We start from the raw sequence: 72,089 nt of genomic DNA, 5'->3' as shown, positions 1-72,089 counted from the left end.
GGGAATTCAAAGAATATATTGGGGTTATAAATACCCTCATTTCTTGCTACTGCCATATAGTGCCAGTTTCTGACTGGTAATTCAAAGAATATATTGGGGTTACGTGCACCCACAATTTTTACTACTGGTATACAGTGCCAATTTCTAACTAGGAATTCAAAATGCGCAAGGCTCCCGGAAAGGGACGTGGACGAGGCCGTGGGCGAGGTCGGGGGAATGGTTCTGGGGAGCAAGGTAGCAGTGAAGCCACAGGGCGTCCCGTGCCTACTCCTGTGGGGCAGCAAGCATTGCGCCACTCCACAGTGCCAGGGTTGCTTGCCACATTAACTAAACTGCAGGGTACAAACCTTAGTAGGCCCGAGAACCAGGAACAGGTCTTGCAATGGCTGTCAGAGAACGCTTACAGCACATTGTCCAGCAGCCAGTCAGACTCTGCCTCCTCTCCTCCTATTACCCAACAGTCTTGTCTTCCTTCCTCCCAAAATTCCGAAGCTTTACAGAACAATAACCCAAACTGTCCCTGCTCCCCAGAGCTGTTCTCCGCTCCTTTCATTGTCCCTCAACCTGCCTCTCCACGTCACGATTCCACGAACCTAACAGAGGAGCATCTGTGTCCAGATGCTCAAACACTAGAGTCTCCTCCATCTCCGTTCGATTTGGTGGTGGATGACCAGCAACCCACCCTCATCGACGATGATGTGACGCAGTTGCCGTCAGGGCATCCAGTTGACCGGCGCATTGTGCGGGAGGAGGAGATGAGACAGGAGTTGGAAGAGGAAGTGGTGGATGATGAGGACACTGACCCGACCTGGACAGGGGGGATGTCAAGCGGGGAAAGTAGTGTGGATGTTGAGGCAGGTGCAGCACCAAAAAGGGTAGCTAGAGGCAGAGGCAGAGGTCAGCAGCTTAGGCGAAGCCAGGCCACACCCGGAATCTCCCAAGATGTTCCAGTTCGTACCCAGCCCCGAAAAACTCCCACCTCGAGGGCACGTTTCTCGAAGGTGTGGAGTTTTTTCAAGGAATGCGCCGAGGACAGATATAGTGTTGTCTGCACAATTTGCCTCTCGAAATTGATTAGGGGCTCTGAGAAGAGCAACCTGTCCACCACTTCAATGCGCCGTCATTTGGAATCCAAGCACTGGAATCAGTGGCAGGCAGCAACGGCAGGACAAAGGCCGCCTGCCGTTCACGCCACTGCCACTGTCTCTGCCACTGCCTCTGCCTCTGCCACTGCCACTGCTGACTGTGCTGGCGATGCACTCCAGAGGACGAGCCAGGACACCACTTCATCTGCCTCCGCCACTTTGTTGACTTCTACCTCATCCTCCCCTGGTCCTGTCTTATCTCCTTCTCCTGCACCATCAAAGGCACCATCAGGCGTTTCTTTACAACAACCCACCATCTCTCAGACATTGGAGCGGCGGCAGAAATACACTGCTAACCACCCACACGCGCAAGCCTTGAACGCCAACATCGCTAAACTGCTGGCCCAGGAGATGTTGGCGTTCCGGCTTGTTGAAACTCCCGCCTTCCTGGACCTGATGGCAACTGCGGCACCTCGCTATGCCGTCCCTAGCCGTCACTACTTCTCCCGGTGTGCCGTCCCCGCCTTGCACCAGCACGTGTCACTCAACATCAGGCGGGCCCTTAGTTCCGCGCTTTGCACAAAGGTCCACTTGACCACCGACGCGTGGACAAGTGCATGCGGACAGGGACGCTACATTTCACTGACGGCACACTGGGTGAATGTAGTTGAGGCTGGGACTGCTTCCCAAACTGGCCCGGTGTACCTCGTCTCCCCGCCTAACATTCCTGGCAGGGACACGAGAAGAACACCCCCCTCCTCCTCCTCCTCTACCGCCTCCTCCTCCGCCACCGCCTCCTCCTCCGCCACCGCCTCCTCCTCCGCTGTTAGATTGACCCCAGCTACGAGTTGGAAACGTTGCAGCACTGGCGTTGGTAGACGTCAGCAGGCTGTGCTGAAGCTGATCAGCTTGGGGGACAGACAGCACACTGCCTCCGAGGTGAGGGATGCCCTCCTCGATGAGACGGCAATATGGTTTGAGCCGCTGCACCTGGGCCCAGGCATGGTCGTTTGTGATAACGGCCAGAACCTGGTAGCAGCTCTGGAGCTTGCCGGACTCCAACATGTTCCATGCCTGGCCCACGTCTTCAACCTAGTGGTGCAACGTTTCCTAAAGAGCTACCCCAATGTTCCAGAGCTACTGGTGAAAGTGCGGCGCATGTGCGCCCACTTTCGCAAGTCGACAGTAGCCGCTGCTAGCTTAAAATCTCTCCAGCAACGCCTGCATGTGCCACAACACCGGCTTTTGTGCGACGTCCCCACACGCTGGAACTCAACGTTTCAGATGTTGAATAGAGTGGTTGAGCAGCAGAGACCTTTGATGGAATACCAGCTACAAAACCCTAGGGTGCCACAAAGTCAGCTGCCTCAGTTTCACATCCATGAGTGGCCATGGATGAGAGACCTTTGTGACATCCTACGGGTCTTTGAGGAGTCCACAAGGAGGGTGAGCTCTGAGGATGCGATGGTGAGCCTTACAATCCCGCTCTTGTGTGTTCTGAGAGAATCCCTGATTGACATCAGGGATAACTCAGATCACACAGAGGAGTTAGGGATAGCATCCGATCCGTCACAGCTGGAGAGTAGGTCCACACATCTGTCCGCTTCACTGCGTTTAATGGAGGAGGAGGAGGAGGAGGAGGAGGAAGAAGAGTTGTCCGATGATGTGATGGTGATACAGGAGGCTTCCGGGCAACTTCGAATCGTCCCATTGTTGCAGCGCGGATGGGTAGACATGGAGGATGAGGAGGAAATGGAGATTGAACTTTCCGGTGGGGCCAGAGGAGTCATGCCAACTAACACTGTGGCAGACATGGCTGAGTTCATGTTGGGGTGCTTTACAACCGACAAGCGTATTGTCAAAATCATGGAGGACAACCAGTACTGGATCTTTGCTATCCTTGACCCCCGGTATAAAAACAACATCTCGTCTTTTATTCCGGTAGAGGGGAGGGCCAATCGCATCAATGCTTGCCACAGGCAATTGGTGCAGAATATGATGGAGATGTTTCCAGCATGTGACGTTGGCGGCAGGGAGGGCAGTTCCTCCAGTAGGCAACCAAGTTCTCACCGGTCCACACAAACGAGGGGCACACTGTCTAAGGTCTGGGACACCTTGATGGCACCCCCTCGCCAAAGTGCCGCCACGGAGGGTCCTAGTGTCACCAGGCGTGAGAAGTATAGGCGCATGTTGCGGGAATACCTTTCCGACCACAGCCCTGTCCTCTCCGACCCCTCTGCGCCCTACACGTATTGGGTGTCGAAGTTGGACCTGTGGCTTGAACTTGCCCTATATGCCTTGGAGGTGCTGTCCTGTCCTGCCGCCAGCGTCCTATCTGAGAGGGTGTTCAGTGCAGCCGGTGGCATCATCACTGACAAGCGCACCCGTCTGTCAGCTGAGAGTGCCGACCGGCTCACTTTGATAAAAATGAACCACCACTGGATAGAGCCTTCATTTTTGTGCCCACCTGTGTAAAGCACCCCAACATGAAACTCCATGTCTGTACTCAACCTCTCCAATTCCTCCGCATCCTCATACTCATCCACCATAAGCGTTGCACAATTCTGCTAATACTAGGCTCCCTCCAACATGATTTCCCCCAACTCTGCTGGTTAGAGGCTCCCTCCACCCTGATTTCCACCAACTCTGCTGGTTAGAGGCTCCCTCCACCCTGCTTTCCCACAACTCTGCTGGTTAGAGGCTCCTTCCACCATGAATTTGCCAAAACTGGGCTGTTTAGAGGCTCCCTCCACCATGAATTGGTCCAAACTGGGCTGGTTAGAGGCTCCCTCCACCATTAATTGGTCCAAACTGGGCTGGTTAGAGGCTCCCTCCACCATGAATTTGCCCAAACTGGGCTGTTTAGAGGCTCCCTCCACCATGAATTTGCCCAAACTGGGCTGTTTAGAGGCTCCCTCCACCATGAATTGGTCCAAACTGGGTTTTTTAGAGGCTCCCTCCACCATGAATTGGTCCAAACTGGGCTGGTTAGAGGCTCCCTCCACCATGAATTGATCCAAACTGGGGTGGTTAGAGGCTCCCTCCACCATTAATTGGTCCAAACTGGGCTGGTTAGAGGCTCCCTCCACCATTAATTGGTCCAAACTGGGCTGGTTAGAGGCTCCCTCCACCATGAATTTGCCCAAACTGGGCTGTTTAGAGGCTCCCTCCACCATGAATTTGCCCAAACTGGGCTGGTTAGAGGCTCCCTCCACCATGAATTGGTCCAAACGGGTTTTTAGAGGCTCCCTTCACCATGAATTGGTCCAAACTTGGCTGTTTAGAGGCTCCCTCCACCATGAATTGGTCCAAACTGGGGTGGTTAGAGGCTCCCTCCACCATTAATTGGTCCAAACTGGGCTGGTTAGAGGCTCCCTCCACCATTAATTGGTCCAAACTGGGCTGGTTAGAGGCTCCCTCCACCATGAATTGGTCCAAACTGGGGTTTTTAGAGGCTCCCTCCACCATGAATTGGTCCAAACTTGGCTGTTTAGAGGCTCCCTCCACCATTAATTGGTCCAAACTGGGCTGGTTAGAGGCTCCCTCCACCATGAATTTGCCCAAACTGGGCTGGTTAGAGGCTCCCTCCACCATGAATTGGTCCAAACTGGGTTTTTTAGAGGCTCCCTCCACCATGAATTTGCCCAAACTGGGCTGGTTAGAGGCTCCCTCCACCATGAATTGGTCCAAACTGGGGTTTTTAGAGGCTCCCTCCACCATGAATTTGCCCAAACTGGGCTGTTTAGAGGCTCCCTCCACCATGAATTGGTCCAAACTGGGTTTTTTAGAGGCTCCCTCCACCATGAATTGGTCCAAACTGGGCTGGTTAGAGGCTCCCTCCACCATGAATTGGTCCAAACTGGGGTGGTTAGAGGCTCCCTCCACCATTAATTGGTCCAAACTGGGCTGGTTAGAGGCTCCCTCCACCATTAATTGGTCCAAACTGGGCTGGTTAGAGGCTCCCTCCACCATGAATTTGCCCAAACTGGGCTGTTTAGAGGCTCCCTCCACCATGAATTTGCCCAAACTGGGCTGGTTAGAGGCTCCCTCCACCATGAATTGGTCCAAACTGGGGTTTTTAGAGGCTCCCTCCACCATGAATTGGTCCAAACTTGGCTGTTTAGAGGCTCCCTCCACCATTAATTGGTCCAAACTGGGCTGGTTAGAGGCTCCCTCCACCATGAATTGGTCCAAACTGGGTTTTTTAGAGGCTCCCTCCACCATGAATTTGCCCAAACTGGGCTGTTTAGAGGCTCCCTCCACCATGAATTGGTCCAAACTGGGGTGGTTAGAGGCTCCCTCCACCATTAATTGGTCCAAACTGGGCTGGTTAGAGGCTCCCTCCACCATTAATTGGTCCAAACTGGGCTGGTTAGAGGCTCCCTCCACCATGAATTTGCCCAAACTGGGCTGGTTAGAGGCTCCCTCCACCATGAATTGGTCCAAACTGGGTTTTTTAGAGGCTCCCTCCACCATGAATTTGCCCAAACTGGGCTGGTTAGAGGCTCCCTCCACCATGAATTGGTCCAAACTGGGGTTTTTAGAGGCTCCCTCCACCATGAATTTGCCCAAACTCTGCTGGTTAGAGGCTCAATCCACCCTGATTTTCAAAACAAATGTTGGTGCCAACCTCAACTTACTACAAGGGCCAAATTCACTGCTGGTGACAAGCTCTCCTCACTGCAAGTGCCAAATACACATGTTTCAAGGTGTTTTCCTACTGTCAGAGAGGTGGTATTGAGTGTGTAAAGTGTGTAGTTGTTAGGCTGTGATGTTGGGGTAATAGAGGGTCTTTGGTGTGTTAGATGCCCCCAGACATGCTTCCCCTGCTGTCCCAGTGTCATTCCAGAGGTGTTGGCATCATTTCCTGGGGTGTCATAGTGGACTTGGTGACCCTCCAGACACGGATTTGGGTTTCCCCCTTAACGAGTATCTGTTCCCCATAGACTATAATGGGGTTCGAAACCCGTTCGAACACACGAACATTGAGCGGCTGTTCGAATCGAATTTCGAACCTCGAACATTTTAGTGTTCGCTCATCTCTAATAATTACACAACATGGCTGTATAACTCACATAGCATTAGTAGAAATATAATATAAATGATGATCAAATAATATGCACATACTTGTAGAGAACAGACTCAGTGCTATCTGTGTGTTTACATAGAGAGATAACAGGACTTTATCAGCAAATTGCAATTAGCTGAATGGCCAGCTGTAGATAACATTGATAGCAGTGAGTGATGTCACTTGTCCTGTTTTATCACACAGGTCCGGCTCTATGGAAACTCTGAGAAGCTAAAAAGGCTACAGCCCATTTGGAGGATCACAGCTAGTTTACTTATAAACTTCCAGGGGATGTATCTGTTTAATGGGTGGACAGATTTAAGAAAAAAAAAAAAACACTTTATTTATCGGAGCATTTTGTAGTTTGTCCTCTATACTATATTGCAGAGTATATATCAGCTAATTTCAGAAATATATCTGGATTTACAGAAAGTAAATATTAAGTTTATATTTTTAAATGCTTTTTTAATATTGTGTTAAAAATGCTTTTCGTTATTTAGGGCGGCGTTATCTTGTATTTCTTCACATTGGGAATGAGAAGTTTTCATTGGGGAGAAGCTGCTCATGTAAGTATTGCATACAATGTTTTATACAATATTACAATAGTCACTTGTTCCAGTTTTTGATGTAGGTTTTTGAGCCAAGAAGAAATAAAATGATAAAAAAAAATCATTGAGACTGACTTTCATATCCAGACCTGTACGTGGGATTGTATCATTAACAGGTTAGACCAGTCTGAAAAAGTCATCACAAATGTCTAATCTTCCAGTCGTCAGATACAGGCATGCAATTCTAAACGGGTAAAGGGATTTTCCTGGGAAATAAAAAAAAAATAAGTTGGAACTAAACTTTTATTTATTTTTTTCATGAACCATAGTGCAGGTGAAGATAACACACTTTATAATACACTTAAATATAAAAGAAATGTAACCTTCTCTTCACTTATTCACCTCCTCCTGCCATTGATCAAATCTCTACAATAGAAATCTATGGAGAGGAGAGTGGAGAGGAGAATAGCTCCTCAAAGTAGAAAGACATCAACAAAATAGTGTGACTGTTTTATTTGAAAACATAGTCAGAAATGACTTATTTATTTCTATAGGCAGTCTCAAATTTCAGTCTCATCTTCTCCTCCCCCTCCTCTCTCCATAGATTTCAATATCAACTGCTATTGCTTGTGTATGGAGTATGGTCAATCACTCTATAAGATAAGAAGTAAAGACAGGAGTCAGGGTAAGTTCACAACCGGTTTTTTGGACTGGAACCTGAGGTGGAGGTCACCTCAGGTTCTGGTCCAAAAGCCGGGTAGCCGTGACTGAAAGCCGGTGCAGGCATCCAGACGCGCACTCCGCTCTGGATTAGGCACAATGAATGGGCCTAGTCTGGAGGAGGATGTGTCTTCAGGCCGAATCGCAAGGCGACTCCGCCTGAAGAATGAGCACCTCGCTTCTTTTTTCCAGCAGCTGTTTCCTGAGCAGCTCCCATTGATTTCAATGGGAGCCGTCTTTTTGGTCAGGATTTTGAGGTGGATACAACCTCAAAATCCTGACCAAAAAACTACGTGTGAACATACCCTAATAGTCACAGACTCATTTCTTTACTTAAGTATATTGCAATCTTTGTTCCCTTCACCTGCACTCTTGTTTTATAAAAAAAAATATATAAATAAATACATTAACTTACACTTTAAGGGAGAGTGCACATGGAGCTACGTGCCGCGTGATGTGGCACGTAGACGCTGCGTGAGCTTTTGTGGGCCGTTCACGCTCCCATTGATTTCAATGGGAGCCAGGATCGTATACTTGGCGCTATTTTGCGGCCGTGATTTTGCGGCCGCAGGATTTGAACAGATGGCTTCTCTGTTAGGGCAAAAGAACATCATAGAGATGGAAGTCCTCTACTCAGGATCTTCCTCGACTGGGTGGTTTGTTTAAAGAGAGTCTAGCTACCCTTAAACCCCTTATATCATAATCTAGGCAGCGAATCCCAACCGGGGGCTGTGGAGACCTCCCAGGTGTGCCGCGACAATTGACTGGGAAAATGGTTGCATGCCTCCTTTTAAGTACATTGGCATGCTAAACCTATGTAGTTAAATAGAAGGATGCAGCAGGAAGGCTTCAGCTTCCTGCTCTACCATTCAGGCATCAGTTAGTGATGTCTCCTGAAGATAGGCTGCATAGATCTGCACAGAAGAAGCAGGAGAATCTCAGATCTCTGGGGGAACCGAGGATGGGTAAGTGGTGTTTGTTTTTATTTATACAGCACAACTACAACATTTTGTTATCAAGGGGCCACTGGGGGACATTGTCACTTGTCTGGGGGACATTATTAGTTGTCTGAGGGCCACTGGAGGACATTAGTAGTTATCAGGAGGTCACTGATACTATGTGGAGCTACTGAGGGAATTTGGTGATAGTAAAAGTTAATTTTTTTTATGTGCTGGGTGGAAAGTATAGGATTGTGTACCTTTGAGGCTGCATTCACATGGTGCAGTAGTGACACAGTTACAATTGCATCAAAACTGCAGCAGAAAAATACATACCGGTATAAATGTTGATGTGGTTCCAACTGTAATTTCAAAAACTGTGCCAAAAAACACACATATCAAAACTGACAAAATTTTGTAAAAATTATTTGGTAGGGGTTCCCCAAAAGAATTTTTTTTCCCCAGGAGTGCCACAAGTCTGAAAAGGTTGGGAAACACTGTTCTAGGGGTTCACATAGCTCATATAGCCAAACTGTCTTGTGTGCAATTTTGGTGCCAAGAAATTAAAACTTGATTCCATATGCAAATGAGCTGTTCTGTGCACCAGAGGCCTTAAGAAAAGGTCAATTTACTATTATTTTTGCCTCTTTTTTTTAAACTCTTTTATAGAATGAAGAACATTGTGGTGTATCAAATGCAGAGATATATAGATATTTCAGAAATCTTGACACCACAGAACAGAATGAAAGTTTACTAAGTTTCAGAAGTGAACTCCAGGCGGCCCTAGGTGCCTTACAGACTGAGGAAGCTTTATACTCCGACGTTGTTTTACCAAAATCACATGAAATGGAAAATCTGGAAGTTTCTGAGCAAGTGATAAAGCAGGAAGATTCAGCACCAAGTATGTCAGGAATCAAAGAAGAGAGTTTATTGGAAACTAACCAAACACTTTTATGAGTGAGTGATTATATTTTTTTTATATTTATTTTTTTCTAAAAGAAAACTTGTGGTGGTGGATTTCAGTTTAAAGAGAGTCTGTCAGCAGTAAATTTGTTATAAACCTAATCAAAATACCAATCAAACAAAATGTTATTCACTTTGCTAATACTGTAATACCGCCCCCGCTGGCGTTTCCAGCATTTGGAATCGCAGCATCTCTACTGCACGCATTTTCCGGCAATGTGTGGATAGGATTCATTTTGCAGTGACTGCAAAATGCTGAAGTTTTTACATAATGTGTGGTCCCGCCCTTAGAAAGGACCTTTCATGTCCTCATGAATGTGCGGTTTTATATACTGATAGAAAGCCAACAGTGCGCTTTCCCGGTATGTGCTCCGGTTTTGGAGATATCAGTGCTGTTAATTTCGGCACCGATATCTCCCCACTGTGAAAAGGAAGTGAAGTACCTCACACCCTAACATTATCGCTAGTCGATAAGGAACACCCCTCTGACAGTACAATGCTATGTTAGAGCACAGTCAGGGGAGGAGGGGGGGCGTTCCTCACAGCCTGGCAAAGATGCTAGAATGCACGAAATTGATGGCACCAGTATTTCCAGCACCAACTCCTCCAGTCTACTTCCCAAGTTGGGGCAAGGTTTAGAGGGCTGCAATGTATCTGATGGCAGTTGGTGGTAGCTTCCCTGAGTCACTGCCAGTTATGAGGAGTCCTCTCCTTTCCTAAGCTTGGTGATGCTGGTCGGATAGGCCCTGACGGTAAGCTCAGGAACGACTCAGAGGAGACAGCAGTGCAGATGAACCAAATGATGAAACTTTACTAAGGCAATAAATAACCAATGCAGCTTACCAGATGGGGGTAGTAAAAGGACTTGCACTGTGGGTGATTGTACTGAGCTAAGTAATGTTTTTTTCCACAGCAAGGAGATACTTATAAATAGATGTTAAATCCATTGTCTTATCTTCACTCCAGTAATATTGTAATCTGCATCTCCTACTATAGGAGTGAGTAAGTCCCAAGGATCCCTGTATACCTGTGTACTGAAGGGTCAGGGCTGTGACAAAACCTTAACTTTTCTTCCTGTGTTATTTTCTCTCCCTTCTTTTCCAGAGCCTTCCCATCGAGATCACACTGGATCATAAAGCTGGAGTTAAGGAGTTGACAGAGTTAACTGACTCACCCAAATATAAGCAGGAGTTATTATCCAGGGTTACTGCAACAGCTCCTGAAGAAACAGTGAATGTGGACGCTGATATTGATACTCAAAGTTTGCAGGACACGTTAATGAATATAGACAGGGAATCGGATTTCATTGTGATCAATGAGAGTGTCCCCGGATCTCTTACATCTGTTTGGGGTGCAGATTCTGATGAGATTGTGCAAAATCTGTGATCTACAGTGTGGTGTCAAAGACCCTGTAACCTCTCCTGACCTATAAGGTTATACTCACATCTATGTCAGAGTTTCAGTTTTTGATTAAGGAGTTCTATACTCAATTCCATTCTGAGGATGGAGCATAGAACATGTCCTATCCAATTTTGTGAGTACATCTTGGAACAGAATGGAACCCCCATTGAAGTCACTGTAACACGAAAGGCTGTCAGATGTCATCTGAGTCAGTGGTTTCCAATAACACAGCCATGGATCAGTACCGGGCCGTGGATAACTTGGTTCCTAGCTGGGCCAGTCATTGGGGACCTCTGTAGGCTACTACCTTAGGTTTCGACTGATGCTCCTATGCTGTGTTCACGCAGCCTACAAGCAATGGCCGACACCTGGTAAGTGTCAATAGGACCCATCTGCTTTTGTATGGAGAGAGATCTCCCTTAATAAAGTATAGGTAAACGTAATAATTAAATGTGCACTTTATTGTGTTTTCTTATGAGCCACATAATCGCCTTAAACATACCCTACCACCGAAAACCATGCCCCAAACCCCTCCCTGCTAGGCCAGGGGAAAATTGGTCCTTGATACAAAAAAGGTTGGGGATGGCTGATCTAATCATCCATATGCCTTCCATTAAAAACAGATCCCCCCCCCCACTGCACACTCAGTGGTGTGCATGAAGCCTTACTGTATTTTAGACAGAGGGGACATGAAATCAGTTTTCAAATTCCATTAGGGGTCTCTATAGCAGATTCAGTCAAATCATGAATGAAAAAGTTCTGTATGTAGGGCATTTCCATCCAACACTACAGAATAATGAATACCTGACAAGACCTCATTGTGGTATCTGTTTCCCCATCAAGATTTCTGTTTTTCTTTTCCTATAACAGAGCAGTATAATGGAAATCCTTAAAGGGATCCTATCATTCAGATCAAATTTTTTTGTCCCTACCACGTAGGAATAGCCTTAAGAAAGGCTATTCGTCTCCAACCTTTACATGCAAATGAGTTCTCACAGCACTGGGGGCGGGCCCCAGCACTCAAACAGCACTGGGGGCGTTCCCAATCCTGCGAGAGAACTCTCCAGTGCCGCCTCCATCTTCTTCAGGAATGTCCTCTTCGCGTGTCTTCTTCTGGCGCAGGCAGTGAAACTTGTAGGCCTCAGGCAGAGCCGACTGTGCATGCCCGCGGCCACAAGAAAAATGGCCGCTTACACAGTACACAGTAAGTAAGCGGCCATTTTTTTGTGGCCTGAATGATAGGATCCCTTAAAAGAGATGTGAACATAGCATTTGCCATGAAATAATGATTATAGATCGTCTTTTTTTTTTAAAGACCCTATGCTGTAACGTAACTCTATTATTCCTAGTAGAAATTTATGAGTGAGGCTAGGGATACACAGATATTTAGGCTGTGACTCCCAAAACACAACTAAATATTTCTGTGTTGTCCTGCAACGTAAGTAGTGCAAATGAATGAGGTTAAAGGGGTATTCCCATTTCAAGGATCCTATCTATACTGCTAGTTTATGTAAATTCAAGAGTTTTCCTAAATACATTGCTTTAGAAATTCTGCCTTGTTTGCCTGCTGTGTGAAATTATTCCTCCAACTGCTTACACAACTTTGTCAAAGAATCGGCCTGTTATCTGATCTCAGATCCACGGCATGACTCAATGCTCTCTGGAGTGGAGGGGAATATATTGTTTGTTCTTAGAGCTGTTATCTCCTGCTCTTGCTTTTGGCAATCAGGTCAGCTATTTGCAATTTGCTGATAAAGGCTTGGAGAGTGTCTGTTATCTCTCTATCTAAACACAAGGTTGAGTTCACTGCAGGTATGTTGCCATTCCTGGGAACATATTAAAGGGGCTCTATCAGAAAAATCATGCTGCTAGAGCCCCACATATGCGTGAATAGCCTTTAAAAAAGCTATTCAGGCACCGTAAATGTTAAATTAAACTACCCCCCAGTTTTAAAATAATAACCTAAAAAAGAATGTGCTCTACTTACAGATCGTGCACGCTGGGCGGGCATTCAGGGTGTGTCTTCTTCATCCACGCCTCTTCTTCCTCCGATGTCCTCCGGTCCCGTCCTCCTCCAGGGCTCGCAAACGGACTTTGATAAAAAAAAAATGACCTGGGCGCATGCGCAGTAGCATGCGGCTTCTACTACGGCTACTGCGCATGCGCCCAGGTCGTTTTTTTTTTTATCAAAGTCCATTCACGAGCACCGGAGGACGGGACTGGAGGACATCAGAGGAAGAAGAGGCGTGGATGAAGATGAAGACGTGCCACTGTCACCACTAGAGGGGGCCTATGCCATATGAGATAGTAACGTACTTCTAGCTGCGGTGACTAGTAGAGGGAGCCTAACATTAAACTCAGAATTCTAATGCAGGATAGTAGTATATTGATTTTTGTTGTGTTCTTTTCTCTTCCTTTACAAAGATTAGGTGAAAACTTAACTAAAAGGTCTAATCATTAAAAGCCTTGTAAATAATTAACAGAACCAGTTGAGTAAAATCTGTAGGATTTACAAATATTAGGACAGAAACATGAACAGCAGAATAGGACAATGGAGGTACAGAATTTCTTGCTGTTGGGTTTAGTGTTCTCTGTATCATGTGCAGCAGAAGGTAAGATAATTCTGCAATATTTTTCTGTTTGCATTGTGTTATTATCTCTCTTTTCCCCTGTTTATATCGAAAATGGCAATTGGGGATAACTTGCTTATTGTGTTATCGTGTAATGTTCACCAAGATTGATTCCCATGCCACTGTTCTATGCAATGGGCTTTCATGGATTTAGGCATTGATGACCTATCCTTAGGACATTAATAACAGTGACATCACATGGTCTATTTGCTGGTCAATCTCATTTAAAGGGTTACGCACCTTTTTAAAATTGATAGTCCAATGAATATAACCATATTTTAAAATTTGAAGACAATTCATTCTTAAATATTTTTGCAAATATAGGCCATTATGAAATTTGTAGAGTTTTAAAGATTTTCCTGAACCATCTTTGATAGGTTGCCATTGGATACAGCGATGAATGCAGGAACTTTCTACAGTCTGCGACTTGCCAGAAATCCATCCATGATTTCCATATCATGGAAAAGTCATCAGGCAGAGAGACTACATGCATATGAAAATAATCTGGCCACAATAAAGAAATCATGGTTGGGTTTCTGACAAATGGCAGACCATAGAAAGTTTCTCCATTCACAGTTGTATCCATTGACAACTGATCAAGAGAAAAGACAAAATCTAATGACAGGGGGTTTCTGGGTTATCAATTCAGATCACAGGGGTTCAACTGGGATCCTTAGATCAGTTCTCCGAGGCAACAGTGGTGCTCCAGTGGATTTCAAAATAGCTCAAGCTCAGCCAGATTGGATGGAGAGCGTCTGTGAACAGCAATTTTCATGTCTTGCCACAGATACTCAATGGGATTTAGGTCTGGACTTTGACTTATCCATTCTAACACATGAATATTCTTTGATCTAAACCATTCCACTGTAGCTCTGGCTGTATTTTTAGGGTCATTGTGTTACTGGAAGGTGAATCTCCTTCCCAGTCTCAAGTCTTTCAGCCTTTCTTCCAGAATTGCCCTGTATTTACTGTAACTCCATCCATCTTCCCATCAACTCTGACCAGCTTCCTTTCTGAAGAAAAGCCTCCCCACAGCATGTTCCTGCCACCACCATGTTACACAGTAGGGATGGTGTGGTCAGAGGGATGAACAGGGTTACTTTTCCACCACACATAGCCCTTTTCATTTAGGCCAAAAAGTTCAACTTTGGTCTCATCTGACCAGCAGAGCTTCTTCTACATGTTTCCTGTGTCCCCTATATGGCTTGTGGTAAACTGCAAACAGAACTTCTTATGTCTTTCTTTCACAACAATGGTTTTCTTCTTGATACTCTTCCAAAAAGGCTAGATATGTGGAGTGCATCACTTATAGTTGCCCTCTGGACAGATTCTGCCCCTGAGCTGTGGATTTCTGCAGCTCCTCCATGACCATGAGCCTCTTGGCTGCTTCTCTGACCACTGGTCTCCTTGCTCCATCTGTCAGTTTAGGTGGACGGCCATGTCTTAGTAGTTTTGCAGTTGTAGAATACTTTTTCTATTTTTGGGTGAGGATTGAACAGTGCTCTTTGGGATGCTCAAAGCTGCTTGGAATATCTTTTTATAACCTAACCCTGCTTTAAACTTCTCCACAACCTTATCTTTGACCTGTCTGGTGAGTTTCTTGATCCTCATGATGCTGTTTGTTCACTATTGTTCTCTAACAAACCTCTGAGGCCTTCACAGAACAGGTGTATTTATACTGAGGCTAAATTATACACAGCTGGACTCTTAACTAATAAAGTGATTTCTGAAGGTTGCACTGGATGTTATTTAGGGGTATCAGAGTACAGGGGGCCCTCTGACTGCTTCTATCCGGCCCGCATAGCTAGTGGAAGCTTTTTCAAGGACCTGTGATGATGTCATCACAGCCTATCACCAGGATAGACTATGACTCGTTAGTGGGGAGAGCCACATGGGACTGTGTGCTTTCTGCAAGCTGCCGGCAATGGGGGCTGCTGGATGATAAAGAGAGAAGAGACAGCATGTGTGAGCAAGAGGGAGGACTAGGGGCAGATGTAGGGGGGCAGTTAAACTTAATGCACATGTAGGGGGGACATTAAACTAAGGGGCAGATGGAGGGTGACATTAAACTGGGGCAGCTAGAGGAGGATATTAAACCGTGGGGGGTAGCTGGAGGAGGACATGTCTGCCTCTAGTTGCCACCAGTCCCCCTCCAGCTGCCCCAGATTAATGTCCCCTCTAGTTTCTGTTGTTTTATACTGAGGCACCAGGAGAGGGACTTAATACTGTGGGACATTTGGAGGGAAACGTTATAATGTGGGGGTGTATAATCTAAGTGTGACTGTAGGAGGATTTTACTTTGTGGGGCACATGGGAAAATGATTGAGAATGGGCGGAGTCAGCGGAGAAGTGGGTGGAGCTAAATTTGCCACGACGCGCATGGCCCTCTAGAACCGTTACAATTTCTTAAAATTAATTGCCTACCCCTGTCCTAACCCCTGCCTTGCACACTAGAGGGCACAAGCACAGCTGGAGAAATAACTCACCTACAAGTGAAACAGAAAACCTGACTTGTTTCACATTTAGGAAGGAGAGGTAAGATACAGAAAAAGCCCCCCACAGGTGTCCGGCTGGACTAATGGGGAATGTGAGGGAACACAAAGTATAGAGCAGAAAATAAATGTGAAACAGAAATACTGACACTATGCAAAGGGATAGGAAAAACAGAACTTAGTATCACACACAGAAAACCCTACAAAAATTCCAAACATCCAAGCAGTAAAAGGCTAGGGTTCACCGCACCCGGAACAACTATGCTTGGATCAAAATGCTCAATACTTATCAAATATCCAAATAGGATGAATAGGCAGCAAGGAAAACAGAACGGACCAGGACTCAGACACAGATGATAACAGCAAATTCTGGCAGACAAATCACTTCAGGAATCCACCGGCAACTGAAGCTTAAGACTGGCAACTTACAGCATGCAAAGCGGAGTTATTTAGCCAGAAGCAGGAGTAATCAGAAAGGTGGCGCTCCGAACCTCCCACAGCCTGTAATGAGTCTTCAGCACTGCAGAGGACTTAACCCCTTCAGAGGCAAAGACACACTAGAGCACTGACTCGCGATGCAACTCATCACGTGATTCATGCATGAGTTCTACCGTAGAGACCACATGCCCAGTGTGAACATTCCCCTGACGTGTGTCAGATGATTCACACGCAGAATGCCGTTCAGACAGCCTGAACCTAACAGGCTGAGATTGCAAAGACTGGGTCATAACACTAGTATTATGGTCTGCATATAAACAATAAAACAAAACAGACATTTCAAGACTTGAGTCTTGTCATTTTAGCATATATTTATGCGACCATACTGATCCTTGGTATTCTGCCATTCATTTTCTCATGGACTCACTGACTTTCAATATCAGAGTCCGTCTGTGAAAATGAAAGAGGTTTCTGATCCATCAAAAAATAGAGCAGCAGTGTTATTGAAGGATGAAGGCTTTCCTGAAGAGATGGGTTTTCAGGTGCTCTAAGAAGGATGTCATTATGGGGGTAGTTTTTTGTATTGAGGTAGTGAGTTCAGAGTATAGGGGGAGTACAGGAGAAATCTTGTAGACAGTTTAGTGAAGAGCAAATAAGAAGAGAGCGGAGAAGGAGGTTTTGTGCGGATCAGAGATTATAAGTGGGGAGCTATTGGGATATTAAGTCAGAGATACATTGGGGGGACAGTTGTGAATGGCCTGGTATGTCTGCTTTAAAATTTTAAAGGGATTCTACCATTAAAACCTCTTTTTTTGTGGATAACACGTCGGAATAGCCTTTAGAAAGGCTATTCGTCTCTTACCTTTAGATGGGATCTCCGCCGCACCGTTCCTTAGAAATACCGTTTTTTACTGGTATGCAAATTAGTTCTCTGGCAGCGATGGGGGCGGGGCCCAGCGCTGAAAATGCAATGGGGGCGTCCCCACCGCTGCTCGAGAACACGATCCTCCGACGCCTCTATCTTCAGCTGGATCCTCCCCTTCTCTGTCGTCTTCCTCCTGCGTCACCTCCGACGCCTGTGCAGTTGGCTCTGCCAGTGAGACACCAGCAAATGCCGGCCGGCGGCCATTTTTGGGAGGCCGCTCTTGCTCTTGAAATTCAATGCAGGTGCGAAAAGCTATTATGTGTGGTTTGAAGGACAGGGCAGAATGAAACTGGGTTTGTGAGATTGGGGTAAAGGTGGAGACATTAACTTTGCTTGATACATCAGGTCGGGAGGCTGGGTGAGGTGGGGAAAGGACAATGAACTCTGTGTTTTCCATCCTGAGTTTGCAGGTGGAAGAGAAGAAGGAGGCTAGACACTCTGGGACTCTGAATAGAAGACTAGTAATGTCTGGGCCACAGAGGTATATAATCATTTCTCTATTTTCTCCAATGCTGTCTGTTTACCAGATCACTGGATTTGCTATAATGCATTTAATGCTTTGTATTGTTCCGTATCGATCAGGTATTACAATGTTATGAATACTTCTTAGTTACATAATTCCATTATATGTACAAAGTATATTTTACTTAGTCTACTAATAACTAGAGTTGAACAGCTATACCTATTTTATTCACTTTTTATGCTTTTACAGACAATGTGTGTGAGCTTCCTGACATAGACAATGGAAAGATTGCTCAATACTATTACATATTCAAAAAGTTTTATTTCCCAATGAAAGAGGGGAAGAAGTTATCTGTGTCTTGTTCAGCTGGGTACTCTTTTCAGTCTGGAAAGCAAGAAGAAGAAATCACATGCACATCAGATGGATGGGATCCTCCAGCAATATGTCTCAGTAAGTTTAGTCTTATTGTTTGAAGACACAAATTAGCAAATGTCCAGATGTCACTGAGCCTTTTATTACGATACACATGTCTATTTGTGATGTGCACAGGTGGTGATGCAGTCCTGGGGGTATCAAGGTTGAGGTCAGGAGACTTGGGCAAATGGACTAGGCCCACCATGAAGCCAGGGCCCTCTGGTTGTAAACCCAGGGTGGTTCACACTCAGTCATACGAGCATTGCACAGTATACAATGGCGGTAGCAGTCTTTAACCTGGGCCAATCCCTAGTGGCTGACTCCTGCCTGATTGAGGCTAGAGAAGAATTTCCCACTGCAAAATCTATGCCAGCAAGTGGTTGGCATGGATTTGCACCTAGGCACAAGGGCACTGGAAGTATGCACCTAATTTATGATGAGATGCAGCCTCATCATAAATGAAGATTGCCCTCCTTTGGAGCAGCAACATAAAATTGGACATGAGTAATACCCCCATAGTGATTTTACAATACAGATAATGAACACAATGATGTCACAGTATAGAGATAATATACATAGTGATGTCATGTTACAGGGATAACGCACACAGTGATGTCACGTTACAGGTCTAGCCTACACTCCCCACTTACTCTAACTGAATGGAGATTGAAAAATTGTGGCTAACCCTGACACATCCAAACTAATTCCTGGTGCAATCCCTACTCATCCCCACTCACTGCCTTCAGCAGAACTTCTTGGACCCATGGCCCCTACTACAGATGTTTGGAAAATTGTATCGAAAGATACCCTTTGATGTCCTTAAGGTTCCCAATGAGCTCATTCCTATAGCATTCTGGGTTTGTGGCTGGGTTGACCTTAAATCTGTCAGGCCACGGTTCCATTCGGAACTATTTCATAAAGTAGACCTTATAGACATACATCTCCTATGACATTTGAGTGCAAATATGCCTCCCCAAATATATTACATGACGTTACCTACAGGTCAAACAATATACACAAATATGGGACCAGGGAGCCAACACCTCCCTTTACATTACTAATAGGGTTTGGTAGCATACCCCAGCATTGCTTCACACCCTGAATCAAGCAATCCTGAATGAATGTTGGTGATGTCAATCCCCTGTGGCCATTCTATTTCATTTATTCTCGGAGTGCCCTCTCTTTAAACAGTTTCGGAAGATCATGCTCTATGAGATTTTGGGCTTTGACACTCACGTTCTGAGTTCAACTTTGTCCTACCCTATCGCTCCTTTAATAGTCCACCGATGATATATTATCCTATGTATGCAGCATGTTATTATTACTGATTGTGCCCCTGTTCATTTCCTTTTTTTTTTTTTCTTCCCTTCTATACCCCCTATTTTTATATACCTTTATAAAACTACTCTTAAACAAAAAAATTTAAGGTGTAAAAATTGAGACTCTACAAATACAATCATGGCAACATTTAACCTGATCACTTATAGAACCATAAATCCCTTGTTTGTTTGCCAGAAAAATGTCTCAAACCATCACTTCCAAATGGAATTTTGCACAACGCCAAGGAGTTGTATAAAGCATTTGACACCATTCAATACAGTTGCCATGAAGGCTTCACTACTACAAGTGGAGGTAAAACTGAAACAATAAACTGTACATCTGGAAAATGGCTACCTCCCCCAGGATGTCATCAGATAAATGGTAGGAACTTTTTTTTTTATAAATATTTGTCTATAAAAATCACAACTTACATGGCAATATATCAGAGCCCCAGGTGGAATCGGATCTTGGCATGACAAATTGGGAAAATCTTTCCAATAACTTTCTCTGGGAAAGGTTTTCCTGATGTCCCAGGATGGGAGCTGATGCCTTCAAGGACCATACAGAGGATCCAAAGAAGGGGACGCTAACTATGACAAGATAGCCTGGGCCATGAGACTTATATCACTATATTTCACAGATGGAATGGACGCTACATTGGGTAGCTAGTCCAACCAATGGAAAAATCCGGACATATTTTACAATATACTGTACGTGAATATGGATTATGAACAGATTAAATCATATAATATATCTATCGCTGCTTCATTTTTATGTATTAGATAGGTGTGAAACTCCTCCTCTTACTAATGGCCATTACATATCGACAAAGAGAACATTTCGTGTTATAGAGACTGTACAATACCAGTGCAATGAGGGTTATTACACTACTTCTGGGACCAATGCAGATTGGATTGAGTGTCTCCCAAGAGGCTGGTCCTCTACACCAAGCTGCACAAGTAAGTCTTACTGACCAGTATGTTCAATATAATATAATAGTAAGTATGGGGTAAATAATGTCCTGGACCCAGTACAGGTGGTGGGTGACAGAAGGACTGTCCATGGTGAGCGCCATGCAGGAGAATAAATCCCACCCCATGTATAAGACCTTGATGGCATTTGGCAGCACTGTAAGTGACCGTCTGCTTCACCCCAAGTGTGAGAAGGAGCGCTATCACAGGTCCTTCCTTCCAACCATGGCCAGGCTACATAATCTACATCAGCCCAGGCGAAGAGAGAGAACTAAATGATCCTGAAGTCTTCCTTCTTTCTTTCTTTCTTTCTTTCTTTCTTTCTTTCTTTCTTTCTTTCTTTCTTTCTTTCTTTCTTTCCTTAGCTACTATTGATTCCTAGTATTTTTCTCAGCATAAATGTGTCTACTTCTGTAATATATTACTGTGTATTATCCTGTATCTGTATTACTATGCTGCTGTAACACACTGAAATTTCCCCACGGTGGGACTATTAAAGGATTATCTTATCTTATCTTCTCTAAGATTTGAAATAGTCTTCACACTGGCACTGCTTTCTATCAGGGCTTCTAATATTTTACTTTAAGAATAGGACCCTCATTCCTTCTCTGAAATGCTTAGTTATTACTAAGTCTGTACTTTAGAGATGAGCGAACACTAAAATGTTCGAGGTTCGAAATTCGATTCGAACAGCCGCTCAATGTTCGTGTGTTCGAACGGGTTTCGAACCCCATTATAGTCTATGGGGAACAGATACTCGTTAAGGGGGAAACCCAAATCCGTGTCTGGAGGGTCACCAAGTCCACTATGACACCCCAGGAAATGATGCCAACACCTCTGGAATGACACTGGGACAGCAGGGGAAGCATGTCTGGGGGCATCTAACACACCAAAGACCCTCTATTACCCCAACATCACAGCCTAACAACTACACACTTTACACACTCAATACCACCTCTCTGACAGTAGGAAAACACCTTGAAACATGTGTATTTGGCACTTGCAGTGAGGAGAGCTTGTCACCAGCAGTGAATTTGGCCCTTGTAGTAAGTTGAGGTTGGCACCAACATTTGTTTTGAAAATCAGGGTGGATTGAGCCTCTAACCAGCAGAGTTTGGGCAAATTCATGGTGGAGGGAGCCTCTAAAAACCCCAGTTTGGACCAATTCATGGTGGAGGGAGCCTCTAACCAGCCCAGTTTGGGCAAATTCATGGTGGAGGGAGCCTCTAAAAAACCCAGTTTGGACCAATTCATGGTGGAGGGAGCCTCTAACCAGCCCAGTTTGGGCAAATTCATGGTGGAGGGAGCCTCTAACCAGCCCAGTTTGGACCAATTAATGGTGGAGGGAGCCTCTAACCAGCCCAGTTTGGACCAATTAATGGTGGAGGGAGCCTCTAAAAAACCCAGTTTGGACCAATTCATGGTGGAGGGAGCCTCTAAACAGCCCAGTTTGGGCAAATTCATGGTGGAGGGAGCCTCTAAAAAACCCAGTTTGGACCAATTCATGGTGGAGGGAGCCTCTAACCAGCCCAGTTTGGACCAATTAATGGTGGAGGGAGCCTCTAAACAGCCAAGTTTGGACCAATTCATGGTGGAGGGAGCCTCTAAAAAACCCAGTTTGGACCAATTCATGGTGGAGGGAGCCTCTAAACAGCCCAGTTTGGGCAAATTCATGGTGGAGGGAGCCTCTAAAAAACCCAGTTTGGACCAATTCATGGTGGAGGGAGCCTCTAACCAGCCCAGTTTGGACCAATTAATGGTGGAGGGAGCCTCTAAACAGCCAAGTTTGGACCAATTCATGGTGGAGGGAGCCTCTAAAAACCCCAGTTTGGACCAATTCATGGTGGAGGGAGCCTCTAACCAGCCCAGTTTGGACCAATTAATGGTGGAGGGAGCCTCTAACCACCCCAGTTTGGACCAATTCATGGTGGAGGGAGCCTCTAACCAGCCCAGTTTGGGCAAATTCATGGTGGAGGGAGCCTCTAAACAGCCCAGTTTGGGCAAATTCATGGTGGAGGGAGCCTCTAACCAGCCCAGTTTGGACCAATTAATGGTGGAGGGAGCCTCTAACCAGCCCAGTTTGGACCAATTAATGGTGGAGGGAGCCTCTAACCACCCCAGTTTGGACCAATTCATGGTGGAGGGAGCCTCTAAACAGCCAAGTTTGGACCAATTCATGGTGGAGGGAGCCTCTAAAAACCCCAGTTTGGACCAATTCATGGTGGAGGGAGCCTCTAACCAGCCCAGTTTGGGCAAATTCATGGTGGAGGGAGCCTCTAAACAGCCCAGTTTGGGCAAATTCATGGTGGAGGGAGCCTCTAACCAGCCCAGTTTGGACCAATTAATGGTGGAGGGAGCCTCTAACCAGCCCAGTTTGGACCAATTAATGGTGGAGGGAGCCTCTAACCACCCCAGTTTGGACCAATTCATGGTGGAGGGAGCCTCTAAAAACCCCAGTTTGGACCAATTCATGGTGGAGGGAGCCTCTAACCAGCCCAGTTTGGGCAAATTCATGGTGGAGGGAGCCTCTAAACAGCCCAGTTTGGGCAAATTCATGGTGGAGGGAGCCTCTAACCAGCCCAGTTTGGACCAATTAATGGTGGAGGGAGCCTCTAACCAGCCCAGTTTGGACCAATTAATGGTGGAGGGAGCCTCTAACCACCCCAGTTTGGACCAATTCATGGTGGAGGGAGCCTCTAAACAGCCAAGTTTGGACCAATTCATGGTGGAGGGAGCCTCTAAAAACCCCAGTTTGGACCAATTCATGGTGGAGGGAGCCTCTAACCAGCCCAGTTTGGGCAAATTCATGGTGGAGGGAGCCTCTAAACAGCCCAGTTTGGGCAAATTCATGGTGGAGGGAGCCTCTAACCAGCCCAGTTTGGACCAATTAATGGTGGAGGGAGCCTCTAACCAGCCCAGTTTGGACCAATTAATGGTGGAGGGAGCCTCTAACCACCCCAGTTTGGACCAATTCATGGTGGAGGGAGCCTCTAAAAACCCCAGTTTGGACCAATTCATGGTGGAGGGAGCCTCTAACCAGCCCAGTTTGGGCAAATTCATGGTGGAGGGAGCCTCTAAACAGCCCAGTTTGGGCAAATTCATGGTGGAGGGAGCCTCTAACCAGCCCAGTTTGGACCAATTAATGGTGGAGGGAGCCTCTAACCAGCCCAGTTTGGACCAATTAATGGTGGAGGGAGCCTCTAACCACCCCAGTTTGGACCAATTCATGGTGGAGGGAGCCTCTAAACAGCCAAGTTTGGACCAATTCATGGTGGAGGGAGCCTCTAAAAACCCCAGTTTGGACCAATTCATGGTGGAGGGAGCCTCTAACCAGCCCAGTTTGGGCAAATTCATGGTGGAGGGAGCCTCTAAACAGCCCAGTTTGGGCAAATTCATGGTGGAGGGAGCCTCTAACCAGCCCAGTTTGGACCAATTAATGGTGGAGGGAGCCTCTAACCAGCCCAGTTTGGACCAATTAATGGTGGAGGGAGCCTCTAAAAACCCCAGTTTGGACCAATTCATGGTGGAGGGAGCCTCTAACCAGCCCAGTTTGGGCAAATTCATGGTGGAGGGAGCCTCTAAACAGCCCAGTTTGGGCAAATTCATGGTGGAGGGAGCCTCTAACCAGCCCAGTTTGGACCAATTAATGGTGGAGGGAGCCTCTAACCAGCCCAGTTTGGACCAATTAATGGTGGAGGGAGCCTCTAACCAGCCCAGTTTGGACCAATTAATGGTGGAGGGAGCCTCTAACCACCCCAGTTTGGACAAATTCATGGTGGAGGGAGCCTCTAAAAAACCCAGTTTGGACCAATTCATGGTGGAGGGAGCCTCTAAACAGCCCAGTTTGGGCAAATTCATGGTGGAGGGAGCCTCTAAACAGCCCAGTTTGGGCAAATTCATGGTGGAGGGAGCCTCTAACCAGCCCAGTTTGGACCAATTAATGGTGGAGGGAGCCTCTAACCAGCCCAGTTTGGACCAATTCATGGTGGAGGGAGCCTCTAAACAGCCCAGTTTGGGCAAATTCATGGTGGAAGGAGCCTCTAACCAGCAGAGTTGTGGGAAAGCAGGGTGGAGGGAGCCTCTAACCAGCAGAGTTGGTGGAAATCAGGGTGGAGGGAGCCTCTAACCAGCAGAGTTGGGGGAAATCATGTTGGAGGGAGCCTAGTATTAGCAGAATTGTGCAACGCTTATGGTGGATGAGTATGAGGATGCGGAGGAATTGGAGAGGTTGAGTACAGACATGGAGTTTCATGTTGGGGTGCTTTACACAGGTGGGCACAAAAATGAAGGCTCTATCCAGTGGTGGTTCATTTTTATCAAAGTGAGCCGGTCGGCACTCTCAGCTGACAGACGGGTGCGCTTGTCAGTGATGATGCCACCGGCTGCACTGAACACCCTCTCAGATAGGACGCTGGCGGCAGGACAGGACAGCACCTCCAAGGCATATAGGGCAAGTTCAAGCCACAGGTCCAACTTCGACACCCAATACGTGTAGGGCGCAGAGGGGTCGGAGAGGACAGGGCTGTGGTCGGAAAGGTATTCCCGCAACATGCGCCTATACTTCTCACGCCTGGTGACACTAGGACCCTCCGTGGCGGCACTTTGGCGAGGGGGTGCCATCAAGGTGTCCCAGACCTTAGACAGTGTGCCCCTCGTTTGTGTGGACCGGTGAGAACTTGGTTGCCTACTGGAGGAACTGCCCTCCCTGCCGCCACTGTCACATGCTGGAAACATCTCCATCATATTCTGCACCAATTGCCTGTGGCAAGCATTGATGCGATTGGCCCTCCCCTCTACCGGAATAAAAGACGAGATGTTGTTTTTATACCGGGGGTCAAGGATAGCAAAGATCCAGTACTGGTTGTCCTCCATGATTTTGACAATACGCTTGTCGGTTGTAAAGCACCCCAACATGAACTCAGCCATGTCTGCCACAGTGTTAGTTGGCATGACTCCTCTGGCCCCACCGGAAAGTTCAATCTCCATTTCCTCCTCATCCTCCATGTCTACCCATCCGCGCTGCAACAATGGGACGATTCGAAGTTGCCCGGAAGCCTCCTGTATCACCATCACATCATCGGACAACTCTTCTTCCTCCTCCTCCTCCATTAAACGCAGTGAAGCGGACAGATGTGTGGACCTACTCTCCAGCTGTGACGGATCGGATGCTATCCCTAACTCCTCTGTGTGATCTGAGTTATCCCTGATGTCAATCAGGGATTCTCTCAGAACACACAAGAGCGGGATTGTAAGGCTCACCATCGCATCCTCAGAGCTCACCCTCCTTGTGGACTCCTCAAAGACCCGTAGGATGTCACAAAGGTCTCTCATCCATGGCCACTCATGGATGTGAAACTGAGGCAGCTGACTTTGTGGCACCCTAGGGTTTTGTAGCTGGTATTCCATCAAAGGTCTCTGCTGCTCAACCACTCTATTCAACATCTGAAACGTTGAGTTCCAGCGTGTGGGGACGTCGCACAAAAGCCGGTGTTGTGGCACATGCAGGCGTTGCTGGAGAGATTTTAAGCTAGCAGCGGCTACTGTCGACTTGCGAAAGTGGGCGCACATGCGCCGCACTTTCACCAGTAGCTCTGGAACATTGGGGTAGCTCTTTAGGAAACGTTGCACCACTAGGTTGAAGACGTGGGCCAGGCATGGAACATGTTGGAGTCCGGCAAGCTCCAGAGCTGCTACCAGGTTCCGGCCGTTATCACAAACGACCATGCCTGGGCCCAGGTGCAGCGGCTCAAACCATATTGCCGTCTCATCGAGGAGGGCATCCCTCACCTCGGAGGCAGTGTGCTGTCTGTCCCCCAAGCTGATCAGCTTCAGCACAGCCTGCTGACGTCTACCAACGCCAGTGCTGCAACGTTTCCAACTCGTAGCTGGGGTCAATCTAACAGCGGAGGAGGAGGCGGTGGCGGAGGAGGAGGCGGTGGCGGAGGAGGAGGCGGTAGAGGAGGAGGAGGAGGGGGGTGTTCTTCTCGTGTCCCTGCCAGGAATGTTAGGCGGGGAGACGAGGTACACCGGGCCAGTTTGGGAAGCAGTCCCAGCCTCAACTACATTCACCCAGTGTGCCGTCAGTGAAATGTAGCGTCCCTGTCCGCATGCACTTGTCCACGCGTCGGTGGTCAAGTGGACCTTTGTGCAAAGCGCGGAACTAAGGGCCCGCCTGATGTTGAGTGACACGTGCTGGTGCAAGGCGGGGACGGCACACCGGGAGAAGTAGTGACGGCTAGGGACGGCATAGCGAGGTGCCGCAGTTGCCATCAGGTCCAGGAAGGCGGGAGTTTCAACAAGCCGGAACGCCAACATCTCCTGGGCCAGCAGTTTAGCGATGTTGGCGTTCAAGGCTTGCGCGTGTGGGTGGTTAGCAGTGTATTTCTGCCGCCGCTCCAATGTCTGAGAGATGGTGGGTTGTTGTAAAGAAACGCCTGATGGTGCCTTTGATGGTGCAGGAGAAGGAGATAAGACAGGACCAGGGGAGGATGAGGTAGAAGTCAACAAAGTGGCGGAGGCAGATGAAGTGGTGTCCTGGCTCGTCCTCTGGAGTGCATCGCCAGCACAGTCAGCAGTGGCAGTGGCAGAGGCAGAGGCAGAGGCAGTGGCAGTGGCGTGAACGGCAGGCGGCCTTTGTCCTGCCGTTGCTGCCTGCCACTGATTCCAGTGCTTGGATTCCAAATGACGGCGCATTGAAGTGGTGGACAGGTTGCTCTTCTCAGAGCCCCTAATCAATTTCGAGAGGCAAATTGTGCAGACAACACTATATCTGTCCTCGGCGCATTCCTTGAAAAAACTCCACACCTTCGAGAAACGTGCCCTCGAGGTGGGAGTTTTTCGGGGCTGGGTACGAACTGGAACATCTTGGGAGATTCCGGGTGTGGCCTGGCTTCGCCTAAGCTGCTGACCTCTGCCTCTGCCTCTAGCTACCCTTTTTGGTGCTGCACCTGCCTCAACATCCACACTACTTTCCCCGCTTGACATCCCCCCTGTCCAGGTCGGGTCAGTGTCCTCATCATCCACCACTTCCTCTTCCAACTCCTGTCTCATCTCCTCCTCCCGCACAATGCGCCAGTCAACTGGATGCCCTGACGGCAACTGCGTCACATCATCGTCGATGAGGGTGGGTTGCTGGTCATCCACCACCAAATCGAACGGAGATGGAGGAGACTCTAGTGTTTGAGCATCTGGACACAGATGCTCCTCTGTTAGGTTCGTGGAATCGTGACGTGGAGAGGCAGGTTGAGGGACAATGAAAGGAGCGGAGAACAGCTCTGGGGAGCAGGGACAGTTTGGGTTATTGTTCTGTAAAGCTTCGGAATTTTGGGAGGAAGGAAGACAAGACTGTTGGGTAATAGGAGGAGAGGAGGCAGAGTCTGACTGGCTGCTGGACAATGTGCTGTAAGCGTTCTCTGACAGCCATTGCAAGACCTGTTCCTGGTTCTCGGGCCTACTAAGGTTTGTACCCTGCAGTTTAGTTAATGTGGCAAGCAACCCTGGCACTGTGGAGTGGCGCAATGCTTGCTGCCCCACAGGAGTAGGCACGGGACGCCCTGTGGCTTCACTGCTACCTTGCTCCCCAGAACCATTCCCCCGACCTCGCCCACGGCCTCGTCCACGTCCCTTTCCGGGAGCCTTGCGCATTTTGAATTCCTAGTTAGAAATTGGCACTGTATACCAGTAGTAAAAATTGTGGGTGCACGTAACCCCAATATATTCTTTGAATTCCCAGTCAGACACTGGCACTATATGGCAGTAGCAAGAAATGAGGGTATTTGTATTCCCAATATACTCTTTGAATTCCCAGTCAGACAATGGCACTGTATACCAGTAGTAAAAATTGTGGGTGCACGTAACCCCAATATATTCTTTGAATTACCAGTCAGAAACTGGCACTATATGGCAGTAGCAAGAAATGAGGGTATTTGTATTCCCAATATATTCTTTGAATTCCCAGTCAGACAATGGCACTGTATACCAGTAGTAAAAATTGAGGGTGCACGTAACCCCAATATATTCTTTGAATTACCAGTCAGAAACTGGCACTATATGGCAGTAGCAAGAAATGAGGGTATTTATAACCCCAATATATTCTTTGAATTCCCAGTCAGACAATGGCACTGTATACCAGTAGTAAAAATTGTGGGTGCACGTAACCCCAATATATTCTTTGAATTCCCAGTCAGACACTGGCACTATATGGCAGTAGCAAGAAATGAGGGTATTTGTATTCCCAATATACTCTTTGAATTCCCAGTCAGACAATGGCACTGTATACCAGTAGTAAAAATTGAGGGTGCACGTAACCCCAATATATTCTTTGAATTACCAGTCAGAAACTGGCACTATATGGCAGTAGCAAGAAATGAGGGTATTTATAACCCCAATATATTCTTTGAATTCCCAGTCAGACAATGGCACTGTATACCAGTAGTAAAAATTGTGGGTGCACGTAACCCCAATATATTCTTTGAATTCCCAGTCAGACACTGGCACTATATGGCAGTAGCAAGAAATGAGGGTATTTGTATTCCCAATATATTCTTTGAATTCCCAGTCAGACAATGGCACTGTATACCAGTAGTAAAAATTGTGGGTGCACGTAACCCCAATATATTCTTTGAATTACCAGTCAGAAACTGGCACTATATGGCAGTAGCAAGAAATGAGGGTATTTGTATTCCCAATATATTCTTTGAATTCCCAGTCAGACAATGGCACTGTATACCAGTAGTAAAAATTGTGGGTGCACGTAACCCCAATATATTCTTTGAATTACCAGTCAGACACTGGCACTATATGGCAGTAGCAAGAAATGAGGGTATTTGTATTCCCAATATATTCTTTGAATTCCCAGTCAGACAATGGCACTGTATACCAGTAGTAAAAATTGTGGGTGCACGTAACCCCAATATATTCTTTGAATTCCCAGTCAGACAATGGCACTGTATACCAGTAGTAAAAATTGTGGGTGCACGTAACCCCAATATATTCTTTGAATTACCAGTCAGAAACTGGCACTATATGGCAGTAGCAAGAAATGAGGGTATTTATAACCCCAATATATTCTTTGAATTCCCAGTCAGACAATGGCACTGTATACCAGTAGTAAAAATTGTGGGTGCACGTAACCCCAATATATTCTTTGAATTACCAGTCAGAAACTGGCACTATATGGCAGTAGCAAGAAATGAGGGTATTTATAACCCCAATATATTCTTTGAATTCCCAGTCAGACAATGGCACTGTATACCAGTAGTAAAAATTGTGGGTGCACGTAACCCCAATATATTCTTTGAATTACCAGTCAGAAACTGGCACTATATGGCAGTAGCAAGAAATGAGGGTATTTGTATTCCCAATATACTCTTTGAATTCCCAGTCAGACAATGGCACTGTATACCAGTAGTAAAAATTGTGGGTGCACGTAACCCCAATATATTCTTTGAATTCCCAGTCAGAAACTGGCACTATATGGCAGTAGCAAGAAATGAGGGTATTTGTATTCCCAATATATTCTTTGAATTCCCAGTCAGACAATGGCACTGTATACCAGTAGTAAAAATTGTGGGTGCACGTAACCCCAATATATTCTTTGAATTCCCAGTCAGAAACTGGCACTATATGGCAGTAGCAAGAAATGAGGGTATTTGTATTCCCAATATATTCTTTGAATTCCCAGTCAGACAATGGCACTGTATACCAGTAGTAAAAATTGTGGGTGCACGTAACCCCAATATATTCTTTGAATTACCAGTCAGAAACTGGCACTATATGGCAGTAGCAAGAAATGAGGGTATTTATAACCCCAATATATTCTTTGAATTCCCAGTCAGACAATGGCACTGTATACCAGTAGTAAAAATTGTGGGTGCACGTAACCCCAATATATTCTTTGAATTACCAGTCAGAAACTGGCACTATATGGCAGTAGCAAGAAATGAGGGTATTTATAACCCCAATATATTCTTTGAATTCCCAGTCAGACAATGGCACTGTATACCAGTAGTAAAAATTGTGGGTGCACGTAACCCCAATATATTCTTTGAATTACCAGTCAGAAACTGGCACTATATGGCAGTAGCAAGAAATGAGGGTATTTGTATTCCCAATATACTCTTTGAATTCCCAGTCAGACAATGGCACTGTATACCAGTAGTAAAAATTGTGGGTGCACGTAACCCCAATATATTCTTTGAATTCCCAGTCAGAAACTGGCACTATATGGCAGTAGCAAGAAATGAGGGTATTTGTATTCCCAATATATTCTTTGAATTCCCAGTCAGACAATGGCACTGTATACCAGTAGTAAAAATTGTGGGTGCACGTAACCCCAATATATTCTTTGAATTACCAGTCAGAAACTGGCACTATATGGCAGTAGCAAGAAATGAGGGTATTTATAACCCCAATATATTCTTTGAATTCCCAGTCAGACAATGGCACTGTATACCAGTAGTAAAAATTGTGGGTGCACGTAACCCCAATATATTCTTTGAATTCCCAGTCAGAAACTGGCACTATATGGCAGTAGCAAGAAATGAGGGTATTTGTATTCCCAATATATTCTTTGAATTCCCAGTCAGACAATGGCACTGTATACCAGTAGTAAAAATTGTGGGTGCACGTAACCCCAATATATTCTTTGAATTACCAGTCAGAAACTGGCACTATATGGCAGTAGCAAGAAATGAGGGTATTTATAACCCCAATATATTCTTTGAATTCCCAGTCAGACAATGGCACTGTATACCAGTAGTAAAAATTGTGGGTGCACGTAACCCCAATATATTCTTTGAATTACCAGTCAGAAACTGGCACTATATGGCAGTAGCAAGAAATGAGGGTATTTGTATTCCCAATATACTCTTTGAATTCCCAGTCAGACAATGGCACTGTATACCAGTAGTAAAAATTGTGGGTGCACGTAACCCCAATATATTCTTTGAATTCCCAGTCAGAAACTGGCACTATATGGCAGTAGCAAGAAATGAGGGTATTTGTATTCCCAATATATTCTTTGAATTCCCAGTCAGACAATGGCACTGTATACCAGTAGTAAAAATTGTGGGTGCACGTAACCCCAATATATTCTTTGAATTACCAGTCAGAAACTGGCACTATATGGCAGTAGCAAGAAATGAGGGTATTTATAACCCCAATATATTCTTTGAATTCCCAGTCAGACAATGGCACTGTATACCAGTAGTAAAAATTGTGGGTGCACGTAACCCCAATATATTCTTTGAATTACCAGTCAGAAACTGGCACTATATGGCAGTAGCAAGAAATGAGGGTATTTGTATTCCCAATATACTCTTTGAATTCCCAGTCAGACAATGGCACTGTATACCAGTAGTAAAAATTGTGGGTGCACGTAACCCCAATATATTCTTTGAATTCCAAGTCAGAAACTGGCACTATATGGCAGTAGCAAGAAATGAGGGTATTTGTATTCCCAATATATTCTTTGAATTCCCAGTCAGACAATGGCACTGTATACCAGTAGTAAAAATTGTGGGTGCACGTAACCCCAATATATTCTTTGAATTACCAGTCAGACACTGGCACTATATGGCAGTAGCAAGAAATGAGGGTATTTGTATTCCCAATATATTCTTTGAATTCCCAGTCAGACAATGGCACTGTATACCAGTAGTAAAAATTGTGGGTGCACGTAACCCCAATATATTCTTTGAATTACCAGTCAGACACTGGCACTATATGGCAGTAGCAAGAAATGAGGGTATTTGTATTCCCAATATATTCTTTGAATTCCCAGTCAGACAATGGCACTGTATACCAGTAGTAAAAATTGTGGGTGCACGTAACCCCAATATATTCTTTGAATTACCAGTCAGAAACTGGCACTATATGGCAGTAGCAAGAAATGAGGGTATTTGTATTCCCAATATATTCTTTGAATTCCCAGTCAGACAATGGCACTGTATACCAGTAGTAAAAATTGTGGGTGTATATAGCCCCAATTCTATTGCTAGGGGACTTGCAGGGTATTTCTGGGGTGAAGGTGGGGGGGCACACCGTTGGAACGGGTATCGGGGTATATATCGGGTATACGAGAATACACTGACAGTGTATTCCATTCAGGATCCTGGGAAAGCTGGGTTGCGGCGATTGAGCCCGTCAGTGCCACGTTACACTGACAAGCTTCTCCCTGGAATTTAGCTCTTACAAGAGCTGTTGGTTGTCTTCTCCTTCCTATCCTAGCCTGTCCCTGCCTACCCAGAATCTAAGCCCTAGCTAGCTGGACGGAAACCTCCGTCCTCGGTGAATTGCAAGCTCAGAATGACGCGAAGCTGGGCGTCGCTGTTCTTTTAAATTAGAGGTCACATGTTTTCGGCAGCCAATGGGTTTTGCCTACTTTTTTCAACGTCACCGGTGTCGTAGTTCCTGTCCCACCTACCCTGCGCTGTTATTGGAGCAAAAAAGGCGCCAGGGAAGGTGGGAGGGGAATCGAGTAATGGCGCACTTTACCACGCGGTGTTCGATTCGATTCGAACATGCCGAACAGCCTAATATCCGATCGAACATGAGTTCGATAGAACACTGTTCGCTCATCTCTACTGTACTTATAACCTCTAAATTGTAAAGTGCTACTGTATGTGTTGGTGCTATATACATGCAAATAGTGTAACACTTGTCTTGGTGTAAAAAATACTGGGAACCTCAAGGGAAATCCAACTGAACCCATCAATAAGATCCATCAAGATAAAGTTGGAATCCATTTGAAAGTTGATCTGTTACATCTTAATTATGACTGGAAGCTCAGATATATGTATGAACAGAGGCTAAGAAACTGTAAAAAAAAAACAAAAAAAAAACCAGAATCAGAATTGTGGCTGCATGTCATACCAGCCCAACAACCAATATGCATCTTTTATGAATAGTCCTTGGGCAAAGATACTCTGTCACAGTTGCATCAGCTAAAAAAAACCCAGTCTCCAAATCCCTGTAAATCCTACTTAATTTATATAATCATAAAAATAAATGGTCTTTTCGTTTAGAAATGTCCTGTGGAAGGTTGGAAGTGGTGGAAAACGGCGGATTCTACCCAATAAAGCCATCATATACAGAAAGAGATGTGGTACACTTCTACTGCAAAGAAAATTATTCTGTTAAAGGCTCAGAAATAATCCAGTGTTATTCCTTTGGATGGGATCCACAGCCACCGATTTGTGAAGGTAACATTGTAGTTACGGTGAGGCGAACTTCAACCAATAGCTGCACAGTAGGAAGCTCTCTTGGGGGAAGGGGTTGGCGCAGTTTGTCGCCTTCTCCTGTCCATTCCATTTACATAGACTTATAGACTTCATTAAAAAAATCTGCACTAAAAATATGATGTATCCTCATGGATTATATAAATTGCTAAACAGATGGTTTCCACCGATGTTTATTCAGCCCAATCCCTTGTTAAACTTTCAGAAATCATGTGGAGAATATGTTATGGCATTGCAAGGGCCTGGATGACAGCTTAAGGTGACCTATCCCCTGACTACACAGATGCATCTAATAAATTATTAACTCAAACACCAAACGAAACCCCAAGTCATTCAACTATCTACACCGGCTAGAAAAGACATACAAATTTCACTTAGGCTGCGGCCCCACATGGCATAAACGCCACAGTTTGGCCACAGCAGAAATGCCACGGGAAAAAGCGCAGCGTTTTACAGTCACTAGTGGATCCCATCCACACATAGCAGATAAATAAGTGCAGCGGAAATGCTGAGATTTACAAAATTGTCAGTGCTTTCTCCCTGCAACCCGCTACATGAGGCCTTCGCCTTAAGACATCACCTGTAGGGTGGGTTCACACTACCGTTGTTAATGTCCGTTGCTGTTATCTATCATAGAATGACAACAGACATTAACTATAAGCAGAGTAATGGGCGCAGATTGAGTTTTCCATCAGAAAAGTTTAAAAAAAGACAACAGAAAGCTTACGTCATGTATTTTTACATTGGTGTGAATGTAGACTTAGGGGGCTCCGTCTGCATCTGTCTTTTAAAGTCCATTGCTCTCATCGTGTGACAGATGAGATCTACGGACATTAACAATGGTAGTGTGAACTCAGTCTTACAAAGAAGAGGAAATGGATTATAAATAAAATATAACTTGCTTATTACAGAAAGAAAAAACAAGTGTGCCCCGCCACCCAGTCCTGCCAATAGTATCCTGCTCAGTAACCCCACCCTACATCGCAATGGAGACAAAGCACATTACGATTGTGATCATAACTATAAGTTAATCGGACCTGAGCAAATCCAGTGTGAGAATGGACAGTGGACAACTCCACCGAGCTGTGTAGGTAAGTGAAATATCTCAAAAGAGAACTTCTGTCTACCTTGGCTGGTCTGACGTCTGGTCCTTGGTGATCAGCTGTTATCACAGTGAAAAAGTGATATTATAAGGCAGTCATACAAATTAATGGGTGAGCATGTAATACTTGGATAACCCAGATCATTCAGAAGGAGCTGCTCTTATTAAACAGCTTCCTATCTTGGTTTATTGATGAGGGTCCCAATGAGGGTCTGTCTTTATGAGGAAACTCCTTAAGGCAAAGGAACACAGCTAAAAAAAACGCACACAGTGAAACGTTTGTTCCAAGAGTTTTTGTTTTGTTTTCCTTTGCGTCTTTTGTTCCTCTACTACTCTATAGCTGGACTCAGCAACCTTTGACACTTAAAGAGGACCTTTCATGGTTTGGGGCACAGGCAGTTCTATATACTGCTGGAAAGCTGACTGTGCGCTGAATTCAGCGCACTGTCGGCTTGACCTGGGTAAAGAGCTATCGGTCCTGGTACTAAAGCTCTTTACAGTCAGAAGGGCGTGCCTGACAGTCTGAAAGGGATTCTATAATTGAATTTTTACATTTGAACTAAATCTATCTTCATGTAGCCTTTAGCCTTTAGGCTATTGTAGTCATAACTTTTGTTTTGTGATTGATGCAGCCAATTTCAAGAAAAACTTCTTGAAATCTCGCACATGCACTGTATGCTCGTAGGCCCGAAGCTGAAGTGGCCAAGCATACAGCACATGCACGAAATTTCATTCACGCCAACGGGACAAGGAAGAAAGAAGAGAAGAAGGAGTGAACACCAATCAAGATGGGTCAGTGATGCAGGTCCAGGATGATGATGCGGGGGGTGCTCGCAACACTGGGGGAACGCCCACCGTGCTCCGAGAAGACTGATTTGCATAAGAAGATAACGAGTTTTTCTTGAAATTGGCTGCATCAATCACAAAACAAAAGGTATGTCTACAATAGTCTTTCTAAAGGCTACATAAAGATAGGTTTATTTAAAAATGTAAAAATCCAATGATAGAATCCCTTTAAAGGGGTTGTCCGGGCCTAACTTTTTATAGCTTAGCCTCAGGATAGGCCATAAATATATGATCTATAAGAGACCGACAAACATCTGTACAGAGCCGCTTCTGGTCCCATCCCATACACAATATAGGACTGGAAGCAGAAAGCTCTGTCCACAGTATAGCAGTCCAGAACCTTCACTGGAACTCACTGACTTCATTGGGAGCTGAGCTGCAGTGAAGCCGCCCAGCCGATAGACAATGGATGGAGCTTTCTGCTATTTTGTACTGGACGGGCACCAAAAGAGGCTCCATGAGATAAATGGTTTGGGGATCAGGGCCCCCAATTGATCATATATTTATGCCTATTCTGGCCATAAGCCTGGAGACCCCTTAAAATGTTATTAAAAATAAAAAGATAACCATTTTCTCTTTAGGTAGCGAGGCATGCCATGTACCAAATTCAGTGGAAAGTGAGCAAATATTTGTTACTCCAAGACATTAAAAGTCAATGCCAATATGTTTTATGGGCCATATAATATGAGTGAATATATATAATCTGATGGATACAGTCTGAGAATATTGGTTTTCCTCATTTCCTTTTACAGAACTCAAACAAAAGATAAAATGTGATAAACCTCCGCAAATAGAATATGGGACAGCTATTATGAGGCTTGAGGTTTATCACAGTGGCGATGTCGTCCAGTACAAGTGTTCTGATGGATATGACATGCAGGGACCAAAGGAAATTACATGTAAAAAGGGTAAATGGCCAGAACCCCCGAAGTGTATTGGTGAGTAATTCTACATGAAGTTATCGTCAAATGTATCTTATTAGTTGTCAGTTTTACCCTATAGCTCATTGTCAAAAAGCCAATAAAAAAACGTTATCCTTAATCCTAAAATATAAGACGTTCTTCTTTGCTGTTAATGTACAAAATAATCTGCATACTATAAAAAAGATTCAGCATTCTGTGTCTCGGCCTAGTAAATAATGCCTCTTTCTAATGTGTGACACGTGATATATATATTAATGTATTTTTGTTATATTTTTGTTCAGCCAACAATGACTATTGCCAATCCCCACCCGTAATAAGCAAAGGTGAACTTGTTGGCGCTCCCCTGGCCAGCTATGAAAATGGCTCTTCTGTGGAATATAAATGTCACAGCTTCCACCTTATGGAAGGGCCTAAAACTGTGTACTGTACACGTGGGACCTGGTCTGAAGTGCCTAGATGCTTACGTAAGTGTTTTACAGAGTGTCTAATATAACCAGCATCATGTGACATCACAGGGTATATTTTATAGTCACAGCTCATATACCCAGCAACCCATGCACAGCACCTGTTAGACGGCACATGGCGTCACCAAGGGTCCTATTACACATCTGCGGTGTTATTCACGTTAACACACACGTCTTTTGAAGCAAGACGGGTATTTGGCATTTAGTAAAAAAAAACATATGCATTAAAGGGGTTGTCCGTGATAATATAGCAGTTTAACAGGAGACTAAACACCTCCCCCCACCTATTTTATAATTACTTTTATAACCCAAAATGCATATTTACTCTTATTGGTGGAGTGGTCATGTGACCACCCCAGACACATATTCAGAGGATCCTGTGACGATCCGTTTGACTGCTTCCAAAACGGAACGTCACAGGACGTATCTCCGCCCCCTTCCTTCCTTAACTTTGAAGTCATCTTGAAAAGGAAGAGGTAGGCCCAGGTAGGTCCAAGGCGGTCTTTCTTCCCTTCTCAGTGATGGTCATTATGATGTTCAAGGCGCTGACTTCAGGACTATGAACCCTGTCCAAGAGCTCCACACCAGTTGGCCTTGATGAGGGCTCTGAATCTGCAGCCATTCCAGGGACAGAGGTAGGCCCGAGCATGAGACAGGGGCAATCATTTGTCAGCTGTCCTGTGGATGATTGCAATGTTGGACACCACCCTATACAGATTTGCATCCATTCTTTTAGCAACATGCCCCACATAGATTGACATTCCCAACCAACATTTTCAATTTATTCTGGTGTCCCTATAACTTTGGACTGTCGAGATGGCAGAATTCAACCTGAATATTCTGAACTGTTTGGTTTGTAATGAGTACTTTGCAATTTGTCTGTTGCAAACTAAAATTGCTGCCACGTCATGCATTGTATAATGAAAATACAGAGGATACACATATGATGTTCTAGCATCACCGGACAACCTCTCAGTCAAAAATGAGTAGTAGGTGGGAACCTTACAATGCTTATATTACAGACAGAATACATCTTGGGACAGACTTGTTCTTCATCACTGCATTATCCAAAGCCATTGCTGCATTTTCTATCTTCAATAGTTATGGAAAAATCTATTTCTATAGACTGTTACATGAACTTACATGTTTCCCTAATACACGTGTGCTTCATACTTTGTAGAGCCCTGTACCCTTACTGAGGCTGACATGAAAGAAAGGAATTTGGAGCTTTTGTGGAATTCAGACTTGAACTCAAATGTTTTACATGGTGATATGGTAGAATTTCAGTGCTTGGACGGTTTTGAGTTGCCAATGTACGCTGAAGTGAAAGGAGTCTGCAAAAATGGTCAAATTCAATATCCTACCTGTATAAAGAAAGGTATGAAATGAGCTAGGTTTTTATTTTATTTTTCTCTCTCAATGTTATAGTCATGACTTGGCTTACAAATGTCTCTTCTTATCTCTGTTAGATTCATTGAAATCTTGTGGCCCCCCTCCTAAGGTAGAACACAGCATAGATGATGCCGTACAAACAGCTTACGAATCGGGCTCGGTGGTTACATACCGCTGCTTAGACTATCACTTCTTGAATGGCCAAAGTACTATTCACTGCTCAAATGGGCACTGGCAATCGCCAGCAACTTGTATAGGTAAAGAATTATTTTCAAGACCCATACAAAATGGGCAGCATTATATACACTATTACATTGAGTGAATATTGTGTAACATATGGTTCTTCCTTTTGGATGTGTTTTGTAACCACTAGGTTTTATCATGTTATAGACTGCTGAACTTGGTACTCACAAACTTGATAAGATTTTGCGCAGACATTAGCATCGGACACTAGCTGTCGGACACCGACGCTAGTGTGAACCCTGCTTAATAATTATCATGTCCACTTTAAGGGATGTTCCAGTTTATTTTTTTAAATCCTCAGGGAGGCCTAAAATAATAAACAGTACGTGTTCACGTGTCCGTTTGGTTGGGGGTTCACAGATCTTCCTTTCCTGTTTGTGTACGATCGTGTCAGCCAATCAGTGGCCGAGTACTAATGCTCTATGTGAACAGAGAATCACCCCTCAGCTACTGATTGGTTGATGCGCCCGTCAAGGTCAGGAAGATCGGGGCCCTAATGGAGACTCTTGCTGGATTCTTGGCTGAATGGAAAGGTAAATATTACAGATAAGCGAATAGTGAAATATTTGAGATTCGATATTCGTTTCGAGTAGAGCCTCAATAGTCGACTACTCGATCAAATATCGAATCCCATTATAGTCTATGGGAAAAAATGCTCGTTTCAGGGGAAACCACTATTCGACTAAAGGAGAGTCACCAAGTCCACGAGTAGCAGAGGACCACAATGGAGACTGCTGTGATCCGATCTTAGACTCCACCTCCTCACAGACGAGCCTCCAGCAGAACCAGCGTTGATTGGCCGAATGCTGTACACTGACCAATCAACGCTGGTCAATGCATTCCTATGAGAAAAAGTCAGCTCCCTCGTAACAGCAAGCTGTCAGCTCTCCCGACTAGCAAGGACGAGCCTGCTGCAGAACCAGCATTGATTTGCCGAATGCTGGTTCTGAATCGAATATTTACTGCGAATAGCTAGTAGTATTCGATCGAGTATGAATATTTCGAATACCGTAGTATTCTATCGAATACTACTCGCTCATCTCTAGTAAATATGATTATTTTAAGTCTTGTCTAGGGTTAAGAAAATAAACTGGTTTGAACACCCCTTTAATTCCAGACTATAGAAAATGTGTATATCATCTGAAAAAACCTGCTTGTAATCTGCTTTTTTTGCTATTTTTACAGAACCATGTGAATTATCTACAGAAGAGATGGACAGAAGCCATGTGCGTCTAAAGTGGAACTTTGACAGCAATTATTTTTTGCATGGAGAGTTTATAGATTTCTTATGTAAACCAGGATATGAAAATTCTGAGTACAGAATGGCTTACGGCTTAAGGAGTCAGTGCAGATTTGGGCAACTTACCTATCCAAAATGTATACCAAGGCAAAGATAAAAATGCATGGTATATGCAAATGTGCAGTGCATGTGCAGAATGTAGAACATTAGTGCAATACCTATACTATAAGCTTGTTACTGGGTTATTTAAGTTTGTTAAGTTTTGAGTGTATACAGAGATAGGAGTCCATTGGACATTATTCTTAGATTCAGATTCCTAACTTATATGTGTTAAGTGAGGTTACAATTAAGGTAAAACCTTGGTTTCCTCTGTTAACCTCTTCTTGTCCTACTAGGAAGGAGCCTTCAAGTACAGGTGGGAGCTGGGCCTCATTAAAGGCCTATAAAAGGGTGACAAATTCTCACTCCTGAGTAGCACCTAGGGGAGAGAGGAGGAGCAGGGTTGTGTCCTAACACACTGACAACTGGTGAGAGTCCAGTGTTAAAGGTTGCCTTTGTTTTTACCCTGTGTGTCGACCACGTGGCAAGCCACAAGTATAGTTAGGGACTCTTTGTTTAGTTAGTAGCTCAGACGAGCAGGATTTCTATGCTCGATTTGCCTGAATGTTAAGGCTTATTTTGTTTAGCCATTTTTGGAAAAATAACCGTACAGGGTAAAACCTGTTTGTACCTGACGTTTTGTGTCTGTCTCTGACTGTCTGGGTCCACTGCAGTTCTCAGCCGAGTAGGTTTTGTTTTGTTTGTTCGTGCTTTTGCAAAGGCTGTCTATGAACCGTAAATGAAATAAATACTGAACTTGAGTGTGACCCAGTCTCCGTATCCCTGTTTCCTGCACTGCAACCAAACATCTATCTGAGCGATTCCCCACAATATATATCCCATAAATGCGTGATAGATTGGGGGTGAGATTGGGGGTGAGATTGTGAGTCTCTCCATTCACATAGACGTTCTCAAAATAGGTAAGGCTGCCTGCACAGCTACATCTAGAACTCCCATACAGGTGAATGAAGAGACTTGTGCACACATGGCTCATCTCTATTCACCTGCAGCATGATTGGAGCCCCATTCTCAAATATGGAGATCCCAGAGGATCAGATATTTATGGCATATCCTATTCATATAACAATACATGCCCAGATGGGAATAACCTTTTAATGTCATACAGCTAAGGAAGAAAATTAATAGGCATTGCTAAATTATTCTCCATAGAATAGATTGTAAGGCAACTAATGATCGTTTTATTTATGTTAAATAGCATTTTTGTTTTTTTATTTATTTCTGTAGTTTTTTTTTTAGTTACTTGACATATTTGCGATTTCAAACTATAAAGGTAAAAACTCAATGGAAAAGAAGCCCTGATCTATGGAGAGCCATTCTATATAGTTCAGGAGACAACATACTCACTTGTATTATCTGGTAAACTTTTCTAGACATATAAACTGGTTACTCATGAATTTTTCAAAGTAAGGGTGCTTTCACACAGAGTAATGTTCCGCTCATTCTGACACATAAACATGTGTCAGAGTGACTGCTGTAAAACAGAATCCCATTGACTTCAATGGGTGCCGCCTTACGTGCGCTACACATTGAAATCAATAGGAGGCTTTTTAACCCATTGATTTCAATGTGTAAGACGGCACCCATTGAAGTCAATGGGATTCTGTTTTACAGCAGTCACTCTGACACATGTTTACGTGTCAGAATGAGCGGAGCGTTACTCCGTGTGAAAGCACCCTAACTGAGAGATGCCAATAAGGACCATTTAGTATTTCTCAGTTCAGCCACAATTGTGCAAAATATCTCCAGAATTATCCATGGCCAAATAAAATAAAAAATGTAAAATTATAATAAAAATAAATATTTGCATGCACATTTAACAGTTCCAAAATGGACCAAATCAGACAAAAAACACAAACCTAAAAAGTCCAGCACGTGAAACAACCACCCAGCGCGCAACTAACATAATAAATTAGGCATCACTCATATCAGAATCCAAATCATTCTCTACATGAAGCGGATATACAATGGCGCTCCCATTACTGCTTAGTATAACTTCTCCAGTCATCATATTTTGGAGGACTTCAAGGCTTCCACAAAGCTCCTTCACCTTTGGGATGGCAAAGAGAGTTTCAAGTGGTACATGAACAGCATCTCCTTCCAGAAATGGTGGTTTACCTACTGACTCCTCAGTTTCTGCTGGAGACTTGAGACTAGAAAACCACCCTGACACTACACATGGTTCCTTCTCATTGTCCACCATACTGTTTTTTTCTTCCTGATCTTCAGGGAAGAGATTATGTAAGAAGTTGGTTTTCATACGCTCTGCATGAGATAAAGCAATGCGCAGTACTACTTTACGTAGGTATTTTTCCTCTTGTATGCTTGGATATACCACATGAAAAACCTATTCAGATACAAGGAAGAAAAAAAAATCATCATTACTTGCATGTAGAGCTCTCCATCTTCCAAGAACAAAATAAGTGGATGTATAGGTACCTTTGATACCCATCATACAGCCATATATGACAGTTAAAAAAAGTTTTGTCCACTGTTACTAGCATTGATCTCAAAGATGTCCTTACTTATAGACTTAATATTACATACCGTAGAAGCAAAATATATATATATATATATATATATATATATATATATATATATATATACACACACACACACATAGTCACTACCTGAGACAGGAACAACCTGATCAATGACCATAGGCTGTTCCCCTGCAGAGATTGTAAATTTTTTCCAAAACTGAAGATGTTCTCTAATCCGGTCGACGGCATTGAATATGAATTCGCCAGTTGATAACATACCGCACACCTGCAGCCCAATGTACGTGCCCGAGATATATGTGGGCAAAATTATTCAACAATTGAGGAGGCACATTTCACAACATATCAGCAGTATCCAAGACCAGGTGGATACACCTTTATTACATCCTATGCAACACATTCATATTTGAAATATAGAAATACTCAAATTTGGGGAATATATCAAATTAAATTAGGACCCAGAAGGGGTGATTGAAATAAAAAAACGGTTACAGAAAGAAGCCTGGCGGATTGGGAAATTGGATAGTTTAACCCCACAAGTTTTACATTTGCTGCGTTTCTCTATTAACTTACTATGAACACTGTCTATTTTCAATCTACGGTGCAGATTTCAGTACAGGAGCTCGGCCCTGACAAAAGATGTGCCTGATTTATGAAGAAACATTTGCCGCCTCCTAAATCAGACACTCTCTCTGCCAGCCCAGGCAATATGAAAACGCCAGCCTTGATAAATCTCTCTTTTCGTTTTTGCATTTCACATAATGGGACCAAAAGGTGTCTACAAAGTTATTCCCAACTCGTAAAATTTCAGTACAGTATACCATCACTTTTGTGTTTGTTGGGGTCTGAAAACCAGTATCCACATGATCCAAAGAATACAGGAACTTTACCACTGATTTAAATGATCACAGATGTTTCAGACAACTTAGTCTCATATCATCTAATAGCTGTTTTATGCCTAACGCTGCTTTCACACGGAGTTAACACTCCGCTCATTCTGACACGTAAACACGTTCAGAGTGAGCGGAGTAAAACAGAATGCCATTGACTTCAATGGGTTTGGTCTTACGTGCGCTACCCATTTAGTCAATGGGAGGCTTTTTTACCTATACGCGCGTATCACATTGAAAGCAATAGGTAAAAAAAGCCTCCCATTGACTTCAATGGGTAGCGCACGTAAAACCAAACCCATTGAAGTCAATGGGATTCTGTTTTACTCTGAAAGTGTTTACGTGTCAGAATGAGCGGAGTGTTAACTCTGTGTGAAAGCAGCCTTAAAAACCTCTCAAAAGTTCCTGCCACTAGGTGTCTCCCTTCTAGCTAATTTGCAGTTCACTCCTTTGTTACCAGGGAAGTCTATCCATAGATATGTTAGATAAGCAAGACAGAAAGACAGTAAATTGAGGAAGTGGTTCTTTTCTCTCTTCACAGTGAATTGAGAGTGGAAGGACTGATTTTCAGATACACAGCCTGAAGGTGTACGCGCACAGACACACGCACGCGCGTGCGTGCAGCTCTGACGTTATATGCCTTCAGACGGTTGTAAGAACACTGCTGGGTATTCATGCCTAGTATGTCTATGTAATGGAGCTTATAACATAATAAATAATACTTACTCTCTTGTAAACACTTCTACAGCTCTTTTTTACATTCATAGATGCTTCACTCTCTGTGTAGTTCTTCCTGAATATTCCAATTTGGGAGCAGTAACCAACATCTTTACTTTCTGGCTCTGCCTGTCCAACCCCAGTAAACTCTACTGTGTAATTGTATTGTCTGGATATATTCAAGGCCCTGGGGTAGCAAAAGAGAAGTTTCAATCATAACAACTGACAATGCATATATAAGAAAAAAATGCCTTATTTCATTAAAGACGTTATCCAGGGAGTGTGTCAACACTTACTTCCTCCAGGGTCCTTTATGTGCTGAACCTAGGGGTTCCAGCTGTGTCATAAGATTGGAACGGCACTCAATCTCAGAGTTACTTCACCTCCTCCCACCATAGTTAGATTACCTGTACTATGGGGGCTGACTTAACTATTGTATAGTCCTCTAGCCCCTGTAAGCACAGTAGAGAATAGGTAAGGAGGGAGGAGGAGGAGGAGGAGCGTCTAACAGAGGGACCAGTGACATCATTCATATACAGTATATCACTAGTTCATTACTAGCAACAGGGGACAGGTGAGTATGGCTTTTACATCCACCCCAACTACCCCAGACATTGCTCCATACATTGGACAACCCCTTTAATTGTCAAGAACTGACATGAATCTGAAATCTCACCAGCTCTGAAATTCTTTTCTGTTCCATTCAAACTTGTGGTCGGGGTGTCTGAAGCGAGGATTTTCAGAAAGTAAGACATTAAACTCTACATTTGGAGTACTGATCACCGCAGCATTAGGAGCCATAAAACCAAACAGAACGTCCTGGAATTTTTCAAGGTCTTCAGTTTCCAAGTGTTCGATCCTTCACATGCACAAATATATGAAAGCAGAGTTATATGTAGCAGATTATAACACAGCAAAAGTACATTGGAAAATATAACTGGGTGAAGTTCTAGAACGAGTTACCTTTTTTAAAAAAGAAAAATGTAAGGAACATCTATTGACAGAGATACAGTGTCTTCATCTACTAACCCAGCAGCAGTTGCAGGAATTCATAGGTCCAGGTTTCCTACTGCAGATTGTGTATATAATTTTTCATATAGCGCCACCTACAGATTAGCAATAAATCAGTAGTCTCTAAAGTCAGAGCAGTTAAAAGGAGTCTGTCAGGTACAAAATGGATTCCAAACCAAAAATAGAGGCCTGTAGGGGGGCCTTCAACAGGTGCATAAGCATATCTTTGTGGTCATACAGTGTTTTTAGCCCAATGTGGCTTAAAATATCATTGGACTGTCTATAGCCAAATCTGGCAAATGAAGCCTATTCTTGATACACTTGCAAACTGATTTGCATGGAGATAAATAGATGATTATCTCTGCATCTTCCATTACTTCATTGGGTTATACTCACAAAGGTCAGTTGCTACTCCACGTAAAGGCTCCTACATGACAGTATTATTGGTTTTCAAGGCATTTTAGATCTCACACACTCCCTCTAAGCATTCATGGGACCCTGAATTCGGCATGAATAAGCTGGAGGCTGAGGCCCCACGTTGTGAAATGCTGTTTATTTTGTAGTAGATTTTGCTGCAGTTTTTTTGGAGCCAAAGTCACTAGTGGATTGAGCAGGAGACAAAAGTACAAGTATTTCCTATATAATTTACATTACTTTCGTAGCAATTTTTGGCTTTGGCTCATAAAAAAACACAGCAAAATCTGCAACAAAAAAAAAAAAAGCTGCATTTTCACAACATGGGGCCTAAGGGGTTATTCTAGGACTTGGTAATTAATCAGAAAATAACCAAAAATAAGGTCATTTAAAGGGGTTGACTCGTTATGGACACTATCCCCTATCCACAGGCCAGTGGGAATAGTGTTCGATCACTGGAGGGCTGATCACCAGGATAAGAAAAACTTGTTTTGTGGGAAAACCCCTTTAATTTACTTGTCCTACCCTATCTTAGAGCAGTTTAACAGAGAGCTGGAGTCACTGAGCAATGTAGATTTCATGCAGTATTGAACTCCCCTTTCTGTACAGCCTATACAGGGTGGGCCATAATTATGGATACACTCAGATAAAATGTAAGTGGTTATTGATATCACCTTACCGTTTGTGGCATATTAGTATATGGGGGGGGACATTTGAGGCCGGGTGATGCCCATGGTGGCCATCTGCAAAGCTGCCATTTTGGATTCAACTTTACTTTTTTCAAAGGGAAGAGGGTCATGTGACACATCAAACACATGGAGAATTGCACAAGAAAAACAATGGGCAATACAAACAGTCTCCTCAGCAGATATACAGTCCTATGAAAAAGTTTGGGCACCCCTATTAATCTTAATCATTTTTAGTTCTAAATATTTTGGTGTTTGCAACAGCCATTTCAGTTTGATATATCTAATAACTGATGGACACAGTAATATTTCAGGATTGAAATGAGGTTTATTGTACTAACAGAAAATGCGCAATATGCATTAAACCAAAATTTGACCGGTGCAAAAGTATGGGCACCCTTATCATTTTATTGATTTGAATACTCCTAACTACTTTTTACTGACTTACTGAAGCACAAAATTGGTTTTGTAACCTCAGTGAGCTTTGAACTTCATAGCCAGATGTATCCAATCATGAGAAAAGGTATTTAAGGTGGCCAATTGCAAGTTGTTCTACTATTTGAATCTCCTCTGAAGAGTGGCATCATGGGCTACTCAAAACAACTCTCAAATGATCTGAAAACAAAGATTGTTGAACATAGATGTTCAGCGGAAGGATACAAAAAGCTGTCTCAGAGATTTAACCTGTCAGTTTCCACTGTGAGGAACATAGTAAGGAAATGGAAGACCACAGGGACAGTTCTTGTTAAGCCCAGAAGTGGCAGGCCAAGAAAAATATCAGAAAGGCAGAGAAGAAGAATGGTGAGAACAGTCAAGGACAATCCACAGACCACCTCCAAAGAGCTGCAGCATCACCTTGCTGCAGATGGTGTCACTGTGCATCGGTCAACTATACAGCGCACTTTGCACAAATAGAAGCTGTATGGGAGAGTGATGAGAAAGAAGCCGTTTCTGCACGTACGCCACAAATAGAGTTGCCTGAGGTATGAAAAAGCACATTTGGACAAGGCAGCTTCATTTTGGAAACAAAAATTGAGTTGTTTGGTTATAAAAAAAGGCGTTATGCATGGCGTCCAAAAAGAAACAGCATTCCAAGAAAAACACATGCTACCCACTGTAAAATTTGGTGGAGGTTCCATCATGCTTTGGGGCTGTGTGGCCAATGCCGGCATCGGGAATCTTGTTAAAGTTGAGGGTCGCATGGATTCCACTCAGTATCAGCAGATTCTTGAGAATAATGTTCAAGAATCAGTGACGAAGTTGAAGTTACGCCGGGGATGGATATTTCAGCAAGACAATGATCCAAAACACCGCTCCAAATCCTCAGGCATTCATGCAGAGGAACAATTACAATGTTCTGGAATGGCCATCCCAGTCCCCAGACCTGAATATCATTGAACATCTGTGGGATGATTTGAAGCGGGCTGTCCATGCTCGGCGACCATCTAACTTAACTGAACTTGAATTGTTTGTCCAAAATACCTTTATCCAGGATCCAGGAACTGATTAAAAGCTACAGGAAGCGACTAGAGGTTGTTATCTTTGCAAAAGGAGGATGTACTAAATATTAATGTCACTTTTCTGTTGAGGTGCCCATACTTTTGCACCGGTCAAATTTTGGTTTAATGCATATTGCGCATTTTCTGTTAGTACAATAAACCTCATTTCAATCCTGAAATATTACTGTGTCCATCAGTTATTAGATATATCAAACTGAAATGGCTGTTGCAAATACCAAAATATTTAGAACTAAAAATGATTAAGATTAATAGGGGTGCCCAAACTTTTTCATAGGACTGTAGTTACCCTAGCTAATAGTGAACATATAACACTTTATCTGCATTTGCACAATCTTATATCTAGCTTTTATATGTACTTACAGCTCAATGCAAGTTATTAGGTCAAATCCAAGCAGAGCAGGATCCTTCTCAGATACAGAACCATGATACAAAGTTACAGTCAGTGATCTTTCCAGTGGCTCCAAATAATAGATTGGTAGAGGACTTAAAGTATACCTAATGATAAAAGCAGATCACAACGAATACTATGTACAGTATGCTAATGGTAGCTGCTTGTCGGAGATAGATAGATAGATAGATAGATAGATAGATAGATAGATAGATAGATACTGATTTATATCTATCTATCTATCTATCTATCTATCTATCTATCTATCTATCTATCTATCTATCTATCTATCTGTTCTTTATGCATGACCAAACAACTAAACCGATCCTCACTAAATTTGGCACACAGGTACATCAGGTGCCTGGGAAGGTTTAAGACTGGGTCACAGCTCTCTATACCGTTCCTGAGATACAGTATTCACAAAAAATGACCTACACTAGCCAATACAAGCCTGCAAGTCTTTCACTCATATTCCAACTGCCATACACACAGTCACATGTCCCTTATCAGCCAATAGAAGCTAATAGGTGCTTAGTCTCCACATGCACACAGCTTTACTCCAGGTTTCCATAACAACCCAGCCATTTTTTCTTCACTGTTGTAGGTCAGCTTTAAAGGGGCATGGCGCTGTGGATGACAATGTTACACAAGGTCACATACATACAGCTTTACTCCAGGTTTCCATAACAACTGGTCCCAGGTTTTTCACTGATATCCAAACTGAGATACACATGATGCTTATGAACCAATGGAAACGGAATGGAAAAGGTTCTTTAATCTACACATACACACAGCTTTACACCAGGTTTCCATAGCAAACAACCTATTCTTATGGGGCCACTACACAAACAAAAAATGAAATATACCCGTGCGTACCCGGGTCCTTCTGCTAGTGATGTATAAATATAGTTTTATGGGTATGTATCATTGCTTTTTATCTATTAAGTGCAACACTGTGCATCTGACCCTGGTGCCCTTATATATTGGGGAAACTAGGCAGATATTGTCAGATGTTTTACTCTTAGCCATAATAATAAGTAAATAAAATCTGAAATTAAATTGTATAACATACACATATAGCAATTACATTGTGTGTCTAAGTACACACCAGGGAAGATGTACTGGGCTGAAGAAGAGCAGAAATAGATGTGGAGTAAATGAGATGGCTTGTAGCTGGCACTGTTATGGCGAATGTGACGAGCACTTTTTGTAAGCAACATGAAAATATGGCGCTAGTGGAAAAAAAAAAAAAAGCTAGCAGAACCTATTGAAATCAATAGGAGGCTTTATTTCAGCGTGGAAAATTCCAAATTCCTCACCATTAGCGCTTGTATTCCGTCTGCAAGGAGTCCACATGGAGACCCCCCCCGTACGGAATGCAAACGCAATTGCAAGCACATGGAGCCCATAGACTATAATGGGCTCCGTGTCCTTGCCGCGCACTGCCCGCACTAATGAATTGTGCGGGCAGTGCACGGCAAGCACACGGAGCCCATTATAGTCTATGGGCTCCGTGTGCTTAACTGCACAGCCCTTGCATTAGCGTTGGTATTCCGTTCGGGGGGGTCTCCATGCGGACTCCTTGCAGACGGAATACAAGTGCTAGTGTGAACCAACTCTAAGTCACCCCAGAGCTGGGAAACTTAACCTGGCCCCAATTAAAAAGCAGCTAATTCTTAAAGTGAATGTTCACTGTAGGTACAAAAAGTGAATGTTCTCCTTGTGTACAAAAACCTATTTCCTGACATGACGCACAGTCAGGGCACCAGAGCCCCTTCTGATTTGTAAAACAAGGCTTTACAGGCACCAAAGATGCAAATCCAATTTAACCCAAAACATTTTTTGAACTGATTTATAGAGTAGTTCTTTTTATACCTCTTTTTCCTAAATGTAGAAAAAGTCACTTACCCTTTCCTTTTCAATATATCCTCATCAATGTCCACACCAACAAGCTCTTCAATGCAGTCCCAAAATGTCAGCTTGTGTAGCAATGAGCATTCACTGCAACCCAAATCTGCAACCTGAATAGGGAAACACAAAGTCCACCTGGTTATTGGCCAAAAACAAGAGTGGTTCCTAAACAGAAGCAATGGTAGAAGGCTGGACTCGAAAAGGTGAGGCCAAAATTGTGCATGTTGGAATATATACCGCCCAGCCTAAACTATAGGTCAGATGATATTACCAATCCAAACCTCCTGCTGTGCCTTAACTACGAAAACATAGATGGAAATACTAACCTTTTTCGGTTTGTGAGTATTGATGTAAGTTTTCACAAATTCGTATCTTTGTTCATAAAGTGGGGGTCGAAAGCGAATTGGCTCCATGTGTTTTAAAGATATCTCATAGATAGCTGCAATGTGAAAGCATAGTTTTATTCCAGAATGGACAAATACAACACTGCAGATATTTGGCATCCAAAACGATTACCTTTATATTACATTGTGAGATGAAAACCATACAGTGATAGGCATAAATGGGTTTTCGTTTTTTGGAGATTACCTTTCAGTGCTTCAGGTTGCATAGGATTAAAAGATCAAGGCATTCAGGGGCGCCGCAGAACTGCAGCTCTGCTCCCATTCAACTTAATGGCACCAGAGCTGCTTCTAGCTGTATACGGCTTCGGAGACCAAATCAGCCGATCGGCGTGGGGGCTGGATGTTGGAACAGCAGTGATCTGATACTGAGACTCGTGGATCTCGGATAACGTACCTGTAAAGTACTATACATGGCCGCTCTCCTGGAATTAATGTGCCTTCTTCTGGTGGAAGCAACTACAGTATACTAGAGTATACATATCTTTTTATGTAATTCAAGAGATTTCATGTATACTGTGCAGAAATAATTGGGAGAGTTTATAAGGCTTTATGCTTTGATGGTTGTGGGGGGGGGGGGGGGGAGGAGCAGTATAGCAGCATCGCTCTTGCCGTTGCTTGCTTCATGCAGGGCAGGAGCGTAGCGATGTAGAAGGCACCTGTGCTGGCGTCTACCCCTCCCCGGCATCCGCCTTTCTATTATAGCGGATGCTGGGTCTGTATTGGCATTGTGAAGGCTGGGGAACTGACTGGTCTCACCATCTATTCGCTGTACGTCCGATGCCTAGCTGCATCAGGAGCGCGCACGCAGGGCCAGCGGCATAGAAGTGACGTCATCCCGCCGCTGGCTTTGCATATGTAACCCCGCCCACCAATGACGCAACAAAGCAGGAAGAAAGATCTTACAGCAGCGAAGACTGGTGAGTATGCAACATGGGAATACCCCTTTAATAAAGAATAGATAATGCTACAACAAAATGCCACAATACCACTTGGTGCAGTTGTTTGTGTAGATGAGTTGGGGTTGCACTCCTGATGCTAGATTCACATTAGCATTTGGTTTTCTGTTCTTCGGATCCACTAATCCGCCGGGTTTCCATTTGAAAAACAGAGAGAAATGTTCTGTTTGCAGGACTTCTCTCTCTGCATTTTTCAAGCGGATTCGGGGACGAAAAACCTAAACAGGGTTCACTGGTGTGAACCCAGCCTTACGGTAAGTTCACACGGGGTTTTTTGGTCCAGAACCTGAGGAGGAGGCCAAAATTTGGGTAGCTGCGTATTTTGGCCTCCGCACTGCACTGGCATCCAGTCGCGCACTCCGCTCCGGATTAGGCCCAAATGATTGGGCCTAGTTGGGATGGAGTGTCTTCAGGCAGATGTTGCGAGGCGAATCCACCTGAAAGAATGAGCATCTTGCCTCTTTTTCCGGGAGCCGGAAGAAACAGCTCCCATTGATTTCAAAACTAAGTGTGAACTTACCCTGAGGCTGGGTAAACACAGGGTTTTTTGGCCTAGAACCTGAGGCAGAGGCCACTTCAGGTTCCGGACCAAAAAAACGGGTAGCCGCGACTGAATGCCGGTGCACTGCAATGGCATCCAGTCACGTACTCTGCTCCAGATTAGGCCCAATGAATGAGCCTAGTCGGGAGTGTCTTCAGGCCGATTCACGAGGCAAATCGGCCAGAAGAATGAGCATGTCCAAAAAAGACCTGACCGGCTCCCATTGATTTCAAAGGGAGCTGTCTTTTTGGTCAGAATTTTGAGAATACGGCCTGAGGGTGCATTCACACTGAGTAAACGCTAGCTTATTTTGTAGAGTAAAATTACACTTGTAAATTTTGCTATCCCATTGACTTCAATGACATTTTACTGGCGTATTTTTACTGGCGTATTTTTACAAGCGTATTTTTACAGGCGTATTTTTTACACATGTAAAAAAATATCATTGAAGTCAATGGTATAGCAAAATTTACAAGTGTAATTTTACTCTACAAAATAAGCTAGCGTTTACTCAGTGTGAATGCACCCTTAGAATCCTGACCAAAAAACCCTGTGTGAACTTAACCTTATACTGCTGGTGTAAATTAGGAGTTAACCAACTCCTATCCAGACAGCACAGAAGGGAAATGTATTAATACGTCCTGAAATTATATAGCATTAAACACAAGACAGAAGCTGAGCCTAATTTATTACAGAGGCACAGGCCGTGTGTAAAAATGCATTTTATGACCCCACTAAGCTGTTTCTTTACAATACATTGTCAAAACTGTATGAAGAGATGCAAAAAGTGCAAAACTCATCATAAATCTGGTGCATTTGGCTTAGTAAATCTTAGCCTTAGGGTGAATTCACACTACGTAAACGCCAGCTTATTCTGAACGTAAAACACGTTCAGAATAAGCGGCATATAAAGCAGTTCCCATTAATTTCTATGGGAGTCGGCATACGAGCGCTCCCCATACAAATAAATGGGCTGCTTTTTTCACTACGAGCACTCCCATTGAAGTGAATGGGAAGTGCCGGCGTGTACGGCTAGCTCTGCTCATGCCGAGTCGTACACGCGAGCACATCCCATTCACTTCTATGGGGAGCACTCGTATGCTGGCTCCCATAGAAATTAATGGGAACTGCTTTATACGCCGCTGATTCTGAACGTGTTTTACGTTCAGAATAAGCTGGCGTTTATGTAGTGTGAATTCGGCTGCATTCACATGGAGTTTTTTGGTCCTCCTAAAAATGCCTCACTACAGGACTGTATGGTGAGGCGTTGTTTGGAGGAGGAATTAGGCTTAGTTCACACTTTCACAGTTTTTTGGATCAGAACTTGAGGCGGCCTCAAAATTACACGAGTTATACTCCCGTAACGATAAATTGAAATGAATGGGATCTGTTTTGAGCGCTCACATTCTGACACATATATATATATATATATATATGTGCCCGTTAACTCCGTGTGAACTCGCCCTTATAGAGCTTCCTCCTGCACAAAAAACCATAACAAAATTTGCAACAAGAACAGCCCCAAAGGACTTTTCATACTGATGAACTATCCACATGATAGGTCATCAGTATGTGATCTGTAGAGATCTGCCATCTGGACCCTGCGTAGATCAGCTGTTCTGGCTGCTGAAAGTTACAGCAGTCTCCTATTCAAATAATAGAAGCAGCATTGCAAATCTACAGAATCACTGCTATACGATGTATAGTGTGCAGGGCTATTGTGTCACTTAATAGAAGAGCCTGCGCAGGCTCCACTTCTGGCACCCAGAGGCTGCCCTAACAGCAGAGCTGTGTAGGGTCCGCCACAGAACACAAAACGCTAGATTCGCACTAGCGTTCGGGTTTCCATCCTTTGGGTTCGCTTGGGGACCCCAAAAGTCTGAAATCCTGTCCACTTATAAAGTGGTTACACTTATATAGACTATGATGAGGTCCACTGGGTTTTCACTGAAACCAGTGGAGAGAAAAATTTTCCTTGCAGAACCTGTCTGGTGATTTTAGGTGGAATCTCCTACAGACACTCCAATGCAGATGTGAACCTAGCCATAGACGAGCTGACCTGTGGATAGGTCATCAGTATAAAAAATCCATTTGGGGCCAGAAATCCCATTTAGGGTGAGGCCCCCCATAATGAAAACGTAGTTTGTTTGGTTTTTTTTTGCAGATTATGCTGCCTCCGAAGGGGAACATCTAACCATAGGTTCACATTCGAATCTCCGTACGAGACTCTGTCCCCCTATTCCGCTTAGTCCTGTAAGAAGGACTTTTCTCTACCCCGAAACTGGGTGTGCACCCCATTATAGTCTATGGGGGCTGCAGGTTTCCACATGGAACAGCTTTTAAAGCAGTCAGGGTTTCTGACTTTCGAATCCCCAAGTGAACCCAAAGGGCAGACACCTGAACGCCAGTGTGAACCAGGCATAAGAGCTTCCTTTATATTTTTCAATCCTTTTGAAGCCACTCCTGACTTTGGCTCTTCCCAAAAAAAAATCTGCAACACAGAGCGCGTTTCCACAGCGTTGGAGCCTTAGCCTAAACAGGGCTTGCACAAACTGTATGCATAAAATAGTGGTAACAGCCATCAAAGTGAAAACTTCTAGCTCACTGGCATAATGAAAACGTCCAAGTCAACTGCAATGCATATTATAATCTGCTAATCAGTGGAAAACGCATGCAGGCGTTGATTAACGTAGCACTGTGTGAACCTAGTCAAAGGGGCCTGTTGGGCGCCTGTTCCATGACAGGCACAATATCGCACTGCAATCCAGTAACAGAAAAAAAAAAACTCGCGACATGTGAACATAGCCTCGGTTTTACTAGAGCTCTATACAGTAAAACACGTGGTCACACTCAGAGCTAAGCGCAATTAAACAATATATGGTGAATTCAGCAGCTAGAAACTAACCAGGCTCGGTTTACGGGTAAGCAAAGGCCGCTGTAGTAAAGTGACTAAACCCTGCGCGCATACTACGCCATAGTCTCTACTATAAACCACGAGTCCCCGCCGACTCGCTGTGCTCTACCTAACATTTAAATAAAGATTTGAATATGCAACAAAAAAAATAACCTCAAAGTTCCGCGCAGTTCATTCTGATTGGTTACTCCATGACTACACGACACGAGATCACTGATTGGGCACCAAGTACGAGTGTTCTGATTTGTCCGCCTATTCGAGCAAGCCGATTGGTTCTCTCGACCGGTCTGTTCGGCCGCCTTTCTTCCTCCTTCTCACAACGTGACGTCACTTCCTGCCGTCCGGTGAGGCAACCGCCATATTTTCTCCGGCTAGAAATGGCGAACAACAACGCGGCGGCCCTGGGGGGGACCCCGCAACCCACACAGACAGGTGGTGGTGGGAACAAACCTGCGCCTTCTGGGAAGCCTGGGAATGTGTTGCCGCTATGGGGCAATGAAAAGACTATGAATCTGAACCCTATGATTCTGACCAACATCTTGTCCTCTCCATATTTCAAGGTGCAGCTGTATGAGCTGAAGACCTACCATGAGGTGGTGGATGAAATCTACTTTAAGGTTGGTAGAAGGGGTACGGGGATGTGTGTGGGCCGGGTAGAGCGGGGCATGGATTGTGTGTGATGGCGGCATCACGGGGGGTCACGAGGTCTGTTGTCTGGCTGCCGCAACCATGATGGACGCTCCTGGATGTAGTGAGTGCTGGAGCCTACCCTGTAGCTGTAGGGGGTTCCGCATGTATTACTTGATGACCTATTATTAGGATGGGCCATCACTTAGAGATTGGGCAGGATCTCTGGACGACCAACTGTTTAAGAAGCTGCAATATTTGGCCCCTTGACCTGCCCAGTGGTGTACATACTATCACAGCTGACCCCAGGCTTGAATGGGACTGAGCTGCAGGTAGGCTATGTGAATGATCATGTCGCATGATATTCAATTGATGACCCATCCTAAGGATAGATCATCAATGAAAAAGTTCTGAAAAACTTCTTTGAATGAAAGTGATCTGTAGATTTTAACCAGCTCTCCCATTACAAGTTATTTGGGGACGTTCTAATCGGTGGGAAGGGTCCTCCAGTGGTTCCTTGTCTCATGGATAGAAGGTAGTGTCTAGGAAAACTACTTTAATGTCTAAGTATCGTCTGAGCTTTCTCAGCAGGCGTGCCCTGCAGTGTCTTTGGCGCTACCTCCATTCTAGGCCTGATTGTCTCTGATGGCTTTTGTGTCAGCAAGGCTAGATGGAAGGTATTGCCACTGGGATTGCAGGTCACTTGAGTGTGGACAGTCACTGGGGTTGTAATGCTTTCTCTAAGGTTTGCTTATGATGGGATATATTCAGAGACCTCTACCCAGTCCCTATACAACCACTGATTGTTTATGTTAAAGGGTTAATGTAGTGATCAAGCTCTGCAAGTAAGCAGACAGCTCTTTGTTTTGTGGCTAAACTAGATCACTGTAGTTTTGCTTCTATTCGTATGGTAGGTGATCTCCAGAACCTGGTCTGACCACTACACAGAGAACAGATCTGCCTGCTCTATTCTCTTTGTAGCATATGCTGACAACAGCTGCTCAGGTCGGGATCCGACACCCCCACCGATCTGGTATTAATGATATAGCCTTAATAATTTTGACCTGGAGAACCCCCTTTTAGGACCATCCTATTGCCACCAGAAATAGTCAGGTTGCTGTCGGCTGTTGCTTACAGTTCATTGCACTACACGATATTCAGGAAAAACATTGAATTGGTTTCACATCAGTAAGTTGGCAGTGAATAGCATACGTTTTCTGGTTGCACAGGTTTTTTTCTCTTGATGTTACACATGCGAAGTTGTGGCCGTAGCCTTTAAGGCAGTCTTTCAGCAGTAAATTACTTATAAACTTAACCACAATACCCTGTACAGTTTCCAAATAAACCTCCATGGTTCAGCTTTGGTCCTGCATTTTGTATCTAAATCAGTTTATATGTAAATGCAGGGAATAGTGCTTTCCATGGTGGGGCCTTAGTCCCAGCTTTTTCCCCTTTATACTTATTTATATGTTATTGCCTCTCCAAAGCCGTATAACAGGTACACATGGAAACTGTAGAATGGGATTCTACCAAACTGGGCAATGTAGTAGACTCAGTGCAGTTTCTGTATCTAGTAGAAATGTCCACTGACCTTAAGCAGATACAGAGTGATATTAGAAAGTTGCTTTAGTGAAGGGTTTCCAGGCTAAAATGACCAGAACTTCAAACAACTCACGTCCTGCATGTCAGTTAAAGGGGTATTCTGCCGTCAACACACACAGCCTATCCTTAACATATGACTTTGGACTGCATCTGCCACCCATCACAAAATCAACATAATTTGGGTAATGCTCCCTTCACTTCCTTGGGCCTGATGGAATTTAGACAAATACAGCATTTAACACTTAACGTTAACCATTGGTAATATTATTAGGGAAGATTTACCTTAAAGGAATTGTCTGCTTTCTGTATGTATTTTCGAATTACTGTGCACTAGCAAGTATTAGGATAAGAAGCTGCTACATCACTTGAGGGCTGACCTTAGCTGCCATAGTGAAGCCCCTGCAAGTCCTAGTTGGTCTCCTTGCAGTAGTGACAAGTCATTCAGTCACATGACTGCTGCACCCATTAACTAAACACCCACCACCACCCTGACTTGGATTTATGGGAAGACTGATGACTCCAATGGATCCTGATAGACTCCTTTGATCTCTATGGGGTCTGTTGGGTATCTGTTATAATGCCCCTAATTTTGTTGAATGAAACATTTGTGCACACAGGACATTTTCATCCAACTGGCATCATGCCCTTTCTGCCTAAAGCATGGCATCAGTGGGGACGATGGTTCCCCTATGTAGTTTTCTTACTATGAGCCACTGATCACCTCAGTCAAGCCTCACTAGTGTTGGTATACTTTGAGTGTTGGACTGGGCAGTCTCTTTGGTGGTTTGTAATATTAGCATATTTTTACACGGATCTTTATCCGTGTCCTCTTTTATCCCAGTGATTTTGGCAGAGGCTTCACATTGCCTTCCTGCGCGTAAAGCTTGTTTTTCTGGTTCCAAGGAGCACACTGTCATCTGCTTGTCGTGGGTGGAATAAGAAGTACATCTGTGTCAGTCATTCAGCAACCAAAAAGAATACCAAGTATCAAAATAATATATCAAAATGTATCCTGCGGCAGGTCATACTTTTATGAGATTTCCTGAATAAGGTTTTTACAATTGCCGTGCATCATTGCTTAAATTTACAAATTTTTGTCTTTGGTCCACTGTTACATTGTCAGCTTTGACCTCCAGTGGGTACAGGAGTAGTTTTCCATACTGATGACTAGCCACAGAATAGGTCACTAGGTCTGACACTTAGACCCCACACCAGATGATCTGGCTTCCTCTGGGTACCTTTATTAATCCCCTTTTTCTGCAGTAAGCAAGAAAAACTAGATCGGCACCAGGGTTTTTAAGGGGTCCATTGGGTCCTCTGATTACATTCAGATATATATCTTGTCAATGTACAAAGGTAACCTGTCTCCTCAAATTCCAGTTCTAAACCTCTACCGCTCAGACGTACTGCTATCAGCTTTATCAGCCTATTTGTGTATAATAAAAATAAATGGCACCGTTAGGAGGTGGGGAGTGAACTACTTTTAATATGTGTGCAGATTATCTCTGTTGTTGGTCTGGGTAGATCAGCCACATAGTGATGATAGACTTTGGGGCAACACGGTGGCTCAGTGGTTAGCACTGTAGCCTTGCAGCACTGGAGTCCTGGGTTCGAATCCCACCAGGAACATCATCTGCAAGGAGCTTGTATGTTCTCCCTTTGTTTGTGTGTATTTCCTCCCATTCTACAAAGACATACTGATAGGAGGAAAAAAAAAACGTACATTGTGATCTCTATATGGGGCTCACAATCTACATTAAAAAAAGAAAGAAAAATGATAGATTTTATCAGAGCAAGTAAAACATGAAAGGATTGTCTTCTGAAATACTGAAAGTGTGCATCTCTGCTGCGACTCACCACGCCGTGGGGGTCTGAGTCTCCAACTGTCCCTATACACATGTTCATGAAGCCAGCACGTTCACACCCAGCTTCCCTAAAAATGACCTGGGAGCAGAGCTGAGACGAACCGCTGATCAGCCTGGATCTAGCTCTCTAATCCTGTTGGATCAGCTGTCATTGCCAGAGGAGCCTATTCCAGGCTCTTTATTTCCCTGCTGTGGTTGCTGCTTGGTTACCGAAGCTTTACAGGCTATTCCTGACGCTTGGCCCTGCAAGTTCCTGTGTGATGAGGGCTGTGGAGTCACAGCCTGACTAGACATACTAAGACAAAAACTGCAAAGCTTCTTTAATTTACGAAAAAGTTAGGGGGCGTTCACACTAGTGTCCGATGCTAATGTCCGCGCAAAATCTTGCGTGGACATTAGCATCGGGCACTAGCTGTGTCCATTACATTTTGCATCGATTTAAATGGGACGTCGGGTGCGTTCTTTACAGTCCGTGTCTGTCCTTAAGTGTCCGTTCACAAAGATGTCCGATTTTTCAAGCGGACAGCAAAACCCCGCATGTAGGATTTTGCTGTCCACTTGAAAAATCGGACATTTAAATCAATGTAGAATGCAATGGACACAGCTAGTGTCCGATGCTAATGTCCACGCAAGAGTAGTGTGAGCGCCCCCTTAGCGAGTGAAATCCTATGAATGTACATATGTAACAAACTATGTATCTAACTAGTTATACAATTCTTCATATTATAGAAGTAAAAGTGATTATTCTTTTATTTTGAAGCATCGGTAACCTCTTTCTGACACCACAACCATTCCAATGGTGGATTCTGTTACGTATCTATGTAACGGGTTGTCCAGGCTCTTTGTTTAATTAGACCAGGGAAGGTGACAAATAAAAACCCCATACTCAGCCGTCCCCGGTACTCTGGTGCCTTCCAGTACGGTCGGGTCTTCAGCTTCATTGTGTTCCTCCCTGCTGACGCCTCCGGGTCGATGAGGGACCTGGGATGTCACAGCTGGAGAGAACTTCTACAGGAGAAGTCATCGGAGTAGCAGGACTGGACCACGCTGGGAGGACACCGGAGCATTGGGGACAGATAAATATGTATTTATTCATGTGTTTTTCACCTCCCCAACTAAACTAAAATACAAAATTTTAGCCTGGATAACCTCTTTTTAAGTTGGATCTTTATATTCTGTGATTTTTTTTTTTTTTATTTTTCTTTTTTTAATTTATTTATTTTATAGAATTTGGCAGAAACTTGTAAGCAAAAATCTTTAGATTGTGTTTTTCTGATATAGCGTTGATGTATTTGCACGTGTGATAATTTCAATTCACTGTTTTAGGTAAATCATGTTGAACCTTGGGAAAAAGGAAGCCGAAAGACTGCTGGACAAACTGGGATGTGCGGGGGGGTAAGTACAAGTACGTGCCTTCTCGTTTTTTGTGTCTTACACTGAGGCAGACACATGTACTCGCCCATTTAGTGGCCAGAACATTTTCCTGTGCAGAATGGAATTTTTTTCGGAAAGGGAAATGTAGACTTAAAGGCGCTATGACTAGTTTGCAAAATAAAAAGCGATGCTAAAGGAGTTATCCGAGACCAAAAAGTAATAAGTTATCCTTAGCACCTGGTCCCCACACTGACCAGCTGTTCTGAGGATAGTGTGCAGTGGCTGAACCTCCTTCTTACAGCTCAGACCTATCCTAAAGAGAGATCATTAATTTTTGGTCTAGGCTGAACCTTTAAGAGGGTTTTGTGGACTTCAATATTATTGATTGCCTATCACTAGATGTATTGATGTTAGATTGGTGGGAGATTGACCTATAGCATCACCCATGGATCAGGTGTGTGAAGGGTGTTATTGGGATAGAGCAAGTGCTACAACATCTTCATGGTGTACACTGTATGGACTAAAGCAAGGGTAAGGAATCTTTGGCACTCCAGATGTTGAAAAACTACAACTCCCAGCATGCATACTTGCTCTGCTGTTCTTGGAACTCCCATGGAAGTGAATGGAGCATGTTGGGAGTTGTAATTTCACAGCAGCTGGAGAGCCGAAGTTTGCTGACCCCTGGACTATAGCATTGAGACAGTTACACCTACAGAAACTTTGATGACATCTTATCTATATCCATAGACATTAGTATAGAGTTGGTTGTATTAAAGTCCTGGGAACCCTTAACAGAAATGACTACATCTTATCTAAATCTGGTAACACTTGACCCCTTTAGTCCAGCTATTGTAATATTGATGTTCAGCTGTGGTATTTAATGTAGATTAATGGAGAAATATTCCTCTCTAAAAGCTTGTATTTTCTTGACAGGTCCGTGGTGTTGGTACTGGTGGCATTGTGTCAACGGCATTCTGTCTCCTCTATAAACTGTTTACCCTGAAATTGACAAGAAAACAAGTAATGGGTCTCATCACACACACGGACTCCCCTTACATTAGAGCACTTGGGTTCATGTACATACGGTAAGTATTTTGTATATAGTGGCGTTGTACCCACAGCACTGTAGAAGGTTTAGGCTTCATGAACAGACAAAATCATATGATTTATACTGTAATGTAATGACATAGGGCACAGTAGAAGCCCTGCACAAGAGCTAACAATCTACTTAGTTTTTATTAGCAGTTTCACAAAGAGTGTATGAAGATAAACCTGCATATATGGGGACTGAACAGATAGGAGGGTCACATTAACTGCCTAGCACCGAATATCAGCATTGACTGATTTTTCTTACATTCAGAAGTGCACAGGTTGCAGCTTTTGCCGGTTCTTTACTGTCCTGATATTTACCAGTCACACAGTTAAGAATTGTAGTAAAGTCCTAGGCAACAGAATTGGGTAGTTGATTCCAAAGTAAAGTTACATAGTAGATGAGGTTGGATGAAGACATCAGTCCATCAAGTCCAACCTATAACCCTACAATCCCTACAGTGTTGATCCAGGGGAAGGCAAAAAAAAATCACAAACAAAAAAACATGAGGCTCAGGGAAGTTTCTCCAATACCTTGCTTGAGTTCTCATCCAGTCTGTTGCAGGACTAGAAGAACAGAATTATGGCCACCTATTGACTGACAACAGCCGGTCCTGTGGGGCTCCTTTGACTATAATGGCTTCTGTTGGATATCTGTTTCAGCGACATTGCTGGATGAAAAGGTCTCGTTTGCTGGACTTTTTCATCTGGGATTTCTGTCAGACTGCTATGCGGATGTGAACATAGAAATGCTGAATGGCTTTATACCAACTAATACCAACTATTCATATATATATATATATATATATATATATATATATATATTAGTCCTGCGACTTTACACACATTGCTTTTATTCTGTGTATATTATTTATGTATGTTTGTCGTTTCATGTCTCAGGTACACACAACCCCCTACTGACTTATGGGACTGGTATGAAGACTTCCTTGATGATGAAGAGGTATGTCAGCAAGGGTAATTCAATTTTCATTTGTACAGCTTTCAATTGTGCATGCTGGTCCAGAAACAGGCTATTGTTGGCTATTGGTTGTACTTGCATCAAGTGAAAAATTGATAATGTTATTAGATTATAATAACACCCCTTACATGGGTTGTTAAGGAAAATGTTTTTGATGATCTGTGGGGGTCCGATTCCCTGACACTCCCACAATCAGCTGTTTGAAGAAGCTCTGGCCTCTTCATTGCATGCCCGTACATTGTATAGTGGCTGTGATTGGTATTGCAGCTCTGTCCCATTCATTTTATTCCCCTCAGAAGAGGACGTGCGGCTGTCCCTTCAAACAGCTGAATCCATGTACAAATTCATCATTTTCTGTACAAAAGATGCCTTACTTTCTTAGGATCTAGTACCGAGTTTCAATTTATCTAGTTTCAGAAGTTTTAAGGATGTGTTCACAGTTCTATTATAGGATCTGTCAGGATCCTTCATGCACTGTTAATGCAGATGTGAACAGAGCCCAACCCTTTAATAAACACGTAGTCTAGTTAAAAATGGGTATGTTAAAATATTTCTACTCTGAAACTAAGGGTTTTATGACCTGCAATACAGGCTCAGGACACATCCAGATGGAGATGGTGCCATGCACATGCCAACATTCTGTGTCCGTGTGTTACCACCAATGAAGCTTGCTGATTTTGGAGCTTTTCTCATTTCTTAGTGGTATAGTCCAGGATTTGGAGCAACCTGTGAGATGCCCAGGGCAGAAGAAAAAAAAAAATCATACTCTCCTATGTCTACCACTCTGCTCCTGGTTCCCTTTCCATTGCGTGCCAGGGCTCCCATTGTCTGCCTTACAGCCTGATACTGTGAGGCTCAACTGACTGTTAAGACCATTCATGTGTTCCCTCAGTGTGAGCCTTGGCATGTGATGGAAAGTGCCGGGAAGTTAGCATTGACTTATCCATTCATTTTTTTTTTTTTTTTAACTTTTATACCCAGCCCACAGGTTGCTCCAAATCTTTGGACAACCCTTGAAATGACTAGCTCTGTATATTAATTTTTGTAGGTTACCACGATATGGTTTTCAAATTGATTATGTGGGTGATAAAAACATTCAGCAGTGTAATAGTCCTACTAGTTCCCTATCCGTGATGTTCCTGCTCTGTGTCACATGTTCTAATCCTGCCCTCGGAGTGCGGTGGATCAGTCATGTTACAAAGAGTTGGAACGGTAACAGGGGGGCAAGGCTAGACTGTCTTTGCACCCCCTGTGAGATCAGCATGCATGTCCGTTTTAATCTCCCATGAAACCCTCTGATCCACCTCTAAAGCCCTATAAAGGAGAGTTTTGCTGACTGTTACGTTCATCCACTAGACCGTTTAGGACGTTGCCTTATTGAATAACAGTCGGATTATTAATCTTTTATGGATTACTATAGACTGGGCCAATCTAGTGACTTGTTTGGGAGGATCTGTCCTATTTTGATCTAAAGAAATTTCCGTCCCCCAATCTGGTTTATATGGCAAATCTTATTTACTTAAGCTAACCTGCTCTTTTTTCCTCTAGATCTTTGTGCTGCACCAATTGTATGGGGCGAAATTAAACTGAACACATGCATGTGTGTGAGTGCAAGAAGTTTTACCTTAAGATTCGCCTTTAAATGTGCACAGGGTGCAAATGAAATGAAAGCAAGGGAAATCTTTGAGCTAGTTTGATACGTCAGAGTCTGCTTTATCCTATATTCCCTGGATAATGTAAAGTTGCTGCACCTCAGAATGCATGTTGAATTTCAGTTACTGTGTCTTAATGTTAGTTCCATTAATGTCCGCACACTCCATTGGCTTGTGTAAATGTGACAGGCCTTATCTTAGCTGTATATTTTAGAGCGCCCCGTCCTCTAATAATGGATTGCAGCCTGCAAGTAGTACCCACTTCTGTGTGGTCTTCACTAACTGCATCTGAGACTAGATAACTCCAGTTTGAGCGTGTAACTTTGTGACACAACTTGATTTTACCCATGTTAACGCTATTTTACAATATTTTTCTCGTTTCTCTCTTTGCTCTGCTCGTTTTGCAGGACCTGGATGTGAAAGCTGGGGGAGGCTGCGTAATGACAATAGGAGAGATGTTGCGTTCATTCCTTACTAAGCTGGAGTGGTTCTCTACACTCTTTCCAAGGATCCCCGTTCCAGTACAGAAACAAATAGACCAGCAAATCAAAAGCCGACCACGAAAGGTCAAGAAAGAAAGTGCTGAGGAAACAGAGGAAGTTCAGCGCCATGTTGAAAGAAGAAGGTCCAGGTAATATTTGTACACTAAGTTATTGCAACTAGCTTTATGAAACAAGTCTACAGACTTTAAAATGGCTGCCCTTCCGCAGCCTAATCCTTAAAATCGTTTAGCGTAGGCCTCATGTATATGATGGGGTGTCATCTTTATTTAATACTGGCCTTTAAATGGATCCTATCAATAAACGCAATTTTTTGTGACTAGCACGTAGGAATAGCCTTAAGAAAGACTATTCTTCTCCTACCTTTAGATGTCTTCACCACGGCGGCGTTCAGTAGAAATCACGGTTTTCGTCAGTATGCAGATGAGTTATCTCGCAGCACTGGGGGTGGGCCCCAGCACTCAAGCAGCACTGGGGGCATACCCAATGCTGCAAGAGAACTCTCCAGCGCCGCCTCCATCTTCATCAGTAAAGCCCTCTTCTTCCAGCGCTGGGGGTCAAACTTCTAGGCCTTGGGCAGAGCACGTGCAGGCTGGGCGGGCATTCAGGGTGTATCTTCTTCTTCATCCATGCCTCTTCTTCCTCCGATGTCCTCGGGTCCCATCCTCCTCCAGCGCTCGCGAACCGACATTGAAAAAAAAAAAAAAAAATGGCCTGGACGCATGCGCAGTAGCCGTAGTAGAAAGCCGCATGCTACTGCGCATGCGCCCAGGCTATTTTTTTTATATCATTGTCAGTTCACGAGCGCCGGAGGAGGACGGGACCCGGGGACATCGGCGGAAGAAGAGGTGTGGATGAAGAAGACACACCCTGAATGCCTGCCCAGCGTGCACGATGCGTAAGTTGATCACATTCTTTTTTTTTAGGGTATTATTTTAAAACGGGTGGGTAGTTTAATATAACATTTACGGTGCCTGAATAGCCTTTTTAAAGGCTATGCACGCATATGTGGGGCTCTATCAGCATGATTTTGCTGATAGAGCCCCTTTAAGGGAGATTAACATTCTAGTAAAATATAGAATTTTTGTTTCGGTTTTATGCCGGCATTCAACTTTCTTATATTTGTATGTTTTGTTTATATCTTTTTATATAGGTCGCCGAAAAGGTCAGCAAGTCCTCGCCGGTCTCCTAGAAGATCAAGGAGCAGAAGCCATCATAGAGAACATCACGGGACCTCAAGTTTTGATAGGGAACTCGAGAGAGAAAGAGAACGCCAGCGGATAGAACGTGAATCCAAAGACAAACGGAGATCACGAAGCAATGAACGTAGAAGAAGCAAAAGCAGAGAGAGGCACAGGACTAGGAGTCGAAGCAGAGACCGCAAAACAGACCGGAGAGACAAGGACAGGGAAAAAGAAAATGAGAGAAGCAGAAAGCGGGACTATGACAAAAAGGGCAATGGCAGGGACAAGGATACAGATCGACCCAGGGAGCGCTCAAAGGAGCGCAAGAGGAGTGAGGAGAGGAAGGATCGAGAGGAGAGGCGACACAGAGAAGACAGAGAATTGCGTAAGGAAAGACGACACAGCAGAAGTAGAAGCAAAGACCGAAAGCAAAGAAAGAGTAGGAGCCCTAGCAGAAACGCTCGTGGTAGAAGCCGAAGCAAAGACAAGTCAAACAGACAAAAAGAGAAATCAAACAAACATAGTAGAAGCAGTAGCCGTGGAAGGATGGACAGTTCTGAAAAGTCCCGAAAGAGAGAGCGGAGCTCAAGTAGGGAGAAACCGCGGAAGAAAAGTCGGAGTAAAGACAGAGGCCATAAACACGAACATGAAGGCAAAGACCACGACCGCCACAGTTCTGACAATGAAGACAAGCAAAGAGTCAAAGATGACGCTCTGTGATATTTTAACAAATGGATCACATTGAATCCTTTTTTTTTTTTTTTTTTCTTTTTTTTTTTCCCCCCTCATTTTGAAAAGTCCTACCTGGTTCTGTAGCACTCGTGTTTTTGTTTTTTTCTTTTTAGTTTTTGTTCTGTTCAAAACGAGTTGCGATACTTGTTATATGTAGGGAAGTGCCTTTTAGGAACCTCCTGTATTTTGGACAGTCCTTCTACCTTCCCTACATTTGCTCAATCTCTGCTCTCATGCAGCTGCTGTTGCGTTTTTATCAGTTCAGTGTTCCTAAAATTGTACAGACTGTACTTGGCAATTCCCTTTTATGTTTTAAATCTTTTTCTGGCACAATAAACTTGCTGGTCCAGTTTGTAAGTGGCAGTAAATTTGTCACTTTTCTCATCCTAACACTCGTGGGGTTGTGGTTTACCTCCTGACGCTGCGTGCATGGCTTAGCTGACATTTCAGTAGAATGGCTCTCTCTTTTTTGTGGGTTTTTCTTTTCTAAAATGATATGAATGCAAAAATAACATTTAATTTTGTGTCATTGTCCAATTGTAAACAGTTTTTTAAAAAAATACATTTTGATCTATTATGTGATTGCTTATTATTTGTCTGAGTTCACTTTGGATTGCACCTTAATTTTTAGTACTTTTCTTTAATTTGAATTGGGAAAAAAAAATTCTTCAGAGGCAACAATTTTTTTCCAAAAATTCCTTTTTGTAGAAAGATTGAACTTTGTTACCCTGCACTGTAGTGTTTTTTAAAGCTAAGGTCCCATCATTTAGATTAGCCATGGATTTCTAATCTCAGGATCACATCTCTTCACCACTTCCTGGTTTTCAGCTCAGTCTAGCAGCAGCCTTGTTGTAAACTCTCTCTATACACATATATACCTCTGAGTTTACATCCAGACATAAGAGGCAATTATCAGGGCCCAGCAACTGAAAGCAATGGGCAGAGACTGAGTACTTGGGCTGGGTTCACTTGGGTTTTTTTGGGCCGGATTTTCACGCGGAATTCGCGTCAGAATCCAGCTCAAAAAAACGCCTCCCATTGAAATCAATGGGAGCCGGTCATACCTTTTCTCATTCAGCCTTGGACGTTCGCCTCGCAACACCTCCCTCCCGACTAGGCCCATTCATTTGTGCCTAATCTGGAGCGGAATGCCGCGACTGGATGCTGGTACTCTGCATCAGTATCCAGTCGCAGCTAGCCGTTTTTTTTGTACCCTGCGTGAACCCGGCCTTAGTCTGACCAGAGTAGAGGTCTGTAACTTAGGCAGCTAGCTGTAACCCTGGGAATGTATATTTTGCAGTGTCTGAGAAACAGAGCAAGATGGATGAAGCAACGTTTTGGGTAAAACACTGGGAAACCCCTTTATTTCTCATCAAGATCAGATTAGGGTGATTAATGCCATATATGGGGGGGGGATCCAAACAACGGCGAGGCAGACCCCATTGACTATAATGGAGTCTGTTGGGTCATTTTTAAACTAAAACTGCAGAAGAATAATCCTCAGTGCAAGACATTTTCCTCTGCCAATTTTTACCGGAAACTAAACGTAGCCTTAGGTAGGGTTCACACTATCAACAAAAACGAACATCTATCATTACAGACACAAACGGTCTTTAAGCTTTTCACAAATGATTTAGAAAAACAATTGCTGAAGAGAAACTTTTTTTTTTTTTTTTTGGGGGGGGGTAAACTGACAGGAAAAAATGTGAAAGCAGCCCTAAAGAACTATCCAGGACTTGAGAGAAGCTGCAGAGGTCAGGTTTCTACAGTGCCATATGGGTAACTAGAAGGTTTAGGAATAATCCAAGTTGGATTATTCTGCTCACAGTGCTCGTCCATAGACGAGTATTATCAGGAGGGGAGGGGGCGTTCCTCCCCACTCCACAGTACAGCACGATAGACGCTGCTGTGGAGAAGGGCGTCCCTGGCTGACTGTCAGAAACCCCATTCTGACTGTAAAGCGCTACGGTACCAGGACCAATAGCGCTTTACCCGGGGCACAGTTCGGAAATTCAACGCACTGTCAACCTTCCAGCAGTATATAGAACTACCTGTGCCCAATCTGATGAAAGGTCCTCTTTAAAAAAAAAAAAAAACTATCCCTGGTGTTCCTGGAAGTCCTTGCCGCACCTGACTGCTTTACGGTAAATTCACATGGGTTTTTTTTCGATCAGAACCTGAGGCCGTGGCCACCTCAGGTTCCAATCCAAAGACTGGGTAGCCACGACTGAAAGCCAGTGCACTGCAACGGCATCCAGCCGTACACTCTGCTCTGGATTAGGCCCAATGAATGGAGCTAGCCAGAGGAGGCCTCAAGATTCAGCCTGAGAATGAGCATCTTGCTGCTTTTTCTCCCGGTAAAAAGAGCTGAGCGGCTCCCATTGATTTCAATAGGAGCCGTCTTTTTGGTCAGGGTTTTGAGGCGGATACGGCCTTGAAACCCTGACCAAAAATCTCTGTGAATTTACCCTTAGGCTACTCAGCAGCCCAAAGAAAGGACTTGAGATTTCACAGATTACTTATGCGGGTTCTTTCTTTGTTCTGCTGATCGACTTTGGCTGTCATGTGTATATGTGTTTTTTGTAGGTGTGTGAGGGTTTTTTGTATTTTTTACTTTCTCTCCACCTTTTCTGTCCTCTTTGTGGAAAATTATATATCCTGGACAATCCCTTTTGAGGAAAATCTAAAGAATAGACAGTAGCTTAAAGCACATATTCAGTTTCAAATAAAAGCTGATGTTCAAATAATGAAAAGTTGTACAATTTTCCAATATACTTTCTGTATCAATTCCTCATGGTTTTCTAGATCTTATTGTTGTCATTCTTTTACTTTCAGTGGCTAAAATTCAGTCCATGGTCATGTGATGTACCGTCCATGGTCATGTGCTGGATACACAGGTGCACTGTTCGTTGTCAGGCAGATGTCTGGTTACTGTGCTGTGACTGTAACAAGCTGTGCATCTGTGTGAAAAGTATGCAGAATAAATGACAGCAAGCAGAGACCTAGAATATCATCAGGTATTAATATAGAAAGTATATTGAGAAAGATATATATGACTTTATTTTACAAACTATTATATGTCTGAATCTGGACAAATCCTTTTAATTCTTTATGGCAGCCATCTTGCCAGTTCAAGCAAAGTGTTATTCTTTAGTTCAGTTTTGGGCTCCTTTCACACCGTTGTGTCCCGAACAGGAATAATGGTCTGTTTATCTGTCGGATTTTCCAGTCGTGATATAGTTTGGTTGAGCGAAGCTCGTCAGCATAGGGGCTGGCAAACCCGGTCAATACATGGACCAGTTTTCACAGCTACTTGAATCTAGCCTTCCGGGTATGCACTATGATATTTGAGACTTGTTTAAAGAATCTTATTCATGTACAATATTAGGCCTAGTTCACACAGGGCACGGTTAGGCGTATTTTGGTCCTGATATTGATGCGGGAAGCTGCGACAGAATAGGGCTAAAATGCACCTGCCACGATTGTCACAGCTTCCGATAGTCGCAGCTTCCTGCTCTGGAGTAAGCCAAATGAATGGGCCTAGTCTGGAGGGTGCTGCCGTGAGGCGGACGCCGGGGTTGAATCAGCCGTGGAATCTGCCTGAAGAAAGGGCAGCTCGCTGCTTTTTTCCGTGAGCGGCAACATGCATACAACAGACCTCTATTGTGAGGGGATGGATTCTGATGTGGATTCAGCGCCAAAATCTGCCCCGTGTGAATGAGCCCTTAGGGAGCCAGTCAAAGGTGAGCTACAAAACGGACAATTTATGAAGGGTATATGCCACTGCCATGCAAGAAATGGATGGATTATTACACAAGGCAAGCATCAGAGATGGGATTGCTAACCTGTATTGAAGGGCAGGGAGTGTTTGATCACAGGTCAGGATAGGAGAGGTAATACTGTAGGTAGTGATTAGTTTTACCATGTTATATAGATTCTACATCAATGAGGGAAGTAAGGTGATAGTTGCCACTTTTGGAAGATTCTTTAAGACTTCACAGAAAAAGCAATGCAAGCTGTAGCATGTCTGGAGTCCTGAAGATCTCTCCAGTCTTATTTCCATCAAAAGCAACTGGAAGGTTGTAAAAACATCTTCTAAGAGTATAATGCTATTCATATACAAGAGATAGCTCTTGGCTGAACTGCCATTCACCCTACATCTATGCCATGTGAAATTCAAGTTTATCAAGGCCAACACCTTAAACAACTGGGAAACAGACTAATGCAGATTTGTCAAACCCATAGAAGCTCAGATAGGTCAAGGAAGGAAGCGCTTGGTGGTTCAGGAACCCTGCAACCTGGCAGCACAGCTGATGGCATAACCTGGTCCTCGGCTTCAGGCAATGTCACAATTGGTTCAGAGTCATGACACGTGTACCTGTGGTGTGGGACTCCTAGCTGCAGAGGAACTGTAAGAAAATGGAGGTATCTGGTCTGGGGTCTGAATATTTATTTTCCCTTTACCTTGGGTTTGAAGGTCACAGTGGAGACAAGCGTTTTCTAGTTATGACCCCGTCTATAGACACACAATGAGCGCCCCCATCACACTGAGTGAGCGCCACCTACCATAGACTCAAAACGAGCACCTCCATCACACTGAGTGAGCGCCACTGTCCATAGACACACAATGAGCGCTTCCATCAAATGTTGTTTGTGCTGGTCTGATATGTGATTCATTTAAGGGTCTGTAATCTGAAAATTAAGTAAATTTCATTGTCTGATCCAGGGTCTAAATTCATTTCAGGTGTGGTCATTTTAAAGGGGTTATCCAGGATGAGAAAACTTTTGCTTTCTTTTCAGGAAGTGACATCAAGTCCGTTGGTCACATGACCGTGCTGCAGCTACGCCCCATTCATCTTAAGAATACTTACTAGAGGTACTGTGCACACGGATACAGATATCTTGTGGGCACTATATGGCGATATTTATCTGGGCTGGTTTTGGACTGCCATGCTTAGTGAGCAAGTCCCTAAATGCACCCCACACTGTGTATAAGGTTGAGTTTGTGTTGCTGATGCCCAGATTAGTTATGCAAAAAGGTCCAGGGGCAAGCCTGAGCGTGCAAGTACTTGTTCTTTTTGGATGTTTATTTAAAGTGGGTCTGTTAGGTGCAAAATGCCTTCCAAACTAATAAAAGTGCCATGTAGAATATGAAGAAGAAACATACGTTGGTCACCAAACCATTTCTTATGGACATTGGTATGCAGGTCCCTCCAGCAGGTCAGAGATTGCAAGGCCAGCAGCTGGTATATCAGATAGTGTATTCTCTGTTACTGGCTTATTTTATTTCCAGCTCCCATGCTGGAGGGGTTGTGGAGAACATTAAGGCCGGGTTCACACGGGAGTTTTTTTGGACCGGATTTTGATGAAGTGGCCGTCTCAGAAACCGGTCCAAAAAGCGGCCAGCCACAACTGGATGCTGATGCATCCAGTCGCGGCATTCTGCTCCGGATTAGGCCCAAATGAATAGGCCTAGTCGGGAGGGAGTGTCACAAGGCGGATGTCTGCAGCTCAATCAGCCACGGAATCCGCCTGAAGAAAGGGAATGTCGCTTCGGCTGGGTTCACATGGGGTTTTTTCTGGGCCGGATTTTGACACGGAATCTGGCTCAAAAAAAACACCTCCCATTGAATTCAATGGGTTCCTTTTTCCATGAGCAGTTCCTTGCCGCTCGCGAAAAAAGAAGCAACA

At 44.0% G+C, this 72,089-nt stretch overlaps 3 protein-coding genes across 3 annotated transcripts; 2 read left to right on the top strand and 1 right to left on the bottom strand.

Annotated features, from left to right (window-relative positions):
- The first annotated feature begins 13,274 nt into the window (after positions 1-13,274).
- On the top strand, positions 13,275-39,981 carry LOC142218048 (coagulation factor XIII B chain-like). Its single transcript, XM_075286444.1, has 11 exons — positions 13,275-13,335; positions 17,921-18,121; positions 19,601-19,786; positions 20,188-20,364; positions 33,402-33,578; positions 34,526-34,705; positions 36,315-36,500; positions 36,767-36,949; positions 38,130-38,327; positions 38,419-38,598; positions 39,770-39,981. Exons 1-11 carry the CDS (start codon positions 13,275-13,277, stop codon positions 39,979-39,981), a joined length of 1,941 nt encoding a protein of 646 aa, XP_075142545.1.
- A 1,711-nt stretch (positions 39,982-41,692) lies between these two features.
- On the bottom strand, positions 41,693-54,832 carry HENMT1 (HEN methyltransferase 1). The gene is made up of 7 exons (XM_075286232.1): positions 54,786-54,832; positions 50,306-50,418; positions 49,977-50,089; positions 48,041-48,175; positions 44,726-44,908; positions 44,059-44,236; positions 41,693-42,288 (listed from the first exon to the last, which is right to left on the bottom strand). Exons 2-7 carry the CDS (start codon positions 50,390-50,392, stop codon positions 41,854-41,856), a joined length of 1,131 nt encoding a protein of 376 aa, XP_075142333.1. The 5' UTR covers positions 50,393-50,418; positions 54,786-54,832; the 3' UTR covers positions 41,693-41,853.
- A 283-nt stretch (positions 54,833-55,115) lies between these two features.
- Positions 55,116-66,895, top strand: PRPF38B (pre-mRNA processing factor 38B). Its single transcript, XM_075287657.1, has 6 exons — positions 55,116-55,411; positions 60,215-60,283; positions 61,196-61,347; positions 62,252-62,312; positions 64,390-64,613; positions 65,636-66,895. Exons 1-6 carry the CDS (start codon positions 55,172-55,174, stop codon positions 66,384-66,386), a joined length of 1,497 nt encoding a protein of 498 aa, XP_075143758.1. The 5' UTR covers positions 55,116-55,171; the 3' UTR covers positions 66,387-66,895.
- Positions 66,896-72,089: the final 5,194 nt, after the last annotated feature.

The sequence above is a fragment of the Leptodactylus fuscus genome, chromosome 9 (assembly GCF_031893055.1).
Source record: "Leptodactylus fuscus isolate aLepFus1 chromosome 9, aLepFus1.hap2, whole genome shotgun sequence".
In the NCBI taxonomy this organism is placed as follows: domain Eukaryota; kingdom Metazoa; phylum Chordata; class Amphibia; order Anura; family Leptodactylidae; genus Leptodactylus; species Leptodactylus fuscus.
The sequence above is the reverse complement of the archived record's forward strand: the minus strand, read 5'-3'. Positions and strand labels throughout refer to the sequence as shown.

Coding starts and splice junctions, on each gene's coding strand:
- LOC142218048 (XM_075286444.1), top strand. CDS start 13,275: ATGGAGGTACAGAATTTCTTGCTGTTGGGTTTAGTGTTCTCTGTATCA. Junction 19,787..20,187: donor AGGATGTCATCAGATAAATG/GTAGGAACTTTT, acceptor TTTATGTATTAG/ATAGGTGTGAAACTCCTCCT. Junction 38,599..39,769: donor ATCGCCAGCAACTTGTATAG/GTAAAGAATTAT, acceptor CTATTTTTACAG/AACCATGTGAATTATCTACA.
- HENMT1 (XM_075286232.1), bottom strand. CDS start 50,392: ATGGAGCCAATTCGCTTTCGACCCCCACTTTATGAACAAAGATACGAA. Junction 48,176..49,976: donor GATATATTGAAAAGGAAAGG/GTAAGTGACTTT, acceptor TTTTATCATTAG/GTATACTTTAAGTCCTCTAC. Junction 44,909..48,040: donor CTAATAACTTGCATTGAGCT/GTAAGTACATAT, acceptor GTGCATGTGAAG/GATCGAACACTTGGAAACTG.
- PRPF38B (XM_075287657.1), top strand. CDS start 55,172: ATGGCGAACAACAACGCGGCGGCCCTGGGGGGGACCCCGCAACCCACA. Junction 55,412..60,214: donor TGGATGAAATCTACTTTAAG/GTTGGTAGAAGG, acceptor TCACTGTTTTAG/GTAAATCATGTTGAACCTTG. Junction 61,348..62,251: donor CTTGGGTTCATGTACATACG/GTAAGTATTTTG, acceptor TTCATGTCTCAG/GTACACACAACCCCCTACTG.